The sequence below is a fragment of the Lonchura striata genome, chromosome Z (genome assembly GCF_046129695.1).
Source record: "Lonchura striata isolate bLonStr1 chromosome Z, bLonStr1.mat, whole genome shotgun sequence".
Lineage (NCBI taxonomy): Eukaryota > Metazoa > Chordata > Aves > Passeriformes > Estrildidae > Lonchura > Lonchura striata.
The window spans coordinates 35,901,415-35,966,603 of record NC_134642.1 but is presented as its reverse complement, the minus strand read 5'-3'; the positions used below and the strand labels follow the sequence as shown (position 1 = coordinate 35,966,603).

Genomic DNA, 65,189 nt, shown 5'->3' with positions numbered 1-65,189 from the left:
GATATGTAGCCAAAAAAGTACCTGCTCAAAAAGGGAAAAATGTCTGAGAAAATGATGCACTGTGTAAAGGTCACAAAACTGTGACAAGTCTAAGCCTACTTATTTTAACAGCAGAATAAATATGGTAGCCCTTCCAGTAGCCATATTGGTAATTTACTTTTTCTGCTCTGTGTCTCGACCATTTTACAAGTTTGTAATTGACCTCAGTGCAAAACTGACCACCAACCTTTCTCAGGGTCCCTTTCTCATGGATGACACATGCTTTTACATGGAAGTATTTCCCTGTCCTGGTGTCCCAGCTTAAAGCCCACTTTCAGCAACTGAGCCCCATGCATCTGCTTGCTCACACCACAGCAGTGGGATTGAGGAGAGAATTGGAAGGGTGAAAGCCTGCAATGTCATGGGATCAGATAAAGAGGGTTTAACAGGGGAATTGCTGTGCAAACAAGCAAAGCTAAATAAGGAATTCTTTCACTGCTGCACATGATCAGGTAGATGTTCAGCCATCTCCAGGAGAGCAGAGCCCCATCACACATAATGGCTATGTCTTGTGAAGACAATCATCATCACTCCGAATGTCCCCCAGTACCACCTTCTTCTCCCCTCTGTATGTACTGAGCATGATGTCATATGGTCTGGAATATACCTTGGGTTGGCTCTCCCAGCTGTGCTTCTTCCCAATTTACCATAAGGCCCAGCTTCCTCACCAGCATGGCAGTAGGAAAAGTAGAAAAGGCCTTGGCTGTATGCAATCCCTGCTCAGCAATAATAAAAACATCTCTGTATTGTCAGCCCTGTGTCCAGCACAAATCCAAAACAGCCTTGTACTAGCCACTGTGAAAAAATTAACTCAACCCCAGCAAAAAACATCACACCCACTTTCATTATTGTCTCAGAAGACCAAATATGTATTCACCAAAAAATGAGCAGAATTGTGTACCTCTCTTGCCATGAGGCCCTACAAATGATGAATCAGGAGGCTTCCTTGCCTCTTGCTATCACAAACTTTGTATTTTACATTCTCTCTTTGGAATTTTCAGTATTTATCTCTATTTTTTTTATATAATTTATAAAAATCTCAAAGGTATTTGCTAGTTCTGAAAAGTTTGGAGATTGCTGTCTGCTGAATACTTTTTTATAGCTTTTAGAAGTTCTACAGAACCTCCACCTATATTAGAAACACCATACTTTTGATTACTTTCATGATGGTCTTTTCAACCAAATAGTCTTCTTGGGCTAAGTGGAGACAAGTCCAATCTTCAGAAATGAAGTTTCTTTCAAAGATGTTTAGTGATATGGTCTCCACTCTCAGATAAAGCATTTCCTATTTATATAACTCCAACCAATCAAAACTGTTACATAAAATAATTGGATGGTTGGATAGAAAGAGGTTTTCTGAGAATTTTATATCTGGAAATAAAAAAGCATGTCCTTAGTATGGTCACAGTGACCCTGTGCTTCAGTCCTGCTCCTTTTAACTGAACTGCAAGTACAGACAGAAATCAGAATAACTCACTACACTTACAAGCTTGTTGTCGAAAAAATAGAAAATGTTGGACACATCTAAACTTCTCTGGTCTTGGGTGAATCTCTGCAATGGCAGTATCCCTTTTTTATTACTGGTATGTGTTTTCAATTGATGGTGGTTGTATGCATAGCCAGTCCAGAATGAGGGAGAGCCGGAGTCAAGGCTATGTCAATTCTATTTCTACACAATGCAATGAACTGCATCTCTGTTGCCTCTATGAAAGTTTGCAAAACCTTACTTTATCTGCTGAACTTTCTTTCCAGATGGAAGATATCCATAAAAGCTTATTCCAGGAAGTTTCACAGTAGCAGTTAGTGTTAATTACTGACTTCTCAAGTAAGCTGAGAAAATGAAAATGAATTTCAGATGGTCCTAAAAATGCTGTAGTTCAAAAAGATATCCTAATAAGATGTGTTTCTTTGAAGTCCTGCCTTCATTTTGTTCCCCAACTCTCCTTTATAGGAAAGGAGACTTTGTTCTGCTTATTGGAAAACATTTTTAAGGTTTTAATTTCAAGATACTTGTTTCAGAGGGAGACTAATGGACTTTGATGAAAGATTTTGTTCAAGGTTTGGTGCTTGAGGGATTTTACCTTTTCAGCTAGTTACAATAATATGTCTAGAATATATTCACTGATACAGAAAGAACCAGAAATATAAAAGCATGGGCAAGGATGCTAATGGTTGATATTTTACATTCTATTCACTCTACAGAGAAATCAGAAAGAGATGATATTTTAAAAAGCACAAAGACCTCAGGCCAGAAGAGATCTGGATTATCAGTGTGAGATACTGCTCTCTCAGTATATAAAGCACCTCATGAATTTATTAAACTGTAGGGATTAAACTTAGAGTAAACAATGTAGAAAAATAAAAGAAAAAATCAACAAAAACTGAAATGATTGTATTCTTTTGAAAAATTGGTTTTGTTTGGGCCTGAGGAGTAATTGCTTAGAACAGGGTCTGCATCCTCTCTGTAGTTTAACCTCTAATATATACCTTTATACACTGTGTGTAGTTCTGTGTCACTGTTAACACAAATGGAATAATACTTTCACTCTAGCCTGTTTCATGTGACTCCTCCTGTGTTAGCATATTCAAAGTGCTAAAATCATGATACCAGCCCTTTTTTTCATTAAATTCTTCTGCTTTGTGTAGGTGTGCTGTTGCTGTATACATGAGAGCCTATGGATCTTCTGTAGGCACAGTACTTCTGCACACAGCTAGCAGGTGAGCTTTCAGAAAAGTTTGTGTAGAAGCCCTTCACCCTTGTGAGCTCTGTGGACAAGATTTTCAGGCTGAGAAGGACTAGGAGTGGATCCAAGCTCCCAACCCTTGGTGATGAAGACCATTGAAAATACCTCTCATGTTTTCTAGCCATACTTTCTTTGCTGTCATCTCCCCAGACAGATGGTCTGAATCTGAGCAGTTTTTGTCAGCCTGAAGGTAGAATGTCTCAGGGAGGCAAGTATCAGTAACAGTAACAATGAAAGATAAATGTTCACATTCAATGAACAGCTAAATCGGGCCTGTCTAGGCAACTGATCTCTAGGTAGTGTGGTGCATTTGGATGGCACAGTCCTGTCTAGGGGAGCCTCTTGAAGCAGTGAGCACTATCTGCTAGTCTAGGATAAGCAGCACCCAGAAGGGTTTGTGCAAGGCGGTGGTTCACTGGCACTTGAGCAGATGCAGTGGCTAGCTACATCAGCAAACAGAAGGTTCTCCTCTTGCCCTCCTTATTTTTCTACTTTCCACCTCCTTTGTCCCATCTCTCTTTTCTGTGACTGTGTATGTTTTTACCCTCTCCATGGGTGTGTTGCTCACTGGATCTTTCTGGGAGAAGACCTAACTCATAAAAACAGCTCAAACACACCCAGATTTTTTTTTTCCCCGGTTTGATTTTCTGCTGTTATGATAAATTAAACTGGCTCAGAGAGGACTGGTGTGCCAAAGCCAGCATCAGACATGCAGAAGAAGCAAGCACATGATGTTGATTGTGAATAAAAACAGTCAAAGAAGTGGAAAAAACAGAACAGTAACTCAACTTTGGGCAGATTCAAGCTGCAGTGTTTATTCACCATGTCTTTTGTCTTAAGATCAGAACATAAGAATAGTAAGAATAGTAATTATTTGTTTGCCCATGGATGACCTTTGTGTATATACAGCCTGAAATGTCTGTGTTCTGGACAAGTTTAATGTATTGCCAGTATACTACTAAAGCTCTCTGAGTTTTGAATCCTAATAACTTGAGCTCTTTTGTTCTAACCCAGTTCTTTCAAACCAGAACCCTTACAGCCCTTGTTTGTTTGGTGTAGCTACTGCAGCATACAAATTCCAGTATCTAAGGCAATATCCTTCTACAAGGTCCCTTGAGAGAGAATCATTTGCATTAAAGTTAGCACAGCAGTAATGTTATTTGACATATTACATGGAGACACATCCCAAGGCATTGTCATTAATTCCTGAAACGCAGCAAATACATTAAAAGCAAAACAGGCAATTAAAAAGCTTTAAAATAAGGAAGCGAGATTGCCTTAGCATACAGAAACAAATACAAAAACTCTCTCAAGTCAATTTCACAATTCAAAACCATAATAACAGATTGTTCTTTCTCCACTCAATTGTCATTGGAACCTTGGCATTTGCAGTAGTTATAGAGCAGACTGTCTTTAGGGCTGTAATACATAATGAACTTGGACAATGAAGATACGAGACTATTTAAAGCTTGGTAAACTATTGAGTAACCTTACCATCAATCCTATAAAAGGCCAGAAGTCTACAGGGAAATATCATTGATATAATTATATTCTGGCTGACCTTAGTGTGAAGTAGAATACAGACAATAACATTTCAGGCTGTCTCTAGACCAGGCAGGATATCATTAGCCCAGCAAATGAAGCATTGCATTAATCACTCCTGTGCTAGGACTATCATTTTATGGAAGACAAAAAGTGCCCTGGCTTGTGGCTAACCCCTTGTGTCTCATAAACTACTCCACTTTTAATCCCCTGAAACATAGTTTTTGATTCTAAAGAATTTATTTATTTTATTAATTCTAAAGGTTTATTTATTAACACACAGAAGAAATGTTTAGCAAGAACTGAAAGTTGCTGATAAGACAGTAAAATGGTTACTAGATTGATGCCATTTTCACAAACAGTAAGGGAAAATAAGCTTCCACTTCTCTGTAAATTGCACTCTGACCTTTACTACCCTGCCATCAGGGGAAGTCATTTGGGAGCTCCCCAATCAGGCCTTTTATTATAATTGATGATGTAGAACTGCATGTCAGTTGTCAGTCAGCTTGAGACTGTACTAGGTGTTGCACAGTCACAAAATTCAAGTGTAAGTAGATGTTTATGGTACTGCATATTGCCTTAAGTGTCAATAACACACACAAAAAAAAGTAAGAAACTATATAAATGGTTCAGATGTTAAATGCTAAGTAGAAAAAAGCTGATGTAAATACCATATGAATCAGCTATTCCCAGTCCCACTGCTCTAGAGAAAGAGACTGAACACCCATCCACTGCAAAGCAGCAAAGTGCCATGGGGCCTGTGGACTTGCAGTCCTAGGAGCAGCACAAATGCAGCTCTATCCTCCCTCTGGTTTGTACCATGTTGCTTCAGGTTCTTTGCTTTTGCTACTCTGAAGACAGGATCAGAAAAAAATATGGTCCTATTCCCAAAGAACAGAAGATAAAATAATTTGGTTGAAATACCTGAAAATGTGTACTAAAAGGACTATTAGACAGCATCTGCCAGAGTAACATTTTTGTCTTGCTGAAATACTTTTTGTAGGAAGATAGTCTATCAATATAATCTCATTTGAATATAATGCCAGTATGAGTAATGATTTGACTACCTATTAATTGAGACCAGATCCCTACCAACACTCACACTGTTTTTGCTAGCTCTACTTGTCCTTGTTTATATTTATTTGCATGTTTTCTTGGGACCAAATTACAATATATCTTGGTCTTAAGGGTTATTATAACTAATGACATACTCACAAAAATGAAATTGCTATCTAAGCCATTAAAACAGCTGACTGAAAGATTAAGACATATATCTGGATAGATTAAATATTCTTCGCAGTTCCTGTATTATGGGCCAGCCATTTAACGTCTTAACTCAGTTTTAATAATTTCATTTGTAGCCAAATGATCACTGTCAGTGTTGCACAAATTGGTCATAAACTAAATAGAATCATGAGGATTTTGATGAAAAGCAATAAATTAGGTACAGAAGTGTTGAAATTCTGTGAATTACATTATCAAAGAGATTCATAGTTGCTAAACCTGAAAAGCCCTGGCTCATCAAAATTGGCTCTAAGTGTGGACATAGGCATGACTCACATGAGTGGAAGAGCGTGACCCAAGATCTAGGCATCTTCTTAAGGAAAGCAGAGCATGCCGACTGAGTGCAGGGCTTAGAACTCACCATATTGTGATGCTATGACATGAAGCATTTAATTTTCTGAGGAATGTGTAACCAGTACAAAATTGGTACAGTAGCTGAGATCTAGTATATGAGATGTCTTCACATAGGGGTGCTAGTTTTCCATGAGGGCTTTATCTGGGCTACACCAGCATAAATTAAGGTAAATTTCCCCAGCATTTTCATTGGCATTTTTGTGCCGTTACTGCAGTGGATCAGCTCTGAAAAGTGGAAAAAAACATCAAAATTAAAAATAAGAGGACATGGCAGGATAAGGAAAGGGAAAATTAACTGCTTTTATTTCTTTATGAGTATCTCCACAAAAAACATGCAGAACCAGGCCAGAATTGACCAAAACTTGCATTCAGATCCATAAGGTGATTTTCACTGTGAAATTTGATATACAAAAATCTGCATGACTTTGGAAGTGAAGAATGAAGATTTGTGCTTAAAATGAAACCTTAGCAACATCAGCATTATCCTAGAGCAATTCTTCCTGCTGCAGCTGTGAATTCAGCCATGGTGTAGTGCGTGTGGGATCCCTCAAAGGTCTTGTTCAGAGGAAAAAAGTATTAGAAGAAAAAGAAAAATGATTCTTCTTTCAGTAAGAGCTCATAATTTTCTGCCAGCCCCAGTTAATATATCTAAGCCTTGATTTATATGTCTTAAAAATACGGAACAGCTCCCAAAGCAGACTGTGTCCCTGGAGAGAACTAGATGGGTTAAGGTTAAAATTCCTTGGCAATATTCAACCCTTTTAGGGAAAGAAAAGCAGGGTAGCAAGGCAGAATGAGAAGAGATGAACAGCAACAGACAGACTGACTGACTCCTTTGGCTTCCAGATTGAAAATGCTAGAAGTGCATTTTCCCTGGTAATTGCTGTATATCTGACTATTTTGTCTAACATGAAGGTAAGAAAATTGCTTACTTAATTTGTACTGATGAAGTGAATATGGATAGTGCAATGAAAAATTAATTTATATGGAGAAGTAGCTGAAAAAAGTAATTGGACAGCATTGCAAGCAAGAAGAAAATGTAAAATCAAGCTTGCACAACAAAGCTGAAAAATCTGTGTGACATTTTCCTTCTATTTCTTAAGCTGACTAGTGTATAGATTGCAGAAACCTTGAACAATTGCATGACCTAAAAAAGGAAGGAAAAAGTAGAAAAGCAAAGTAAATTTGCTTTTACTTCCTTTTTTTTCTCAGGTGCTGAGGATTTTTCTGTTGCTGGAAATTTCAGGCTTCTTTCCCATTTTTTCCAGGTGAATATTTGTTTAATAAAATACATGGTGAAAGTCAAGCACGTATAATTGTGGTACTTGCTTGATGTGAGGCAGGGTTGCAAGGAGTCATGAGGTGTATTTCCTGGGAGAAATACAAACTGTTTGGTGTCAGCTCTGGCTCTGCCACAAGTGACAACCACAGTAAGGCATTATGGTGTCCTTCAACATCTGCCTAGAGGAGTCAGCCATCCTTGGGAACGAGGGTACACAGTGGTGGTGTGAGGCACAGCAACCCATGTGTGGGAAGCACAGCACAGCTTACACCAAACCAGCCTGAGTCCTAGGGACAAGTTGCATCCCCAAAACTTCCCTTGGAAACTGGCAAGTTGTTTTGTTGCTGATCTTTAGGCTAGGTGAATGTGTCTATTTTCTTCTTTACAATGGCAAGAAAGGCCAAGCTGGGACTGATTTAATTCTTACACATGAAAAGCAAATCCAAGTGTTTTTATAGTAAACCTGATCATACCCCTAATTATTATTGAAGGTTTGCTTTGCCTTTTAGGAAAGTTTCGCACTTATGCTTATGGATGGAAATCCCTGATTATATTCCACTCCCTTTTCTTTGGTTTTTTGGGTTTTTTTGGGGTGTGTATGTGTGGGTTTTTTGTTGTTTTTCTTTTGATGTGGTTTGTTTTGTTTTTGTTTGTTTTTTTTAATGCAAAAACCAATACTGGAACAGCCTGTCTCCAATCCACTGCCGCTGGAATTCTTTTGGCCCTTGGTCCGAGTGCAATGGCTGTACTCAAAACCAGGTATAGATGGACATATCTTTTCTTTATTCATAACCTCATTGACATGTACTTTTTCCCCCAGTAATTAAGAAGACACTGAAACATTACACCCCCAAATCAGGTGCTCAGAAAAAAGCCCCAACAGAACAAGAAGGCCAAAGAGTAAAGAACTAAGATAAATCCTCCATTCTGTCCCAGTATGTTTCCTTTCAATGCTATGATGTTCATGTTGTGAAATAATTTGTGTTCTTGTTATTTTGGTGATAGTTTCAAAAAGCTCAGCTGAGCTGTTTGGTAAACACAAATATTCCTCCACTGATGATGGTTTGTACCAATTCCACTGATTTTTCATTGGTGGTATCATGTCAAGGTAAGAAAACTTGGTTGCAGACTGTTACCTTCTATGAAAACAAGTTGATGATTTTCACAATGCAACTCTGTAGATGTGCAAGACATTTTTGTTTGATTTTCCTTCTCATTTACTTTGATTTTACATCAATTAAGGAGTGAAAATTAAAGATGTGCAATGAGACAGTATTTGCTTTTTTTAGAAATGAAAACTAGTCCACTGGATGTAAGATTTTATCATCTTCCTCATAGTTAGTCCTATTAAAAATGTAAAAAATCCACTTCAATTTCTTAGCAGCTTTCTCTTGACTTCAGTTACATATTTGATTTTTGAACAAACCAAGCCAAGCTCATGCACCAGTCTAAAGACATTAAAGACTAAAGCTGTCTTTCTATTAACTTGAGAGTTTACTACCATATGGTGGTAATACCACAGGCGTGGCTGTTCTCAAAAAAAATAGTGAATGTCTAGAGTAGTAGCACTGTCTTCACAGTAGCAAACTATTCTGGCTTTGCATTTGGATTTTCTAAGATCTCCTTTGATTTCCATTCAGATTAGGAGACGGACAGTGGCAGTTTATGGCCAGTACGGAGGAAACCCCTGCCCTGGGCATACCTTTGAAACAAGACCATGCACCCCCACAAGGGGATGCCCAACAGAAGATGGCTGTGGTGATCGGTTCAGGTGTTTCTCAGGTACCATCCAAAACTATTTTCAATATTTTCTACTCATGAGGTTAAGAAAATAACGTTTTTATCTTTCAACTTCAGTAAATGGGCAATGTATTTGCAGTGTTCTTAATCTACAGATGAATTTGACTTAGATGAATGTTTCCTTTGTTTCCAGCCTCAACTATGCATGCTTTTAATTTAATCTGGAATATTGCAGAGCACTGAATATCATATGCTGTAGCCCTGGTACCCTCTCTTAACTCATTCTCCCTTGTTTGCTCAAGAGAAGAGGATTTTTCATTATAAAAGGGTAGTTAAGAATGCAACCTTACATTGATGTCTTGCAGCTGTTCTAGGCTATTTCCAAAAATGAAATGACCTGGATCATGGAAACTAACACTCTGTAAAATGTATCCAAGCAGCTCCCATTACCTTCTCAGAGAAGCACATTTTCTCTTAGGTAGATATTTATCACAGACGACCATGATAAACATGTTTTGGTACTACTAGGGTGCCAATCACAGTTAATCACCAAAGGGATTGGATCAAAAGGTGAAAGCTTAGGAAGAAGATCTAGAAGATCTAGATCTAGATCTGTTTCACTGATACATCACAAACTTTGAATGGCTATGGCTCTCTTGAGTGTGCTATGTGCTATTTCTTTATGTCTACATATATCGCCTCACAAGCCCTCGTGGGCACAGTCTGTTCATCATGGGAGTGAATATGCTAATTAATGTAGTAGATTAATAGGACTTCTGCTTTGATTTTAGGTGATCTATTTTTAAACCAACAAACACCTCTTTCCCCATGCATGTTTGTCTGAATTTAGGTCAGTGCATTAGCAGATCCCTAGTGTGCAATGGCGATCAGGACTGTGAGGATGATGGTGCAGATGAAGATCGATGTGAAGAGAGGAAAACTGTATGTGATATTGACAAAACACCTCTGAATTCAGAACTTACAGGAGCAGGGTAATGTTCTGTGCTGGGTTCAGTCGTACTGGTACCAAATGCACTTACATTTTAATGTATTTGCAAGCTCTAGGTGTACAGATTTTTTGGGCTTATGGTGAAACATCTCATATGCAAAAGAGTTCAACTGCTTCCACCATGCCAGGGGTTCAGTCTAAGATGTACAGGTCCTTTTACCTGAAGCACTGAATAAAGCTTTCAGTGTTTCATTCCTGCTATTGAAAGACAGCTACTAAAATATTACATGAAATTTCAACTAGTAACACATGATCTTCAGCATGGAAAAAATGAGCCAGCAATGTTCATTCTTTTTGTTAATTGCTGTTGAATTTAGCACTCTAGGTTCAAATGGATTTCTGTTTATACATCCAAACTGAAACCTAGCAAAATAATTGTTCTAAGTTTCTTTGGGGTTGATTTATCACTTGTGATGCAATATATATAAAAACTGTTCCCCCTCCCCCATTTTGGAATGGATGCCCTGTTGTTCCTGTGTTGTAGTAATGGTTCAAACAATAAAATTTAAAATTAGTTGAGATAGATATAAATGTCTTAATCTATATACATAATGTTGTGTTAATTTTTGTTGACAAATCAAGACCAACTTTTCCCTTTCAATGCTGTAACATGCTATGCATACTGCAGTTCTGCATGTATAAAAGTCTATCAGGGATTAAGCCCATGGTTAAATCAGCGTGTGACGATGATTTGCAGATACAGCAAATAATGGCTCAGTTATAATGGCTCTGTAATTTTTGTCTCTGTCTTAATGACGTATTTTTTCTTTTTGTAGCTTTGATATTATTACTGGTGAAACTATGGGAAGAGTCATTCATACAAAAAGCTTTGGTGGGCAATGCAGAAAGGTCTTTAGTGGCGATAGGAGAGAGTACTACAGGCTAAGTGAAAGTGTTCTCGCTTATAATTTTCAGGTATGTTTCCATGAAAAATAACTTCATATTTACAATCAAGATTAAAACTGGGAGAACAATACAAAGCTTGCAGGGGCCTTTGGCAGGTTTGCTTCCCTAGACAGAACTCACTGACACCTGTGCCCTCTCTGCATTTGCTTATTATTTTGAAATGTAAATTGGTGTGTATCTTGCTAAAATAAAAGGAAAGAAAAGATTAATTTCTTAGATGTGATTTCTAAATCTCTCACAGTTACATTGAATGTAATGCTAATCTCCTTAGCATAAGCAGTGACCTGAATCACCTTAAGAAGTGCTTTGGGGGGTGAAATACAGGGCTTTGGATGCTCTGTGTAGATCTTCCAGAGATGTTTTGTTTAAAGTCAGTCTCAGTGATTTGGCTTGCCTCACATTTATCTAAAGCATGCCAAACAATCCAATGCATTTCCATGCTTTTCCAATAGTATGCAGTACTTTTTATGAAATCTAAAATATATTCAGCCTGAAAAACGTATCAGCTTATTTTGCATCAGAAAGGCCTTGCTCTGCTCTATATATTATAGTTTTTAAATCCTACATTAAGGTCTTCATACAGATGTCTATCTTTCACCTTCTAGGTTAAAGTTCAAAATGATTTCAGTTATGAGTTTTTCAACAGCACCTGGTCTTATATGAAACATGTAGAGCGGTATGAAAATTCAAACAAATACAAGCACACAGAGAATAAAAATCTGCAAAAGGTATGTATAGCTTGTCCCTGTAGCTTAGTATTTTGTATAAATATTTTCATTATTTTATTAATGTGCTTTTGTATTGAGATGAAAACGTTTGTTTTATAAAGACATTTTTTTCACAAAGTGCATGATAGTAAATATCCAATAAAACCTTTAAAAAGAGATCACTGGATTGCTTATTAATCCAGAGGAGTTGGCTGCTGTTTCTACTTCTTCTGTCTTACCTATTTAGTAGTAATTTATTTATTTCCTCTCTGTTTTTCTCTGTTTAAGGAAGAAATCATTGGTTTCTTCTCATAATTGATTAATTTTTTTTCTTTGTTTCAATTGGTTTATTGCCCTTTTTTTTCCCTGCTACATCTTGGTCAGTATAGTGGGGCAAAAAGATTTAAATACTTCTGTGGTTATAATTAACTTATTTTATAATGCATTTTCCATTAGTAGAACTCCATTAAGAGAGAAATCTGGTGTCTTTAACAGCCAGAAGGTCACAGGGCTTATGCCTTTAACTTATTTTAAAAGGAGCATTAGTTAAATAATTTGAGAGTAATTTTCAATTATGAAGTACAACCTCTATCTTAGAGAAAATAAAATCAAGCAACAAATGTATGCATTTTATGGCTCCCAAGCAGACACTAACAATGACATATTTTGAGACTCAGCATAACCACGATCAAAAACAACTTTGAGAGTCTAAATTGAATAGTATTGTACAGGCATATTGGATTTTATAATTAAGATGCATCCTTGAAATGGCTAGAATCCTTTACAACAAAAGCCTTACATAGACAAAACAGGGTGCAAAGAAAAACTGTACTGCCTGAGGTTTGCTTTCAGACAAAGCTTGTTAACCTTCTTCTGCCAAGCTTCTGATTCTGGAATTCCACCATTTTCTTTGAAGAGTGAGATCTCACTTGTCCTTATGCTAGTTTTCATGTACACAGGAGTAAAAGAAAAATGGTGCAGCAATTATAAATAAAGGTCCAACCATATTGCATTACTTTAGGGTGTTCTTTTTGCATTTGTGTTGCTTAGACGTATCTAACAGCTCTATAAAGATGTTGGTTAGTTGCCAATAGAATGTGTGTGCCATCTGGCTATGAGGAGCCACTCAGATAGTCACATGGAGCATGACTGATGACTTTTCCTTCCCCCAGAGTAAGCAGCTGATGGTTGTTGAGAACAGTGTGGAAGTTGCTCAGTTTATTAACAACCGCCCAGACTTTCTCACTCTTGCGGAGCCTTTCTGGAAGGAACTGTTCAACCTTCCAGTTGTCTACGAGTACAGTGTCTACCGAAGACTTATTGAACATTTTGGAACACACTTCTTACACTCTGGGTCTCTAGGAGGACGTTACAAAGTCATTTTTTATATGGATACTGACAAAATGAAAGCAGAAGGTAGAGTAATAGAGTGTTTGTTGCAGAAAGCAAAGTCAGTAATCAAGAATAAAAATGTATATGTATGTTTTTCCAGCTAATGTCTAAAATCAAGTAACACACTTCTACAAGTTACTACATTCTCTTCATGGTCAAAAGAAAGGACACTAAAAAATACGCTTAAAAATATGCTTAATATGCACTAAAAAATAAGCTTAAACCACAGCATTTTGTTCTAGATCCAGGTTTGTAACCTGTAGTGCTCTGGGTATATATATTTTAAAAAATTATAGTCAGTTTAGGACCTACTCAGGCTGAACTTGAATATAACTATCAAACAATGTTAAAGTTTAAAGGCTATGTGGAGATCAAGGTTGGGTAAAACTGTGTAAAGCAGAAAAAATTGCAGAGCAAACCCCAGAGTGGCGCCTATAATGGTAATCAGTTGGAGCAGTGCTGTAGAATTACGGACTGCTGAGAAAATAAATGATACTGTAAACTGTTCCCAGATAAACCTCACACCTCTGAGCATCCATCCATAAGCTTTAGCAATGTGTGGATCTTCCCACTGTACACAAATGCTAGTTAGTTACTTCCTAATTTAAGTGTGGTACTTCATGACCTCTCTAGACAGTGGGAAACTTGGAAATGAATCCAGCACACCTTCTGTGTACAGAATTGTTAATGGATGGATTATTTGCAGGTGTTAGCATAACAGACTTGTACAAGTGTACCTCATCAGGCTGGAATGCACTCATTGTGAAAAAGAAGAAGAAGGAGTGCACCAAACTTGATGAACTGCTACTGACTTCTTCAGGTAAATGTTCCATGATGACTCACACAGTTGTCATGTATTAATCTCTCATCTCATCCTAAATAGCTGTCAAAATGACGAGCAGGTGTTGATAACTTTGGTGAATTCTGTCCTAATATGCTAAACCCAGGTGTCAAGTGCCTGGTTTAAAAGGCTTCTGGCTCTTGTCAACTATTGCTAATGCTTTCCCAGTAAAAAGCACTTTTCTGAACACCCTAAGTTAGAGCTGCCAAGACACCTGAACAAACAGATACCACCTATGTATGATCAGTGTACGAGCTCTTGATCCAGGCACAGGTGGTTGAACTGCACCAGTGAGTTCTTTCACTACTTGCTAGCAGAGTTTTGTGTGTATTGTTTCTATTTCCATTTGTAAACATAGCAACACCTATGTTTTATGTATTTCCCATCCTGAATCTGCAGGAAGCACTGGCAATAAAATTAAAGGAGACCCTTACATAGAAGGAGGAAGCCCAGGTGCTGTTGCTGCCCTTAGTTATCTAGACCTGGATAATCCTGCTGGAAACAGTCGGATGTATACCTTGTGGGCTGCATCAGTGACAGACTATCCCAGAGTAATTAAAAAAAAGGTAAGGCTATTCTCCTGAAGCAGAGGTGACCAGATGGGTTCACCTCAAGAGGAGGAATTAGTAAATTACAGCTGGTGATTAATCATGCCGTGATCAACATTCATTTGTTTTCAGATCACTTTGTAAAAAAGGAAAGCGCTCAGAAAGAAAATGCTAATATGATCAGGTGCATCACAAATCTAAGTCCATTACAGGTCAATACCAGCCTTCAGTGACTTGAATAGAGTTCTGGTTAGGAATAGAGGGCCATGTTAGCATTGGAGAAAGACCAGATTTCAGACAGCCCCTTTCCCAGAATGGATCTGGGCATGTCTGTTTGGCTTCCACTTCACTTGCCAACTTCTGCATACCCCTTTTACCTCTCCTCCTTCACTTCACATCCAGAAGTTTAGCATAACTGGAGATACTCCAAGTCAGACACTTCAGAGCTGGGAATGGCCTTATTCACTGCTACCTTGTCTATGTCCCTTTTGGGAAGCACCCACATACTCAAGAATGGTATAACCCCCAAATATTTCTGTTAGAAAGTTTTTGGCTAAGTGTAAAAGCATATTATATAATAAAGTAATAAATTTAAAGGCAAAATAGTTCAAGTTTTGTTACCATTGATCACTGTCTGATGAAATGCCATAGTGGGCTCTTTAAATGTCCTTTCTTTATGCTGGGAACATCTGGGTGAGAATTCAAGTTACTGTGCATTGGTAGTCTGTGTTGTACTTTTATCTCACCTGTATTCTTACAGCTCAAATACATTTAAACATGACTGATATAACAATAGCTTTAAAGGATGCTTTTAAGCAGAACTGGCTTTTCATAAAAAGCCTGATATTAACTACTAACATAAGATTTTAGCTAATTAGCAAATTAGAGCATCTAATGTGCTAACTCTCATGTGCAGAAGCATATGCCACAAATTATTTTGTGTGATGAAGTGTGCTTATAAGCTCTTATATTACAGTCATAACTATTTAATATGTATGTTTTCCTACTGTCTGTAGCTAGCACCATTATATGAGCTGGTAAAGGAAGTGCCCTGCTCCTCAGTCAAAAAGCACTACCTGAAACAAGCCATTGAAGAATATATGGCTGAAAATGATCCCTGCAAATGTCAGCCTTGCCAGAATGGTGGTGAGGCGGCTGTGGAAGGAACACAGTGTGTGTGTTACTGCAAGCCTTACACCTTTGGAGCGGCTTGTGAGCTGGGAACTCTCGTGCAGGATCAGCCAGGTCAGCACTCTTTAAACCTGTGAGAATTTAGAAGTGGCAAAATGTGCTCTCCTGCTTCCAGAATCTGTCTGTCCCACTGTACGCCCATGCAGTGCCTGCTGGGGTGACACATCACTGCAAACAAAAAGCATGGGGAGGTCACGCCATGCCTGAGTCTTTGTTTAGCATGTCTAAACAATCCTTAGCAAAGAGCTGGTGTTATGATTAGTGTTAATACAGTAGACAATACTAACTGCTCAATGCTACCATCTGTAAATAAGTACATATCCTATATTAATAATCAATGACTTAAAATTGCTTTACTTTTTAATTTTATAATTAGTAGTAGCTGGTAGCTGATTTTATATTCTCTCAGACACTGATAATAGATAGCCTCTGTGGAATTATACCTATGTCAAAGCTGGTTAAAGATGGAAGATGAGATTATTGCAATCTGGAATTTTCTGTAAGGGCACAGTTGGAGCCATCACTAGCTTTGAACAGCCTGTGCCGTTAAAACCTCTCAGTGGGAATGCTTTAAAGAGAGAATGGTTTAAAGAGAGTAGTTTGCACTCTAAACCAAATATTCCCAAATGTTATACAGACATTGTTGATGGACATTGGAGCTGCTGGTCTTCCTGGAGTCCTTGTTCAGGGGGAAGGCAATCGAGGAGTAGAACCTGCAACAACCCTTCCCCACGTGGTGGTGGGAAGGCCTGCCTGGGAGAGCAGCATGAAAGCAAAGCATGCGAAGATGAAGAGTTGCAACATCTTCGGTAAGTAATAAAAAACACTTGGAGACAACTGCTGAAAGATTTAAAAATTTGTTTCAGAGGGGTGCATAAACTATTGAATTCAAGGAGATCACTTAGTGAGCTTTACTATTTAAGTTGAAAGAAAATGGAATTCAGAAGCTGTGAATGTCTCAGTAGATAAGGCTAGAAAATGGGGTAAGAGCCAGTAAACTTGACAGCATTCCATTTACCACTCTCTTGGATAGCCTGGCAATGTCTGATTTCAATATAATTATGATGTAAATGTACGTGTAAGAGTCTTGAAAATGTGCTTCACTGAGGAGTGTAGCATTTTGAAAGGAAGGAAGACTAAATTCAAACTAAACTGTACATTTGTTTGCTTCATAGCTTGATTGAACCACACTGTTTTGATTTATCCATAAATCCAACAGAATTTTGTTCACCTCCTCCTCGCTTAGAAAATGGATTTGTTCAAGTGAGTTATTTCTATTTTTCTGTTATCTATTCCATCTCTGCCTGCAAAGTCCTTTCTACAGTTAATATAGATGTTCACTTGCAAATTTGTATTTTTCTTGGCAAGCTTAGCATCTGGCCTAGTGAATAGCCACTCTTGCAGCATTTTTCACTGTCTAAAGTTTACATGACACAATCCAAAACTATTAAAACTAAAAGTTAGATAAAACCAAAAAAGTCCCACCCTCAAAACCAGAACAAGATCTTTGCTTCTTTGGACCATAGTACCTAAACAGAAAAGTCATCTACTTGTCCTTTATTCCATATATGTATTAAAAATTTACTGAGCCACATGGATAACATGTAAAATCACAACAAACTAGAGAGAAAAAATGCTTAGTCACTCAGGAAATCCATAATGAAATTTTAAACAGATTTTAGGAATCTTCCCTCTGTACTCACTATTCTGTTTTTTATAGTGAAATGAAGACCTGGCAAGGTACTTGGCTCACCATTGCTTAGACCCATTTCCTGTTTGACAAGGGGGACTCATTCCTCCCTTGGAGGAATGGATTATGCCTTCTTCATGTTATCAGGCTGTCACAAGTCTCTGTGCTCAATAAATAGATAAAAGGATTAGTTCAAAATTCATTAGTTGCCTCTGCACAACTGCAACCTACAGCAAGATCCAAAATCTTTTTTGTAATCAATAATTGTCTCCTACATTGATATTACTGGTTCACAAACTAAAGATAAACCCTGCAATTCATGGAGTAGTCTCATTTTTTCATAAGATCTCTCCTTAGAAGACAGTGAAATATAAAGTGAGAAAAAAACAGTGTATTCAAGTCCCTGTTAACCTTTAGAAAGCTGTTAACATGCCATCCTAAAAATTGGCAAAGCCATATAGTCTTCACTGATCTCTCCCCAATCCAAGCCTCTTCAAGATCTTATCCTGCCCTGCTAATGTTTGATAACAGCCAAATTTGGACTTTGTTTATACACATCAGGAGAGCACTGTTCCATACCCGTTTTGATCACATTTAGTGAGTTGATAACCAGGATTTCCCCCAATATTCCGGACTCTCATCACTGTGTTGTAGAGTAGCAATACTACTTTTCACTCTCCTCAGCTACTGCATTCCAGAATCAAAGAGAGTTCAGTGCTGCTAGTAGTTTTTGTATTTTATATCCAAAATTTCACATGTTTGTTTTCTTTCAGAATGCTGAAAATGCATATCCTGTTGGGAAAAACATTGTTTATGCATGCAAACATGGATATTCTCTTGTTGGTGATCCTGTTGCTAAATGTCACAGTAATTTACAGTGGCAAGTTGGAGAGAGATATTGCCAAGGTATGTCTAACTGATTCTTGTGTTGAACTACATCTCCATTTCTGAATTTCAATGGAACATCCCAGAACATCTGCTTTCCAGCTCCAATGAGGGGAGAAGAAACACCTGTATTTCCCAGTTCCCTAGACATAATCAGGTCTAAACTGACTTCTAGTGTGAATCCAGATATTCTAATGCTGGATTAGAAACACACCCATAAAGTCTAGTTTTAAGGCCATCCCTGTGTGTACCTGGACATGTTCTCCCAGGGTCCCATATGTGTGATATCCCTCTACTAGGAAGCTATCACCTAGTGGGAACTGTCAACAGAAACATGAGTCCTAAGGAGAGGGAAGCCCTCATACAGCTAGGGCTGCATGTCCAGGCAGTAGGAGAAGATATTGTCTCTGTGTTCTTAGTTTTGCAAGTTTGACTAGTGTGGTGAATTAATATCCTGACTGATATATTTCTACAGGAAGGTCAACTAACCTCACCGTTCAATTTTTAAGGAGAAAATAAAATACATTACTACTTTATGCAGTCCACTGATTTTCTGTGGCTGTGTCAAATGCCTTAATCCACAGAAACTGCTTGTCTCCTGCCTGAGTTGGAGGGGGGTTTGCAAGGAGTGCCATGGAAACCTATCTACGAGATTGGTGAGAGAATAACTCTGTCTTGTCCACATGGCATGCACTTGGAAGGGGCACACTCCGTTTTGTGTGAGCCCAGCCTCAAGTGGTCTCCTGATGTAAAGACTATCCAGTGCAAGAGAACAGGTAAGCCACTGCAGTCCTCAAGGACAATGCAGGAGTTTCTTTCCTGGAGTTTCTTTCCAACTAAGCTTTATGTAGTTCAGGTATATACAGAGATATTGCTAAAATAGTGATAGAGAAGTCATACTTACATCACCAGCAAGAAGCACAGAAAACATGGGGATGTGTTTTCTGTGGTCTGTTCAAACAAGACACCTGAAGGCTTTTCACTGAAGTTTCATTTAGGCTTTTGCTTCCCACTCCCCTATTGCTATCGAGTGTTGTCACTATTTTAAGAGATTGCCAGGGATTTATGCTGTCTATTCTGCCACACAAATATGTTTCATTTTTCACACATTCTATAACACTAGCACCATGTGAACTACACCTTAAGAGTTTTTCTATCTGGAAGCTGTTCCATGCACCAGAACCTCTAGTGAAAGAGGAAGACAGGGCTGGGTTACTGATTTTGCTGATCTGGCAGTAGGACAGCTGATACAAAATAAATATCCAGGAACTGGAAGCAACAGGAAATAGACTATAGCTTCAGTTCATGCTCTTTGAGCTCTAGCTTGATATGGGTAGGCAGTGGCAGAAAGGGAAATAGGCTATAGCTGCAAGCAGTTCTAAGTCATCTTTCCCAGCCAGGGAAGACAGACAAGAATGTCTCTTGAGCACTGTTGTGATGCTGATCAGTGACACAGAGGCACCCAAGCAGCTTGTGCTTCAAGTGTGCCACATCTTCACCTGAGGTCCCAGATATTCACCTGGGGAGACCCTTGACTAGGGACAACAGTCACTGCTGCAGGAGACTAGGCATATCTCCTACATTTTTTTTCTGTGCTCTTCTTATCAGCCAATGCTGATGACATTGCCTCAACCGCAGAAAGAGGAAGGTGACAGTCAGGCTTAGACTTCAAAAGGCAGCATTCCTGTGAGATTCCTGGTGTAAGTCATCTGTTGTCATAAACACATCAACAGAAACTGTAGTGATTTTTTGAAGGAATAACATAGCTGTACATAAATGACTTGCCGCTGCTGAACTGCCAGAGCAGCAGTGCTGAGCTGCTTGTATCAGTTACTCAGGCTTAGCCTCAGAGACTGATTTTCATCTAGTTTTTGGTTTTTTGCTAACAACATGTTCTCAAATTTCAGAAATAATTGGAAAGTTTCAAATGCTTCCATCAGAAAGAAAAGCAGCTTGTGCTTGGCTGTATGGAAGCATTATATTAGTACAAAAGATAAAAAAAAGAAGAACAACAATTGGATTAACAACCATTAAAAACTCAAGGAGTATGAGATAAGAAGTGTAAAAATTATGAAGATAAGTATTCACAGACACGATGGCATACATATTGGATGGGAGTGTTTAGTCACTATGCAACCAACTACCCAGAGGATACAGAAAATGCAGTAATTTTTGGTGAAAATTTCCCCTCTGCAGGAAGACAGGGTTATGCTAGCTGTCTGTATCATAATGTACTGCAATTCTTACTTTTTCTTTTTTTTTTTTTTCTTCTTCTCTGGTAATATGTCTGTTTTGCTTAGCAAGTCTTAATCTGGAAGAAAAGGGTTTTTTTTGGAAAGGCAACAATCTGGAGTACTAAATTTTCATGTTAGCATACAAGCAATCTGAAAAAAAATCAGGAAAAAACCTCCTTGGAAAATGTGTCCTTATGGATTTAGCAAAGTTTTGCTGTTAACATGCTACAGAAACCTACACATAAATGTTTAGCAAAATTTGGAGTACAGCTCTGTACTTAAAGAATGGTACACCTGCGATCATGAAAATTCCCCAATAATTACTATTATTTTTATTTTAAAAGTTGGTACAAACTCAGGACTGATGATGGAACTTGTAAATTTAATTGCCATCAGTGTATAAAGGTTTTTGGGTTCACAAAGGGTTTTGGATCCTTAGCTTTTCTAGTGACAACAGTGAAGTCAATAATTCTGAAACACAATAACAAAACTGTTCCCAGCTATGATTCAGTAGTGCTAAATTTGGTAGAAACAAATAACTGTTGCAGAAATGAGATGAATGTTTAAGTTTTAACATAGTATCTGTCTCTTTCCATCTGGCTGGTGACCCATGGGTAAATTACTGAACAGTAACTTTGCAAAGTGTATAATATATTTTTAATACTGTTGATTACTCCCCTGTAGTGGATACTTTTAATGACCATGTAGGATGTGACTTTATGTCATGACTATATAATTCAGTGCCTTTTAAACTCAACAGATAATTTCATAGAAGATCTTTTGTTTCTGACCCTCAATATCTGTGTGTTCTTCTACTTCAGTGCCCAGTGTGAGAACAGAAGTGACAGAGCCTAAATGTCAGCCTTGGGAGAAAGTATATCAGTCACAATGCGTGTGCAAAATGCCCTATGAGTGTGGGTAAGTTCAAGCTCAGTTTGGTAATTAGATTCTCACTTTATTCAAGACCAATTAAAATTTTTAACTTTTCAGAGAAAACTTTACTTACATGAGGAAGAGATGTACTTCGTTTGCTTTACACCTCAATCAATGTTCTCCTCATTGACTTACCTGCCTTGTCAGAACTATCAATGGGTTTTAGCAGTGCTGGAATTTGGTTGGATGACAGAAAGTGAAGGCATAATTTTGCTTGATCTGTGAAATAGATGAAAAAAGATAAAATTATATTTTTAAGATTTAGAGGATTGAGGAAAAGTTAGAACAGAGGCCCTTGGGACACAAACCATCAAAGCAATAAACTAGTGAAATAAAGCAGATTTCTTTTCACTTCTGAGAGATTAGGGGGTTATGAAAGACACAGTAACCTAATTTTGTCTCACATTTACACAGCAGTTTTCACAGAGCAGTCCTGTCACTTTTCCTGACTTCATAACTTGCAGATTAGTTTGCTGTTTCCTGTTTAATCTAAGTCTATATTCTTCAATAAGCAATGCAGAAGAAATAATATAAGGAAATGAGTAAGTTTCTCAGTTCTTTGAGAAACATAAAAGGAAGAGAACAAAAATGGAGGAATAACAAGAAGACACCTGAGACCAAATGGCACTGATGAACAGATGTGCCAATGAGTTTAGCACTCCAGCATCTGGGTTGGTTTGCATAGACTGGATGACGTCTCCTGTCAAGTCATTCCTATAAAGTGGGTGTGGGCTCTAGATATGAAATCTGGCCAGATTTATGTGACTGAGTTGAGTAGTTTGGAAGCTTCAGGATAATAGACCAAATAAGTCTTACCCATGTGTAGTAGGAAGAAGAAACTGTGAAGATGTTTCAAGTGATTTCAAAGTAGAACTTCCAGCACAGCATGGGTACTTCCCATCAGACACATAGACCAGGAGTGCTCTGCATGATGACTCTGATTTTAAGGCAAGATTAGAACTCTGAAAATCTCAAAATTAAAATTGGTGAGCTTACTTCAGGTGCAGATACACTGGGTAGTTCCCTAGAGTCAGAGTCCATTGTCCTGTGTGTAAAGGTAAGTGCCAGGCTTGTAATAATGCTGCAATCTAGTTCTATTGCTATCCTTACACCTAAATGCTTCAAGTAATCTGATCCTGCTCTTTTCTCTCAACAGTTATTTAAAAGGATCAACAACTCCTTTTCTGGTTTATGTATGTGTTGAGGTCAGTTACACAGGGGAGTCAGAGCTAGGGAAGGCCTTGGGCAGAATCCAACAGTAACCTTGGAGGTTAAATGAATTCCATTTAGCTGTGTATTGAAGCTTCATTTGTAATTAATCTATTGCTTGCCTGTTTATATTTTCTTATAATTATGTTTAAAATGCCAAGAATATAGATAACAGTCATTTTTGTTACCTCATGCCATCATTTCACTGTCTTGAAATAATGCATCTAATGATAGAGGGCTAAATCATCAGCTGTCAAAGCAGACTAATCTTCCAGCCTCCTATAAGGCTGCAGGAGTAAAGCATGTAAAGAGATCTTGGTCCGATCTTTCCTCAGAGAGCAGAATTAACTTACATTGTTTTTTGCAGTGACTTTCAGCAACAGCCTCTTCTCTGAAGAGTGTTCTGAGTGAAAAGAGATCATGTGGTAATCCAGGAAAACCATGGGTTCAGACCTCTCCTCCATCCTTTCACTTTCCAAGAGACTAGCTACAAAGACTGCCCATAACAGCACAGGAACCCTAGAACAGCCTGGTAATTTGTCCCTTGTAGTAGGGTGCCTTAAGCTACATCTGTCCTCATCAATGAGAGCAAGGGAATGATCCAAGAAAATTTAGCTGCAGCAGAGCAGCTAAATTGCTATAGCAGTTCTCAATGGACTTTGACAAGGGCCAGTTCCTGTATAATTCCCAGGCACAGCTCAGGAGTGACGAGGATGAGAGACCATTCCCGTTCTGATGTATCTCCCATCTTCTGGGGAAAAGAGGGACACCAGCTACTCTGTGTAAATTGTCCCTAACATATGGAAGGGGCCAGAGCATAGTGTCTTAATACAGATGGAACCTCAGCCACCGATAGCTAAGAGCTATCTCCACAGTGAAACATGAGATTTGATAATTTTTAAGTACTCTTGCCTCTTTTTTTCTTCAAATTTGTTTGCAAAGCAACTATGTCTCTCCTGAGAATTCTTGTGTTACATTAAAACTTCTCATCTCAAATGTAATTCCAGAAGTTAAAATCATTACCAGCATGATGAATTTTTCAGCAAAAGTTTCCTACCTCTTATTGCTGGTGAAAGGTAGCAAAGATATTTATGGACTTAACAGATATTATTTAATTTCTCACAAGATGTGCTTCAGTAAAATATTGTTCTTATCCTTAACCTTATTTTTTCAGGTAAAAAGTATTGAATTTCTCACATTCACTTTACACAAGGATTATTCTTTGGCTCTAAAAAATTTTATTGCACTGATGTGCTATTCCCAACCTTGGGAATTATACTTTCAGCAAATTATTAGTTTCTCTTATAAGTGAAGATTCTCTGTCCTTTCTCTTATGCATATTATCATGTTGATTTCCACTGTCTTTCTTCTGCTGACCCAGCTGTAGCAAATATGTAAATCACTCTCAAGACAGTGTGAGACATTGAACTCTAGTGGGAGTTGGGCAACATGGTCCCTGAACTCCTGGGTTCAAACTTTGGCAGCTGGTTAAATCAACTCCCTTTCCTCTTTTGGATGTAGCTAAAGTGGTGCAAAGCAGACAGATTAGTGCCGAGGTCTGATCTTAATGTTTTTAGGTAAATTAAGCTGCCTTTTCTGTGAAATTTTGACCTTAAGACTCAGATTTACTTGCCCAAGTGATAACTTGAGATTTATCATTTAGGCAAGTAAAGAAGACTTCTGAAGAATTGTAAACATAATAAAAAAAATGATTACAGATTAAATACAACTGTTTTACCTGGAACACACTTTGTTCTTTAAGATGATACATATATAAACAGGGAGTTATACTTCTGTCTGTTTTTAAAGATAATTTTCACATAAAAATCAGGGCTCCACTATCTTAGGGACTGTACAGCCAGATGACCAAACAGTACAATGCATGCAAGTGCACCTGTTTCCTTTATCAGGTGCCTGCTGCTATATGTCACTTGGTTTGTTCTCTTGTGCCTCAGAATAAGAGGGTTAAACTCATTCTTTATATTAACAAAAGAGGATTAATGAAAATTCATGCAACAAACTTTACTCGGGATTTAATAGCTGTCATTTTGACCCAGCACAGCAGTTAAGGGACCTCAGCCTGTGGCTGAGGATGCTAACATAAGTGGAAGATATAATTAAGTTCATGAAAATATTTGGTCACTGGTGGATGCACCAAACTTTTCAGGCTCAGCTAATGAAATCCATGCAATATTTTAAATACCTTAAAGATGCACTATGCTACAGGTATTTTAAAAATTCTCCAAAAGCCAGCTCTTCTAAAAGGCTTCAAAGTCATCTTTTTAAAAACCACTCCCAAAGCTTGGAGAAGGCTCTTTTTCTTAGTGCCTTACTTATAGATCAAAACCCACTTCCTAATAAACAGGAAAAAAAAAAAAAAAAAAAAAAAAAAAAAAAAAAAAAAAGGAAAAAAAAAAGAAAAAGAAAAAGAAAGAAAAGTTATCTTAATGCCTGACCATTAAGTCAGCAAAGTTTGAGTTCTGGCATTCTTACTAGACTTTTCTCTTCCCTCCTTCTACAGGCATTCCCCTTCCCTTCAGTGACTCTCATGAAGCTCATTAGGGACATTTGCCTATTCCTCATTAGGGCCATTTACCTGTACTACATCAGCCTCTTATCCCCACCAAGTACCTGTTTAGCTGAGTATGATGTTCAGAACTGGCCTATTACACACCAAAAGTTTCAATGGAAATGTTTGTGAGCTTAAAATGAGGAGCTCTGCTGAAAATTAGGCTTTAGGTCTGAATTTCAAAGCTCTCCATCCCCTGGGAGCCTATCTCTGCTCTCTGGTACTCTGTGAAGTCCCTTACCCCTGCCTGTAAAGTGAATCCAGGAGAGCACAGGCATGCTCCAGGTAGTCCCTCTTTTGTTCATTCCACACAAATACTGTTGATTGCATTGAGAACAAGAGAAGCTGGGAGTGCGAGATTAAAACTCAGAAGTAATGGAAGGGTTTTTTTTCCTTCCCCTCCTACACTTGGAACATGAAACACAAATAATGACGACTTCCTAGAACTGAAGTAATGGAAGGGTATTTTACTTCCCTCCTACACTTGGAGCATGAAACACAAATGGTGGCAACTTCCTGGTACTGTCCCCAAAGCAACCATTTAAGGTTGTCCAAGAATTGTTATTACCAGTTTTAAAAGCTCATTTATGTGGGTGTTAAAGTTCTATCCACATTTCAAGAAATAAGCAATTTTTATGGGTAATTTTTTCTCTTAAAATGTCTGTGGAGATAGATGTGTATTTCCAGAAATATCCTTGGTTTCTGATGGTCGATTATAAGGTATTATTTAGTAAAAGCTGAGCATTTTAAAAGACAGCAGAATAAAATATTTGATCACCTTAAAATTAAGAAATACTTATAAAATATTGTATGTGCATGTTTGTATATGTCATATATGTATAAGAAATGTATTCTGTATATGTACTTATGTTCATGCATGTGAGAATAATTGAGATCTGAAATACTTTTAACTAAAGTCTCTCTCTCACTGCTGCTGAGGTCAATGGCAAAAAGATGGTAATATCCCTGTCCTTCACATGGGACAGATCTTGCCTCTGCTGAGGTACAGCATGCTATGGAAAAGGAAGAAGTCTGGACTGTCTGTATGTCTATGTCTTGAGTTCTTTGCTGTACTCTTAGGAGGTACTTAAGTGAACAGAGAAGTTGTAACTAGACTCTGAATGTTTTCCAGTCCCTCAGCTCTTTTTAAGAGTTACCAAGATAAATCACATTTAAATAGTGCAATTTGTATTTTTGTTTTCAGTCCTTCCCTGGACACTTGTGCTACAGATCAAAGAACCAAGAGACACACACCTTTAACTGTTTGCAAGATGCATGCCTTGGAGTGCATGGGCAGAAAATACTCTCTGACTAATGTAGAAAACTGCAAAGTACCCCAGGCAGCTGAAATACCATGTGGATCGTGCCGTTCATGGGAAAAATGCAATGGTAAGAGATTCTTCACAACTGTAAGCAAAATTGTTCATATGACCAAATGGAAATCTTTATCCCCACTTGCACATTAGTAGTTGGGCAGTTGGTCTATCCTGGTATAGTATCTGCAGTCCCTCCCAGAAGCACCAGGCATTGCTAAGCTGGCTCAAACCATTAGCCAAACACATTTGGTATCCAAACATGGCAGGAGCCTTCCACCAGGGAAAGACAGCCCTGCAGGATATTGAAACAAAATGTACTATGTAGAGGAAAAGCTTATTCCTAGTCCCTGTTAAGTGACTCATCCTTTTGGTCCACTTTCTCCTCCAGGTGAAACCCCTACCATACTCTTTTTCACTGTATCTATCTGTTCAGATTCCTTAAAACACCATTGCAGGAACCCTTACTGCCCATGGGAGTAACTAATCTTCTCCTGAAATTTGCCAAGCAGTCTCCCCAGCAGGATCCTGTGGTTAGAAATTAAAAGTCTTATTGTATGCTGGCTGGGAAAGCCAGTTACTGTTGTAGGTTTATACAGTTTGTTCACTGTCTATCCCCAGTTTCTCATGTAATGATTAAAGGTGAGGTCTCTTCCCTCAGAGGAAATAGTTCCTGTTTTTTGTAATCAGTCTGCAGTGAAAGTTTTCAAATCCCTGATTTATTTTCCCTGAGTGTCCTATGCTACATTGCACTTAATGAAGGGTTGCCAGGAATGGAAATATGAGCTAATAAATTAGGGGTTTAGAAGTGGCCAAGCTAGAGGCATGGTTACTGTCACAATTTGAAAAGAAAAAGGATTACTAGATAGGACTTCATCTGTTTTGTCTAGCAGGGTTGAACAGACAAAAATAATAACAAGGAAGTCAAAACTGTCTGGAGCTTCAGCGAAGACAAACACAGGCAAAAAAATTGCATACAACACAAAAAAAACCCCAAACAAACAAACAAAAAAAAACCAAAACAAAACAAAACAAACAAACAAAAAAAAACGACAAAAAAAACACAGTTATGAAAAACAAATACCCGGTGGAATCTTCTTACCTGAATGTCACTGATACAGCTACACACATTTACTCATAGGAGTAGATCCTTTGATCTTCATGAAACTGTCTGTATGAAAATATAGATACCAGTTGTAAGAGTTTGCATGATCAGTTTCTTAATGTCCAAAAACAAATCTCTTATCTTACATGATGATAGTAGCTCTGGGACAGAGGATACATGGACCAGTTCAAGAGTTAACATCAGAGAAGGCTTTGAGACACCTTGAGCAAGTTTTTCCCACAGGCATGATCAGCCTCTCCTAGCAGAGGAAGGCCCAGCAGTCCACAATTTGTTTCCACTTCTAGTTTTTTCACTGAGTCTGAATAACAGCTAATGTTACTGAAAGAATTAGGGAATTAGGTGAAGGAAAGAACGACAGGAAGCTTTGCATTGGAAGGGACTTGTAAAGATCCTACCCCCTTGCAATCACCCAGGATGTCTTCAACTAGACCATGTTGCTTAGAGCCCTGTCCAACATGGTCTTGAATGTTTCCAGGGATGGGCCCTAACCATCTCTCTGGCCAGCTTGATTCTGTGTTTCACCACCTTCATCCTAAAAAATTTCTTCTTCATATCTGCTCTGAATATGGCCTCCTTTAGGTTAAAACCATTACCTTTTGTCCTAGCATTGCAGCCCCTATTAAAATGTCTGTCCCTTTCTTTCTTATAAGCCCCCCTTTAGATACTGGAAGGTGCTATAAAGTCTCCCCAAAGCTGTCTCTTCTCCAGGCTGAACAACAGCAACTCTCTCAGCCATTTTGTGTAGGAGAGGTACGCCAGACCTCTGATAAATTTTGTGGTTTCCTCTGATTCTGCTCTAACAGGTCCATGTCTTTCTTGTAAAAGCTGAGCACCCTCCAGAAAATTGCTTTCAGTCCTATAGATTTCCTTGAAACACTTTAGTCTGGGGTTTTTTTTTGGTGACATGGTTGCTATCCTGAGTGTTTTTCCTCTGTGCTTTTGCTTAGTGCCATCCAACATCTGTGTTTGTGATGAAGATCGACTGTGTGAGGAGGGAGGTGCCCAGGTCTGTGCTGAAGTGAGTGGCTCTGCTGCCCATCGGACCATGACCGAGTGCGAGGTTGGGCTGCTCAGGTGCCGAGGGGAGACTGTCACCCTTGTCAGCATACGGCCCTGTGATACACAGAGTAAATAAGATATCTTACGCTTTATTTTGCTTATTGCTGGAGGATATGTCAAAAATGTATCAGCTCTTGGTCAGAACATACTTTGAACCTTCCTCTGCCAAATGGAAGCTCTGCTGTGAAATCCATCACAGCTGATGAGATTGTGCATCTGATCAGCTCTAAATTCAGATCTGAATAAGGGCCTGAGGCTCTTTGTTAGACCAAGATGCACTTGTCACAACTGCTCACAACAGAGCTCTTACTTAGGCACCAGCCTTACCACTGGCAGATTTGCTTCATATTTCCATCAGAATTAAAAAGTATTGCTGAATTGCGATTGCCAAAGTAGCTATTATAGTGATGGATTACCGTGTCTGACATTGTCAATATGTTTTTCTTAAAGCCACAAAAACATATGCTTGCACGGCATAGATTTAGATTAGCAAAACATACAGATTAAGCTTCACAGAGTAAGAGGTATGATTCTTCTCTTTTAATAAAGCAGCTTCTTTCCACATACACTATTCAGTTGAGCAAACAGACTGTGTGGAACTGAACATGTTCTTGAGCCTCACATGAGACATAAGACCTGAGACACACTCAAATGTCAAAACAATGTGCATTAATAGTAAAGCCATATTAAAGTAATGAGAATACATCTATGCTTGCAGCTTCTTATACATAGAACCACTTCACGAAAAATCACCATTTTACATTATTATTATTATTATTATTATTATTATTATTAGTAGTAGTAGTAGTAGTAGTAGTAGTAGTAGTAGTAGTAGTAGTAGTAGTGTAATGAGCTACACTTGTAAGCACAGGTAACTCAGTTACATTTGTCACATGCACTTATGTTCGTGCCAAGGCTGGTTTCTTACAGACAATTGTACAAAGAGGTCTTCTGCCTTAGCAAAATTTTCTCAAAGGCAACTGTTAGAGAAAACACATCTTTACAGCAATGAAGATGTTCTGCATGCAGTCCCCTTGGAGATACCACTGGATAATCTTCAAATATTATTCCTGAATAAAAGAAGTCTCCTACACTCTTTCCTTACAGAGCTAAGCACTCTCTCTGGCATAGCTGGACCATAACAACTTTGCTAACATATTTCAAGTACATTCAGGTACCCGTGCTGGCAGTCCCATCCCTTGTGACTATTCTTGGATGCAAACAAGGACAAAGGGCTGGATAGCAAGTGGATGTTCAACCAAGTGCAGTACTATCAACATGTATTATATGTATGCATGCTTTCAAAGCAACAGATTTTATTTCTTACTACTAGTAATATAGTAAGATTAAACATCTCTTGTTTATCAAGTTTCTACCAGTAGTTTCCTTGCATAAACCCTACCCTCAGCTGGATAAAGCTTTTCTTTCTTTAATGCTGTCAATAAAGAGTAAGCCAGAACAGGAGTGGCTTTCCTTGGAGACTCTCTCTTGTGCAGGTAGCCATGTTGGAGGGGAAGGTTGCGACATGTTAACTGAAAGGACCTCCTGACCTTTATAACCTTTTCCAGCTGTCTGGAAAATAATATCAGTTGTGGGTTTTGGTTATTTTTCTTCTTGAGCAAATAATAAATTTTTGTGAGTAGCATACAGATGAAAATAAGTAGAATAAAATCCAAATAAATGTAAGCCACTATTTTGTCTTTATAATTTGCTCTGGAGTAATAAATAGTAGTTTGTAGAGCACTCAGATGTTTGCTTACTTGATTACTCTCAAGTCTCTTGTCCACAATTTCTAACCCTTTTCTTGTGGTATTTAGTACAGCATGTGATTGGACCATGAGTCTACTGGGTAGCAATAGCTTCTATATCTGCTCAAGGCAAGAAAAAAAACATGTGAAAATTTCCTGATAGCACAGAGATATGGTGACTTGGTGAGTCATGTCTTCAAACACCGGGAAATGTGGAAAACCAGCACAAAGACTCAAGAAACATTAAGAATTCCTGTTTCAAAAACAATAAAGTTGCCAGATAATCATCTCAATACATCAGCAGGAACAGCTCTCCGTGTCCATAAAATAAATTAGTCTGAGATAAGGCAGCCAAAATATTAATGAAGGCTGCATTTCAGATGCTTCATGCGGTCCCTGACATTTCACTGTTTATCTGACCCATCTGAATACTTTTTCTCTTTCCTTTTTCTTTCTAATTACCCACTCCATCTTTTCCCCTCCTACTTGTAAGCCCAGTCAGCTTCTTCTCTGTGGGAATGTGCTCACAGGCACATTCCCTCCTCCTGCCAGAATGAAGGTGTCCAGCAAGAATCTGCTCTCCTTCCTACTGTGATGCCACATTCCTTTCCCTGCCTGATTTGTGACTTCCCTGCCACATCAGGGACATTTCAGTTCTATCACCTCTCCTGAAAACCTGACTAAATCTTACAGCATTTTAGATTAGATATTATGGGCTTTTGTTTGTTTTTAACCAACTAGCTGGCTCCCTAATGCTGCATGGGGGGAAAAGTAAGAAGTTTTCTCCAAAGGAATATGACTATTCATTAAAAGAAAAACAGGTTCATGTAGGACCAGTGTCTGGGATGACACTGTCCAGTCACACAGTCATTCCTATGGTATGCATGTCTGCTGGCCACACTGTCCCTTTCAGTAAAGAAGCATCTCCAGTCACTGTGGTCCACCATACTGATATTAAACTGACAAATAAATGCAAGAATTTTTTTTTCAGTAAGAAACCAAAATCAGATGAATCAGTGTCAGATAAAGGGGAACAAGAAGGGTACCATGGTTCCATGGAATCAGTAAGCTTAGCAAAATTATCTAGCAGAGAGTGGTAAACCCCTTTTTTTACCTGAATTAAATGACCATGCATTTTCCCTATAACCATGTATCAGGATACTTAGGAGGAATTTGATATTAGATGACCTGAGCTTTGAACAACTGTGATAGATTAAATTTAACTCAGATGGATGTAAGCCAAACAGATCTAGGTAGGTGGGGTAAGCTTGTTATCCACACTGTTAAGATCATCTGAGACCAGTGACTCGGGAGATATCACAAACTGCTCAGGCAAAAGGCTTGCCTATTGCAGAGCAGCAGGTACAAGAACAGAATGTAGGGATTGAAGGAATTCAATCTCTATAAAACAGGAATGCTGAAAAAATTCCTCCTAGTTAACACTATTTAGTAAAGATTATCAGAATGTGGGATGAAATTCACCCTTTGTTGCTTTCTTGCAAAAAAAAGTGATCTTCTAAGCAGCAGCACTATTAAAACATGTTTTTCTAGGAATTTATTTTGGTATAGTTAATGGGAGTAATAGGAAGTAAGTCTGCATTGTGTCTGTTCCTTTGGGGCAGACATAGGAGAGATGTTCCTCTCCCCACCTGCCTATTTTCATGAAAGATAATTAAGAATCCATACCTTTCAGATCTAATGATGCATTGCATGTTTTTAAAAGATAAACTATAGGTTCATATACTATTGAAGGGACCACAAAACTAGACTTCTGCTCAAATAACCATGTGACAGGTTTCCTTTGTGAAAAATGACAAGCTGGAAAAAAAAAAGGAGATGCCCTAGAAGTGAAGGTGGGAAGGATACACCAGGACTATCACAGAGCAGTAGTGCCTGCAGGTTAAGCACAAGATGTGGAATCTCCAGGCAGAACAGCCAAAAAGCTAATAGTAACCTAGGAAAGAATAAAACTTTTCTGATATATTTTTTCCTAAACTGGGAGCAAAAAATTAAGATCTGCAGAGTGATAGGAAATTTGTCTGCCTATACAGTGAGTGGGAGAATCTTCCCAAATTCCTGCCAGATGGAAGTCCACCTGCATAGACAAGATTTGGGACTTGTGTATATCTGGAGACTAACTGAAGGATAACCTGCTATTGTTAAACTAGTAATAGTAGCACTAATAAAGTGAGGTATCCTTTGCAAATCTCTTTTTCACCTGAGACTGTATTTCTTCAGTGTGCTTCTCCAGGCTCCTTGAGCTCATCCCCTGAGACCCATAGGCATCCTTTACCTTACAGAATGAGAGATGCATGAAGCAGGATGCTGTGATTCCCTGATTTGCAGCCCAGGGCAAGACCCTTGCAGTTTAGTGCAAGATCAGCAGTTTAGTGCCCTGCCAAAAGCAAAACACCATTAACTGAAAGAAAAATGTTTTGAGATAGAACATACTTTGAAAACAAGAAAAAGCTGTCAAAAATAACATTTACAAGATATATTTTTCCCCACAATTGAGAAGTCCCTTTTGTCCCTGTTCTCTTAATGTGTTCTTTAGACTGCTTTTGCCAGTGCACTTCCACTCTTCCATCTCTTCTTGCAGGGCTTAACTTGCTGTTTCCCCTTGCTTGCTGACCAAATACTGTCACAATTTCTTTACACCTGATTATTTTGCCAATTGCTTTCAGTCTGAGTGCTGTTGCATCTCTTGTTTGTTCATTCTCTCTCCAGCCCAAAGAGAATCTTATTCAATAACCTCCTGCCCTGGTCTCGCTACCACCTAAAGCCATTGCATCACCACGTTCATAATGCTGTTACAGATCAGCTCCTTTCCCACCACGCTGTGGCTCTGCCACAGTGCTCACTATGATGAGCTACCACGGTGAGTAACAGCAGAGCCATTACTGTGTATGACAGGGGGCACAGGAATGTAAACTGCTATTGATTTCTTTCTCTCTCTACTGCAAAACACAAAGGAATTATTTCTGACCAGCAGGTTGGCACACTGGATCTTCTGGCTTAACTTGGGAGACATGCAAATTGCTCATTGCTCAGCCTCTGGGACCTGCTCTTCTGCACGTGTTCCTTAGGTGGCTGTTTTCACTTCTTGTGGTCAGGGGCCAGTGAGCAGAGTTCTATGCCACAGCATGCAAGAGAAAACTATCAATTCACTTTAGCACATCTCCAAATGGATTTTTATTATGCAGCCTTGTGTGAATATGCAAAATAACCTTTAGCAAGAGATAAGCAGTAGCAAAGAGCTGCCAGCAGTGCTTTTGGACAGTGATTGTTTAACAAGACTTGATCAGTAGCTTCTGGTAAAGCAAAGCCATGGTTTTATAATTTACTATTGATATCAATTACACCAAGTGTTTTAAAGTGATTGTATTATTCACTTTCTGAATAATTACACTGTTTATGTTGATAACTGAATTTGCTCATACTACAGGCATTATTGATCCCAACAGACAGCTAACCAACACAAGCAATGTTCTTTCATTTTGTGAATTATTATTCTGGTTATCACATCTTATGATGAGGAGAGCTGTGTAAATACTGGGATGTACATAAAGCTGGTTATAGCATTCTACTTGTGCAGTTTGTCCAGGCACATGTAGAAGCAAAGGCTGCTGCAAATCCTCTCCAAATACAAAAAGATGCCAAAGCTGGCATATCTTCAGTGGGAGTGAATTTATTTACATCATCTCCCAGGACACATACATGTTGATACAGACCTGAAACAGGATTGTCATCTTTATTTCACTATATACCATTGTTCCCAGGACACACATACTGGATATTGTCTTTCTCAGAAAGCAAAGCTCCCACCAAGATGCAATCAAACTTCTCCTGATCCTTCAAACACTGGCTGTAGCAAGAGGGAGAGGTATTGTGTCTCTCAGAGGGAAATTTTGGGAACATTATCTGCAGAATGATTGTACTTTTATTCTTTTTCTCTCACTACATTATTTTTTCTACTAGATTTTATGGAAACTCACAAATAAAGTCTCATTCTGAGACAACTGTATCTGTGTGAATCCCAAAGATAGTTTTAGGCTATGTATACCAACTCTTCCTGCTCTTTAAGCTGTCTAGACACAAGATAGCCTGGTCTGAAGACCATGTAGCTGCACAGGGGAAATATGTTGGCTAGCTAATAAGCACTGAGGAGGTTGGAATGGATTAACATGAACACCGGGCAGCACTTTGAGACTTCAGCCATCTTTAAGGCTGTTAAGAGGTGGCACAAATAAAGAGCTGGGGCCAGCTGTGCCAGCCACAACTGCAAGGACTAACAAGGACTGACTGCTTGTGCTGTTTTGCTGCTGCACTCAAAGTTTTTCTCAGGTCTCATTGATTTTAGAATGATAGGACATATATCATAACGCTAAAAACTAAGCTAAGATACTAAGACATGTACTGGTGTTGGCCAGTGCTAAAGCATTTCCAGTCCCACCAGTAAATGTGTAGTTTTGCACCTGTGGGCACACACATACCTGCACACATCCCCCAGGTACAACCATCAAGCCAGTAAGGAATGCAGCCACTACCCAGACATTTTTAGCAAGGTCCTGCAAGCTGTGTCAATCAAGAAAAAATTCACATTTATGGGAAAACTCACTGCTTGTCTCACCCTGTTACACAGCAAATAAAAGCATTGCACAACAAATGTTGACACAGTAACTCTCAGAGAAATTTCACAGACAAAACATCTTGTGTTCACAGGTGCTAATCCAATAACCCAGGATTTCACATGTATTTATGTATTTATTAAGAAATTATTCCCTAGCAAACAAAAGGATATGAGGTGATTATAATCTAATACCATCAGGTATTGTACCATGCAGGTTTTACTTAAAACAGCCTGAAGACACGTGGGGAATATTGCTTGAGGATTTGGTCAATACTGAGAAGACATCTTGGTTTCTTAAAATTTCCCAGCCCCTTTTAGACATCTCAGATGACTGAAACACTGTGTTATGTTTTGTTTATACTCCAAAAACTGGAACATTTCTCTGGCCCTGAGCTCTGACCCTTTGGACTGTTGTTTGTCCCTAATGGACTGTTGTCCATCCTTAATGCATGCTAGGGAGTTTCACAACAGATATGGGCATGTGGATAAAGTAAATCAAGTCTAGGAATTCCTGGGAAAGAGCAAATAACCAGTGATTGTAACAGTAAATAAAACTGGACAGGCCTTATTTTGCAGTCCCAGAGAAAAAGGGATTTAGGTCAATTCACATCCAGCCAGCAAACCCCACAAAAAGAGTTGTCTTACTGAAAACAACTCTTAGTGGTTTAATTGGCCTCAAATGTTCTTTTGGGAGAGAACCAGCTAGTACAGACCAAAATCACATTAAATAATTCAACAGGAAGGATAATCATGTGCCACTTTCTAGGCCCCATAGCCTGGTTCTCTTTCATTTTAGCAGCAGAGATACTACCAGGCTGCTTGACAGAGGAGAGAAATGGCTGCAATGTTATGGTGACCCTTCTCTGCTACTTCTGGGAACACAGAACAAAAACGACTTCTCTCTAAAAGTATCCTGAACTTACACAAGAAATTAAATCTTAAATGCTACTGCTTTATATAGTAACTGTTCTGAAATACTTCCAGGAAATTAAACCATTGCTGAAGCCCAATTCTAAAATGTTATTTATTTGCTAAATACTTTTTTAGTTCCCAAAATGATTTTATGAGAGGTACATTATTTGTCAGGTACTTATTTCTCATTCTAACTTTCAAACCTTTGCAAATGAAATCAGCAGGTCATTGCATGCAGTACAAAGCTTTGTAACTAGAAATCATAGAATTTTTGTTAATCCAAGGACTGGCCATCAAATTTAGCATTGAAAATGTGAACCTAAATCAAGGCATTTGATAGTTATATAGAATCCATTTCCCACTGGTAGCAAGTCTCTGTCCAATCCTCACTAAGACTTTCTCTTTTCAATAGCCAATTCATGTCAATGTCACAGTTAGAGGGACCAAGATAGAGAAAGAGAGATTGTGGGTCATTGAGACATTTTCAATAAAGTACTGAGCACATGGCTTCATTATCTTCTATTCTACAGCTTTGACAAGGACACAAGTGTCTCTAGAGCTCTGTACTCCCTAAACCTGATAGAAGGCCAGCTTACATTTACCTTCTAAAATCTGAAGAATGCCTGTTGAATCCATCAGCCTGGCTGGTGTATGTCATGGTTCTTTGTCCCTGTAGTCCTTGGACAAGATGTGTTTTTCTAATAGATATTTTTCCTGGTAAACCAAGATCACCACCTTTCTGTAATCTTATCTAGCTGTGCTGGGGGAAGCATTGATGGGCTTCAATGAGGTCAGTGCCTTCCTCAGTCCTGCACATCCCATAGTGGCTGGTAGTGTGTTCAGTGACTCATTTCTGGAAAGAGGCTTTTACAGTGACACATATGCCACCTCCTTAATATAACCTCGATCTTCCTGATTAGATATGCCTCATAAACAGCAGTTGTGGAAATTGAGAAAAACAAAAAATTAAGTGCTTTCAACCAGTCAGTCATGGTTGATTCTGCTATAAGTTTCAATTGCCTCTAGCTGAGCTGATTTCCAGGAACAGATCTCATTTCTGCTTTACTGTTTATTGCAGCTCTCTCTTGGGACTGGTAATATGAAGCTACAGATTGGCTGCTTTACAGTACTGTGTCAGAAAGCCTTCCTGTGATACACATAAACAGCCAGTGAACTGAGGAAGCTGCAGATAATCAGCTTTATTTTCTCCCTGAGTGGGTTTTAACACATGGATCACATTGACCTTAACACATGGACCTGAAATTCACACTTGGTGCCCAGTTAACCACAATCACTCGTGTGAAAATTTTTTGTACTTGCTTTGTCTGAAAAGTATTACGTAAAAGCTAAGGCTCTTCTATCTGCTGCACAATTACACTATACTTACAGAAGAATCTAATAAAAGAGGAAGACTGATTCTATTATTTAGCAAGGTCTCAGCAGCAGAGAACATGACAGGGAGAAAGTCCCTGGTAACCAGGTTATGTACCCAGTAAAGAAATATCATTGTAAGTTTGTACTTGCTGACATGTTTTTGATTTACTGATAAATGTGCATTTCTTCATCTTCCTGCATGCCATAGGGACCATGTCTCCCTAGGGACCTCCAGGGCAGCAAGCAATATCTGGTAGCTCAAACCAATCATGAAATCATAAAATGCTTGTGGTTGGAAGGCCCTTTAAAGATCTTCTAATCCAATCCCCATTCCATGGGCAAGGATATCTTTCACTAGACCAAGTTGTTCAAAGTGCTATTTAGCCTGAGGTATCCACAATTTCTCTGGGGCTGTTCCAGTGCCCCAGCATATTCACACTAAAAAATGTCTTCCTAACATCTACTCTAAATCTGCCGTCTTTCACCTTGAAGTCATTTCCCATTGTCCTATCACTACATGCCCTTGTAAAAAGTCCCTCTTCAGCTCTCCTGTGGGCCCCATTTAGATACTGTGGAAGATGCTATAACATCTTTCAGTAGCCTTCTCCAGGCTGAACAGCCCCAACTCTGTCAGTCTTTCCTCACAGGAGAGATGTTCCAGGACCCAATCATCTTTGTGGCTTCCTCAGGGCAGGTCCACTCCCCACCCCATACCTGGAGACCCTGGCTGCCCTCAGCTCTGGGCACCTTCCTGGGGATGGGGACAAGCCAAGGCCAGCCTGGTTTATTGGTCCATGGGCAGGGATCCCAACCAGCAAGGTCATTGATCAGGAGGAGCAGGGCTTGATAGCCTTGAGAGGCTGAAACAGTTTTCTGGGCCATGGATAGATGGGGAATTCCCATGAGAAGCTGGTCTGGGCCATAAGAGTCCCTGCACCCCTCATGCCCTAATACTTGAGATATTATATGTGCTCTGGGTAAATTATTACCCCAGATAAGGATGATGCTGGGTGAAAGGTTCTGCTATCCCACAAGTTATTAAAATATCATCTTCCAAAGATAGAATGGGAATTTTAGCAACAAGGCTTAATTAAAAAATGAACCACGGTTGAGTTAATACCAAGTTCTGTCTGCTCTGGGTTTGGTTATTGCAGGTCCAGGAGCAATTGGGTTCTCTGGGTAATGAGTTGGGAAGGATGCACAACAGCCACATATCCCCCATCCCTGTTCTGCTCATGGCTGGCTGTCTCATACAGACACCTCCATCTCTTCTACCCATGTGTCAATAACTCTGGCTGGTTTCTGGTTGACAGAACATGAAATGGCAAGGATGCCCAGGCACCTTGTTTGGTGCTCAGCACTCTTGCAGGAGCCAGTCTCTGATTTATCATTCACTAGGAAAGTGTTACTAGCAAAACTTGTGCCTATTTTCTATTGTCTTTACAATATATAGCAATTTTGCATTTAATGGTCTTATTTTGCACCAAAATCTTAAATCAAGAGACAATTATCACTCTCACAGCATGTGAAATATAAGGACACCAGGATTCAAACATTTATTACCAGATGTTTTCGTATTTGCAACAAGGAACAATAATTGCTATAACTAAGATGTGGCTCAGCAGCAAAAATTTGGCAGTTGATATCTAAACCTATATATTTAATTTACCTTCATGAAAAGAAAACCCTGGATTACCCCTTTCTGAGGTTGCATAAAGATAGACATTATAACAGACACTAGTCAGTTCTCTTCCATATTTTCTCAAATTTTGCATTCTACATCACAATAAGTATTTATACAGAAGCCATGGTGAGACAAACAGCAGTGCTAATTGTCCAGACATTGAATCATGTCTCAGCTGCCTCAGTCCCTGGTAAGTGTATGCTATATACATTGCACACACTCTTGGGCTAGTGAAAAATTAGACATGTTGGAATTTGTATGGAAATTTGTGTGGAAAGTCTCATTATATTTATTTTGGATGATGCTTCCTCTCTACTGTTACGACCAAGTAAATAGGGTTTTTTTCTGTGTAGTAAAGAAGCTGCATTACCAAGAAAGATGTCCTTTGAGAATTGGTAAGGTCTCTGTGACCTAGGATACCCACACAGATTTACTTCAGGTTTGCTGTATCTTCTCCAGTTATAAGTTACAAGCCAAGGCAATGATCCATCTAGCCAGATAGGTTACTTGGAGCTTACAATGGCAAAGGAGGGATGGCATTTCCTGCCCAGAGTGAACAAGAAAACTATCATTACCTCATATAAGTCATATCTAAGAGAAAGACAGACGTTGCAGAAAATATTAAAGAACTTCAGTCCCTGATCTAAGGGTTGGGGACCCCTGTGACAGAGCACAGGAGAAACTCAAACTCCTTGCAAAGTGCAATCCAGACCCTGCTGAAGCCAACAGTAAAAATCCCACTTAATTCAGCATACAGGAAATCCTCTGATTCAGCATGCTGAATCCTCTGGATTCAGTGTATGGCAAAATCATTCCATTATTAGTGAGTGGCAGGTGAGTGGCTGCCTTCTGTTCACTAGGAAATAACTTGATCTGACAATTTATCATGATGAAAAGTATCAGGGATAAAAAATTCCTTTTATCAGAAACTTTGCTAGACAGTCAAACTAGAATCAGAGGCCTGTAATGAAAAGATAGTATTTAGGTTAGAAGATCAGGAGCAAGAAATCTTCATTGTTTGTTGGTGGTGAAGAGAGCATACACAACCATTCTGAGTGATTCTTCCCCCACAGAATGCAACCAGCAGGAAAAAACAAGGGCACTAAAAACCAATCTAAACATAATTGTATTTGCATCTCACTCCTAGTCACCTAGTGTATTACTATAGATTTTCAGCTGGAGGAAAGAGCTATAGAACTACAAAGGAAAGCCTATCTCTGCCTTTTATAATAATTCTTACTATACATATTAAGCAGTAATTCTTACTATACATATTAAGCAAGAAAGCATACATTTATTGTATTTAGCAGCAGGATTAATTTCTTCATCTTGAGCTCCATCAAGTAGAGACCAGCTGCTGCTTTAGGGAGCTCGACAACATCCCAAATATGTTTCTTTGTAGGAAAAGATAATCACTTCACATCCAGCCCACTCACAGCTCCCAGGTGACTTTGCCCAGCCTCTGGCAAGGTGTGACATTTACACATAGGGCAGGTTGTTCAGTAATGGATGTTTCTCAGGCATCAGGAGAAATAACAGGGTGAGATTTCAGGGTGAATATCACCCTGAGAAATGCTCAGGGTCAGCAACTGGTTGATGTGTCAGATATAAAAGATTGCAGTGAATGGAGTCACATGAGACTGGCAACTGGTCACATATAGAGCTCTTCAGGGCTCCATCATGGGCCCTGTAAATCTTCAAAAATGACTTTGGATGCAGAACTGGAAGGGATAACACATCTGCAGATGATACTAATTTGAGAGGTGTTGATTCCTTCCAAGGCAGAGAGAACCTTTAGAGAAACCCTCGATGAAAGGGCTGGTCAATCACCAACATTATGAAGTTAAACAATATTGGATTCTTCCCCTGAGATAGGTCAATGCTGGATGTATGGACAGACTGGGAAATGTGATGCTGGAAAGCGCTGACATTAAAAGGGACCTGGGGCTCCTGGTCAGTGGTGAGTTGAACACGAGCCAGCAGTGCCCTGGCAGCCAGGAGAGACAACCCTGCTCTGGGGGCATCAGGCACAGCATCAGCAGCTGGGCAAGGGAGGGGATTGTCCTGCTCTGCTCTGCACTGGGGCAGCCTCACCTCGAGTGCTGGGGGCAGGTTTGGGTGCTACAACGTAAAAAAGATACTAAACTATTAGAGAGTGTCTGAAGGAGGGCCATGAGGATGGTGAAGGGTCTGGAGGGGAGGCTATACAAGGAGTAGCTGAGGGCACTTGGTCTGTTCAGCCTGGAGGAGGCTGAGGGGAGACCTCACTGCAGTTACAACTTCCTTGTGAGGGGAAGAGGAGCAGGCATGGACCTCTGCTGTGTGGTGACAGTGACAGGACCAGAGGAAATGGCCTGGAGTTGTGTCAGGGGAGGTTTAGGTTGGCCATTAGAAGAAGGCTTTTCACCCAGAGGCTGGTTGGGCACAGGTCCTCAGGGCAGTGGTCACAGCATCAAGCTGTCTGTATCCAAGAAGCATTTTGACAATGCTCTCAGGCATATTGTGTGATTCTTGGGGTGTCCTGTGCAGGGCCAGCTGGACTTTGATGATCCATATGGGTCCTTTCCAGCTCAGCAAATTCTATTATTCTTTTCTATGATTCTGTGGGGCTATTTTCCTAATTGTCATTGTTCTGATGTCTGTTGGTAAAGAAAGAAGTGGAGTTCAGTTTTCCCCTTCTTAAAAGGCAGATTTATACTCAGATTTGTGAAATTCTGAGTTCTGAAGAGAACATTCTAGTTGCAACTGCTCAGAAGTAATGATTTGTGCCCAAGCAATGCTGGGGGCATGGGATGGGCTGAGGTGCCCCATGGGATGGGCTGAGGTGCCCCATGCAATTGCTCTCAGGTTGGGTGCTGATGCAGGTGTATGCAAGGAATCTGATTGTGATGTATTTCTGTAGGCTCAAAGCACAACTCCAAGTAGAACCACATATTGCAGCAGGACTCTGCCCAGTGCATTAAATGTTTATTTTATATTTAAAGTACAAACATTCTTAATTCACATTGAGGGGTACCACAGAAATTCACCAAGCTTTAGGCTTCAGGCTTTCTACCTAAAGCTGAAACCCAGTGAACAAACACAGGAAGCAAATACATCCTCCCTTCAGCTAATCCAATTAAAAATCACATCACTTTGATGACTTCACTCAGTCATTGCAAAATTGTGATTTTCGGTGTTTGGTATTGCTCCTTCCATTTGTACTGTGTCTGCATGTAACCTCTTGCTACCCCTTCCCCATCTCTGATGTGAGAAGTGGTGCTGAAGTGCTTGCTCTGTCTGCCTGTGTGATATAGCAGGTACTCAGCCAGTGAGACAAGAGTGAACAGTAGTCACAAACTGTCACAAGGACAAAGCAACAAATGGCTGAAGAAAGGAAAAGTCTCATCCAGCTCTAGGGGAGGGGAGACCAAAGGCAATATTTCTTTTTCTCCCTTTCCATTTGTTTCCCTCCCTTCTTCTGCACATCCCCAGAGGTGCCAGCAATGACAAGTTGTCCCTTATATCCCCAAGCCCAGGTAATTTTCAGACAGAAAAAAATCACTGCCACCCTTCTCCCAAAAACCCGTTAAGCAAGCTGGAATTTTTTTTCTCATCATTTTGTTTTGATTTACTTATCCTTTCTTAACCAACCAAGCTTTTCCTGGGTGGCTCAGTTTGCATTTGATGCAATGATTATGGTATCTGCAGAGAGCAAATGGGTTATGGTAGGCAGCTCCCCTGCTCCAGCACCTGCAGTTTGATGCCAGCACACTTCATGGCTGCCAGCATGCAATGACTGACTGTCCTCCTCCTCCCTGTCGTCTCCATTTGGATGCAGTGAGGGCGGATCTCTCCTTTGGGGCACTGGTAAGGCATCAGGCAGAAGCACTGGGTCTGCGTCTCTGGAATGAATGTGTGGAAATATAGCTGTAAATGTGATGACTAAAACCAGATTTTATACTTTGATGACATTTCAAAGTCCAACAGGGAAAAACACTAGTGGATGTTTGTGATATATTAGTTACAAAAAGCCTGTAGAGCATTCACTAGATGGTTGGCTATTAGGAATAGAGGCATAATCAGCTTTAAATAACAGTTTTTTCAGCAATGGCCCATACAAAAGCAGAATTGATTTAACTATTTTTATCCACTGTCTTTCCCTGACTTTTCTTCTAAACAAAGATATATTAAGTTGACTTTCTTTTTCCAATTATCTTTGAACACAATCTTGCCATGAAATGGAGTCTTAAGGTCCATATTGTGTCAGCTCCGATTTCATTAAAGCTCTCTTTATGAATACTAAGCTACCTACTGCTGGCCTGTGGTAAAGCTCAGTCCAGCTGGGTTATTTCATTACCTATTTCTGATCTAATCTGATAGTTTCTGATCTGATCTGATCTAATCACTCTTTATATTCTTTCCCAGAAATTCCCTAGGCAGAGTTTCTGCCTTCAGTTTTTAAAACATGAAAAATGTGTGCTTTCCTCCATTTAGTTTCTTTCATGGTACTGCAGTACCTTCTCTGCAGTATGTTCTGTTCCTGTGTTGATACCAGCTACTCACTTTCAGAAAAAACAAAACATCCATTTCCTAAATGTTTGTGCACACTCATGAAAAGTGGACTTCTGCGGAGACAGTAAAGAGTCCAGTTCTAATCTCTTGAGCACCACACTGACAACTAACCTTATTTAATATATTTTTCTCCCCTTTCTCTTATTTTTCTGAATAGGGCTCCTCCGTATGCTTTTCAGAGAAAAACACTGAAGTGCTGGCACAAGATCAAGCTTGAAGACACTTGCACAGTGGAAGCAGAACTAGGCTTCTTAGAGGCTTTGGAATAAGTTATTTTTTTAAAAATTACCACCTTTTTCCCAGAAGCACATGGTACCTAGTGGTTCCACCAGATGGACACACCTGGTCATACCCTCTGCTTGAGCGCACAAGGGACAACAGGTCATGCAGTAATTTTACAGCCATATTGACTTCAAATTCTCTGCTGTAGAAATCTTACATCTTCAGAACAGAGGCTTAGGATTGCTGCACACTGCTGTTGCTTTATTTATCATTAAGTAGAGCAGGTGCGATAAGAATCAGATTTGTGTCTGGCAGCAAGGGATGGAGTGAGAGTGTCTGTCACTCAGCATTTACCTGGCAAACACTTGATATGCACAGAGCCAGTCAGCACCTCAGACATTTACAGAAATACCTACTGCTCTTATCACCTGGTTACACAGTAAATAGCCGAGCTGCACAATATTGTTTAGAAAATAATCCTCTTAGGTTTTTTACCAGCTTAGCTCGTTCCTTAAAACACTTGATAAATACAATTTTCACATATGGGTATTTGCAAATTTTACCATTAAAATCCCATTAAGACTAATGGCCCCAGTATTGCTTTTGAAGTAGTATAATTATTTAATTTCACAATTTAATTACATATTATAGAGGGTGTGGCCCAAATTAATTCCTGAAGTACAAACTAGGAACCAGTAGCCTCACAAGGAATGGGTGAAAATATTACCAATTAAAAATTCAAATGTTAATTCTCCTGGAAAAGTTCTCTTAATTTTCAAGTTCCTTTTGTGCCTTTCTAGTGGTAACAACACTACACTAGATGTGAGTAAAGGGAAAAGTCACATATCTAAGTGTAATCCTAGGTAGCAGGGACATAGGACTGACCATTTCACACTCTGTGTGCCCAGAGAGACCACAATATCTGTAAATCATGTTCTTGGAGCAGTGAAAGTCAGCACATTTACTTTTAGATCCAAAGGGATGGCTGAATCTCACCATTCAGAAGTCATACCTTGACAATCCTCCCAGTCATAGCAGGTGTCATAGCCACAGGGCACTTTCTTCAAGCTATTTGTAGAGAGCTTTGCCCTCTCAATAGCCCAGTCTAGGTTGGAATTACCATGGCAAGGGCCAGCATGCAAGAAATTAAATGACTGCACTCCAAGGCACTTTTCAGCCGAGTACTGACAGCTGGCCTTAGTTACATTCTGTTCTGTAACAGCATGTAACACACAGATGTCTTCTGAGTAGTGGCTGCCCAATGGAAGAAAACAAAAATTATTTTAGCAGGCTATAGAACAAGTCCATACTTTTAAACAGTACACATACTTTTAAACAGTACATCAGCATCGGACAAAACACAACAAAGCCATGGCCAGGCTGGAGATTCACCTAAAGACCTAAGGCTGCCCTAGCTACTGCAGAACCTGGACCTGATAAAACAAGTGCTGTGGAAAGGGGAAGCTTTGGTCCTGTCCAGCCATTGGGAGGTGAAGGATACGTGTCTGTACAAGAAAAAGGAGAAATTATTACCTCCACTGGGCCTGGGTGCCTTTTCTGTGTCAATGCATCCCTGCAGCTGTGTGTGCAACTCTATCTCTGAAGCACAGGTGTCTTGGGACCAAGGGCAGGTAAAAGCAGTCATGTGGCTTGTAGTTTTCTTTTTTCTGTATTGCTTTTGGCTATTGAGTGAATTCATTCCTAGAAGGTGCATGCAATTCCAAGCAGCATCATTTTGTGGAGCTTAGTCATTTTCCAAAAAGAGTATCATAAAATCATAGAATGGTTTGGATTGGAAAGAATCTTAGAGATCATAGTTCTCACATGCTCCTTGTACATAGTGATGACATTGGAGAAATAAAGAGAAGAGTTTCCAGGAGTCTCTGTTTCCAGAGTTTCCAGGAGCAGAGAGCGGTGTAGATTAAAAGGATGCGCTGTGGTGTCTCATTACAGTAATGTAATTGGGTTCATTAGAGGGAGCATTGCCAGCAGATTATGGGAGGTGACCCTGCATATCAACTCAGCTGTGGTGAGGCATATGTGGAGTGCTGTGCCCAGTTCTGGGCTCCTCAGCACAACACAGGCATGGAACTCCTGGAGCGGGTCCAGTGGAGGGTTACAAAAATGATCAAAGGGCTAGAGTATCTCTATTATGAGAAAAAGCTGCAGAAGCTGGCCAGTCCAGCCTTGAGAAGTGATGACTGAGAGGGGACCTCATCCCTGTCAGTACCTGCAGGGAGGGGTCAGAGCAGGGACTGGGCTCTGCTCGGTGGTGCCGAGCAATAGGACAAGAGGCAATGGACAGGAACTGATGCAAAAGACATTCCACCTGAATATGAGGAAGTGGATTACTGTGGATTGAACAGTTTGCACAGAGAAGTTGTGGAGTCTCCCTCACTGGACACACCCACGCACCATCTTGACACAATTCTGTGCCATGTGGTCTGAGATGGCACTGCTTGAGCAGGGAAGTGGGGCCAGGAGACCACTGGGGTCTCCTGATCCATTCTGTGATTCTGTGATTGTTACTTATTTCACAGGCTACAAACAGGACTGTAATTTGAATATAGAGGAACAGCTAGCTAATATCTTGATTTGCAGTTGTCTTTTCCTGCTCTTCCTCTTCAGCATCACAATGGCCTCTTGGTCTATCATTAGAGAAACTTTGATTTCTAGTTACAGTACTTACCCACAATCTTCTTCTGGAGACATACAAACACACTGAGATCCAACCTGCTTTTGTCCTAGACTGCAAATACCTCTAATTTTGGTTAGCATATCTGAAACAACAAGTGAGAATTACTGTAACTAGTAAGGAGTGAACGGAAATATTTTACACTCCTACCATAAAAGCTATAATGGATTTATTTCTATTTGTCCTAAGTTTCTCTTTTCAAAAGCTCCCTGATTGGCACGCTAGAAGTATTTTCATCTGTCTTTGTAAAAATCACTGGAAAATAACAAGAGCAGCTGAAGTTCCAATAGAATGCATTTTCCTACTTTACTTTCATAAAGCTTTGTTAATGCAGTTGGGGTTCAGTTTGATTTGGTTTTGATTTTAAGCAGTTGCAGTGTCTCAATTTCATTATTAACATCTACAGTACACAGCATCCAAAAATTATGAACTTAATGCAGAAGCTTAGAGCTGAATTTCTGTCATCATGGGAAACATAAAGTAAAATTAAAATTAATGAACAGCTGCTATAGGTCTTAAACCCAGTCATCAGCCTTCTAGTTCTAGCTAGCTGAAATAAACAGTACTGTTAATACCAGCAATGGAAACAGTAAGTATCTGCAGGCATACTAACCTTTTTCACATGTAATAGACCTCAGAATAGGAGGTATCCAGGACAGGTCTTTCCCACAGGTATATTTTGTGTGACCAGTGACTATAAACCCAGCCTGGCAGCTCAGCTTCATTGTTTCACCAATGTTGTACTGTTGCTTGAATGGGGAAATTGTGACACTGTCAGATATTGGTGGCCTGAGGCATACTGAGGCTGTAACAAACAATAAAAAAAAAAAAAACATAATTTTTGTTGGCTTAATGCTGTGTGGATATTTACAGAAAGTCATAATGCTTCATCTGAAGAACCATATATAAAGACACTTAGTAATACTGAACATTTGTCTGACATTCAAAACTAAAAAAAATTTAACATAATTAAGTCTAGAAATTTTTAGTGCATTGTCATAGTCTTTAAAATATTTTTCAAGTAATAACTAAATAACAACAAAATATTTATAATGTATGCCAATATAAGTAATTTAATTTTTCTGTTTAAAAATAGAATGGCATATAACATCATGTTTTAATTTCTCTTTTGTTAATAGAAGAAAGTCAATGGCAATAGAAAACTCATAAGTATATTCAGGTACTTTTTTTTGTTAAAATGAAGACTAAGTCAATGAAATTATACCAAGTTTTAGAAAACTATTGAAATCTTGTTAGCTAACACAAACCAATTCTGATCTTTAATTCTTAACTGACCTATAAACCCTTAAAGGCCTTGATTTATAGTAGTGATTTTCAATGCAATCTGGGAGGTCATGGTTAGAAACACATAATCCATTTAATATAAAAGATAGTAGAAAAATTTCTGGAGGAATAATTTCTTCTTCATAACTGTATCAACCTAAACATGTCTATGTAAGTCTGAAAACATAAGGTAAGTTCTTTTCTTAAAGCTATTTAAAACTAGAAAAGAGAAGAACCTCGCAGCATCCATCTGAGGATTTTCTAATGCACTGCATATTACTATCTCCTTACAAAGCACATAATAGTAACACTTCTGAATTGAAAGGGGAGTGATGTAGTGATTCATGATGTTTTTGCCACGTCTACATAAAATACCTTCTTAAAATGCTATATTTTCAAAAATGTTAGAGATTTGTTTTTAAAAGACCTTTATAAGAATCTTTTTTGTATGCTTTCTTCCCCTTCTATTTTGTTGCTGTGCATTTTGTTAATTTTCTCTTTCTTACGTTGGCACTCAACATGCTGTTGTGTCCAGGTTTGATCTGGCAGACACCGAAGGTATTGATAGCCAGTGAGGCTATGCCCACTCACACAAGCAATTTCAACTTCCTCCCCAACAGCATACTGGTTCTTTTCATTCTTTAAAAAAAAAAAAAACAATTAAAAAAATTTAAGAAACCCACACCACAAAGCTCTGCAAGGATCTATGGTAATGAGACTGGGCATTGTCAAAGGAAACAATAGCAAAATCCTGATAAGATGTAATGAATGCATGCATTTCCTACTCTGAAATATGAGTCATCCACTCACCAATATAATGATAACTTTTTCTAGTTGTAGTAACTGATGTCATGGTTACCAAACAAGGATTCAAGGACAACTTGAAATTAATTTTACCTTGACTTTTCTCCAGTTGCTGATGTAGTGTGGTGGGCTAGAGTCCTGCAGCATTCCTTGAACATAGCACTTTCACTAGCACAGTATCAAGATTGGATATCAGGGACATGCAGCAGAGAAACTATAAAATGTCCAATCTCTGCAACTACTACACTTTGCTTCTGTATAATTTTTCATGCTTACCCTGATAAAGCCGTATTCTGGTGGGTCTGGCCTAGAACATCCAGACTCAGGTTTACCAATCAAGATATTCTCTTCTCTCTTGGCTTCATCATCATTTATACAAGGAGCACCTCTGAAAAGTGAAAATCTGCTGTAAGACTGTATCTTAAGCATTCCTGTCACCAAGTAACAATGGCAGAATTGCCAGAATTGCCGGAATTGCAACTCAGAAGAGTTGCAAGTTCCTCCCCCTATACTTTATTCTGTTAAACAAAAGATGGTGGACAAAACTGCAGGTTGATAGGGGCAAGAGCATGAGAGCAGTAAAAAAGTGCTAAATGCATTTATCAACATAATTAATTAAATATTTTATTACAGCAAGAAAAAGAGGCAGCAAAGAACAACAAAACAGGAAGTCACTAAATAATCCATGTAATTCTTGTTGCCCCCAGGCAATAATTAAAGGTGGCTGGTCTCTGTGATCATGGAGCTGTACAGCCCGTGGTGTCTGAGTAATCAGAACTGTGGAGCCCACTGCTTTTTATCCTCTCCTAATCACTCTGGAGAGGTGAAAAACTGAAGCCTTGGGCTTGAAGATGAAAAAAACTGCCCAGTTTGAGGTTAAAATTTGAAGTTGAAATCACGCTAAAAAGTACATCTAGAATACTTGAAGTGGAAACCTTTGTAACTTCATAGCTTCATCCAAACTCTCTCTGTGACTGAGTTCAGATCTAAACCTCTAAGAAAAGAGGGGATAGGGAAAAAAAAAAAACCTGTGAACTCCAGTGAAGAGAAGGAAAAGATTTCTCCTTGGCTTTAGAAACAAAGCCACACAAAGCAGCATACAAAATCTATAGGCATACTTTAGTATGCAATTTATCAGCTGTTTTCTAGGAATAAAAAATTAATAAATCCAAATGTGAAGCAAATTGCAGGGGTTTTCAAAGTTTGCCTTTTCTATACTCCCCCAAAGAAATTCAGAGGGGAAGGTTGTCTGCTGTTTCTCCCTGGTAGTCACAGAGCCACTCTAGAGTGCTCCTTAACTATCCCAGTTAGTTATCCATGACTAAGGAGATCTTTTGATCTTCTTACCTGTCTGTGAACACAGAAACATAACAGTCCTCCTCTTCTTCCTGCTGCCCTTCACATAGCTTCCCACCATTCATTGGGGAGGGGTTATTGCATTCCCGGGTCCTTCTTTTTTTGAAGGAAGCATCACATGGACTCCATTCAGACCAGCAGCTCCATCGCCCATCAACAGCAACTGCAAGGAATTAAAGAGACACCATCTTGGCAGACCAGTACCATACAGAATATTTCTTTTAAGGCCACATGTGAGAGGGATGATGGTAAATTCATATTAGCCATTTTCAGAAAATTTAAAATTGTTAAGGTTAAGGCAGTAGGTTGCATCTAGAGCATAAAGTTTTCCAAAAGGTGTCCAGCCAAATTCCAGCTGCTTCATAAAACCCTAAAGTACATTTATGTCTTTAGTTTTGATTGCAAATAACATTAAAACTCTGAAGTGGCATATTTTATACTCTTACTGCACTCACAGATGTGTGTGTTTTCATGGTACTGACAAGTTTCTTAAATAGGTCATTATTTAATGAGTTTTCAAATAAGTCTGAGTTCTAACATCATGTCTAAATCCCAAATCTGCATCTTATGTCAGTTAAATTAAAACATTACTATTACTGTTTTTTCATAACCCCTGGCATCTATTACCTGTACCGCCATGAAGCAGGCATAACTTCTTTTCCTTACACACACTTTCTTTTCTGCATGCAATAGACTTTCTGTATCCATCTCTGTCTTCAGTTGTTTATTTCTTTCAAAATATTATTCTATCAAGGTCAGATAATGAGGACAGTACCTATCTAAGTGACTTTTCCTTATGTTCCCTTTTGGTTCAGGAATATAAACATATATAACATCTCCTTTGTTTCTCTTAGTTATGGAACAAATGCCAATTTAATTAAAAAATGTTTTTACATTAAATTGCACTTAAAATTCTCCAGAATAGTGATGATTTTCTCTCTCCTTATGACAACTGAGTTTTCCTTCTAAAGTGTAATCAACAATTTTTATGTTCATTAGCCTTTTAGTCTTAAGCATATCAGGCTGTAGGGAAAACTAAGCAATGGGTTTCTTAATTTTTTGCATCAATTACTTTTGATCTCAACTTCCCCCTATTGCTGAATAGGTCATTTCACATTAGCTTAATTATGTAGCTAAGGAATATTGTACCATGTCTTACACTGTTCTTCGAGTCATGGCTATTCAGTTTGATTTTTTAATTTGTCATCCCTACATTTATCCTTATGCTTTTTGGACATTACCATGTGTCAAGAAGTGCTGTGGATCTAGCAAGGGCACGTTATGGCAGATTAGTGTCTGACAAAGAGATAGCAGAAGGCCCAGATTTGCGCTGCTGCCATCAGCCCAGGTACCTGAGGTGTAGCCCGGAGCCCGCGTCTCGCAGTTGGCGCCGTAGGTGCCAGCCGGGCACAGGCAGAGGCAGGCGGTCCCCGAGAGCACGGGCCGGCCGTTGTTGGGGCACGGGGCGCAGCGGCACGGGTCGAACATCCCCGCGTGCTCCCTCAGGGCCCGCCGCAGGTGGCGGCGCTTGGTCACCGCGCACGGCACGTTCCTCACCAGCTCCACGATGGGGGACACCTGGCAGAGAGCTGTTCATCAGCAGGAGCCGAAACACAGCAGGGCCCTCACTGGTAGCCAGAGCATTTTAAAGGAGATAGTGCTTGCATACAAAGCTGTGTCACACAGGAATTATGGATGTTTTAAAGGAGCACAACAGTGTTATACATATATGTTATCCTGTTCATAATGCTTTCATCTCCTCAATTTAGGACTCTATGAGCCAAGGAAGAATCAACCAAGTGGGATACTATGTCCTAAATTTCAGGATGCTCTCTACCACACATTGCATCACTATGTGATGTAAGGTTTGCTTTACATCCCAGTCCCTGTCATGTCAGACATTCCTGTGCTGCTTCAGGAGTTCAGCAGCTGCAGCAAGAGAAACCTCAGTGGATGCTGCATTCAGGCAGGTTTTGATGTTTGCTCATAGTGCTGCTGAGCAGCTGCTGTGGCAGCTGGGGAGGGAGACAGCTCGGTGCACTCACAGCAGCACTGGCATGCTGCATCAACGAACAGGACAGAGATAGAGGGCATTGCTGTTTTATTCAGTTTAGCTATGTCACACACTTTGTGACGTAGGCCTGACAAGGGAATAATACCATGCGCTTTTTTCCTGCACGATAACTAACCTCTGCCTATGCCTGAGCTCCTGCTGGTGCTGGAGCAAGTAATTCACACTCGTCATTCTTAATCCCATTGTCCATGGACAATGCAAAACCAGTGTGCCTTATAAACCAACATGCATAAGAAGTAGTCCTAATAAAAGTTCTGTATGTTTATGTTCTGCCCATATTTATGTACATTCATATCGCACACAGCATCATCCCTGTTTACAGGAAAAAATATCTGCACAGCTCTATGAAGAGCAGTTAGTCTTTGCTATCTGAGTGTTTTTCTTGTTCTTCTCTTACCTCAAAGTCAATTACCACAGGATTGTCCTTTGTTGATTCCAGCCAGTCTGTGAAGACTCTGTGTCCTGGAAAAGCCCCCTTTTTCTCCCAGGCCAGAGCTGCTGCATACTCTGACCTACCACCTTTTACCAGGGAAACTGATCGTTCGGCTGACTCCAAAATGGAACCTGAAAGACAATTTCATCACAGTATTTTCAGACAAAGGCTTCCAAAGACATCATACCTGACAACACTAACTATAAGAAAAAGTATAAGAGGATATTAAAGAATATATTAAGAATAATTTTTTGAAACTATCATTGGAAAAAAGAAGTCAAAGCTCAGAAGAACAATCCCTGCCTACTATGACAGAAACCTGTGATAATATTTCAAAGGAAAGTGTTTCAGACCTGAGCCATGGGGATATTCAGAGTGTAAGACAGTAGTGAAAAATGCAGAGAATGCAGTAGTCTCTTCTAGAGCACACAGCATGGCAGGAGGATACTTCTAGAAAACACAGCATGGCAGGTTTAGTCCTGGCTGTAAACATTTAAGTTAAACTAATCAACTACTGAGGACAAAAACATGGTGGAAGTGATGAAATTCCTATCCTTAGTGATGCAGAGTATGACTCCTGCCATTCTCATGGAAAAAGCACCAGCTTTCTGCAGTTTCTGAGACACATTTCTGTGTCCCCCCGGTACCTAAATATCTGCTTGGCATGAGGAAGGTGGGAAAGGAAAGTCAGGGAGTTTTTTTATTGCAGCCCAACTCTCCCAACGACCTCTGCACAACACTTAAAAAAGATCAGGAACTGAGTCATAGACACAAATTTCTAGCCTTTGTTCATTTTACAGATCAGCATTCCTGGCCCTGGACCCAGAGTGAGGGGTAATGTTTGGCAGATCTGTGACCAACTGGACAGCCAGTGACACCAGACCCCCAGGGATGGCACTCCAGAGCAGAGAAATAGCACACCTACATCATAATTTCTTTTGCAAATGACAATATGCTTTCAGTGCTTGTATCAGAGGCAGACAAAGAGACACTGGCTGCTCTGACAGTGGTAGAAGAACATCTGTAGTTCAACAAAGCTGAGAGGTCACCTGGGGCAGCTGAGGGAAATGGTATCTCTCAGGGTAAGTAACAGGACATGGCCCTATTCTCCTCATGGTCACCTTCATGTGTCACAGTCATCCTGTTTGTGGTGCATCTGGTACTGACTTCCTTTTTCTTCCAGAATAACACACGCCTGGTTGTTTCTGTTCGGACACATTCTGTTGATTCCTCAATTGACAGGCCTAGAAATACCACAGAGCAGCATCTTTATCAGCATAACCATGATACATGGCAAGCATCATGCCCCAGGCTCCCACACTGAGATGAGCCAGCAGCTTTCCGTGCTCCTCACTTGCCACTGGAGAGTTCACTACAGCAGGCACATGCTGCCCTACATACAGTGTTGGACAGAGGCATGCTTCATCTGCCCTCCCATGCCTGTGCAAGTGACAGCAGTGGCATTAAAGATCACAGCTTTTAATTTTAGATTTCCTTTTTTGTGGTGTTGTCTTAATTTTGATAGTCTAGCAGTCATGGGAAAATTTTAAAGTAATTTCTAATCCAAACCATCAACTTTATCGACTGCAATCCCAAAAGTACCCCTTATACCTCTCAGACTTCAGTCCCATGATATAGGATGCTAGAACACATTTCCTCGTGGCACTTGGTCTGGGTCTGAAGGTCTTAAGTGGTTTCCCTGAACACAGAGACATTTACCAAATAAGGGAACTTCTGAACTTTTCAAATACAGTGTAGAGCAAAAATTTCTTCTTGCTCTATATGTAAGCAATGTGAGTAATTAATGAGTCTGGGAAAGTCTAAAGAACTTTTTGCTGTTGGAGAACTTTGTGGTGTAAGTCCTAAAACCAGGGATAAGAAAAGCTGTTAAACAAATAATGATATTTGCTTGTTAAAGATTACATACCTGAGTTCCGCAGTTCCTCAGAGCTGTACTGGTAAAGAATATCATAGGAACCACCCATCTTCCCAGAGGTGTAGTAATGAGTGCCAAAGTCATCAAATATTCTGCTGTACAAAGCATAGTTGTACTCCAGGGGCAGGTGGTTAAGTGCTTTTAGAAAGATGTCTGATAGCTGCAGATCTGACTGTTTCATTGTGAAGTTTGCAACAGAAATTAGTTTATGGACTCTTATAAAGTTGGAATTCTAGAAATAAGAAAAGGGGAATCTTAGCACCTTCAGAGGGAGGTAAATGCAGAAACTAAAGGAGCCAAGAGTATTAATATCTTATTTATACATATTTTAACATATAGATCTGAATGAGATGTCCCAAAGCACAGGAAAATTCCTCCCTTCTTTTAAGTGATCAATATAGTCTTATTTTTTCACTATATAAGGAAGTGTTGCAAATTGACTTGTAGGCCTGTCAAACATACACAAGTACACATCTACCTACAAACACTCACTAATACAATTTATAGAGACAGAGATAAAAATAGAGGCTTCCTGACTGATACAGTGGATAATACAAGGAAGACTCAAGGTAATAGTCCTGCTGTGGATCATTAAGAAAGGATTTTAAACTGTGTCATCTTTTGCCAACACCAGAGTAAATTATTGGTGTGTTTCTGTGATTTCACAGAATCATGGAATGGTTTAGGTTGGAAGAGACCTTAAAGACCATCTAGGTTCAACAACACTGCTGTGGGCAGAAACAATTTCCACTGGACTAAAGCCCCATCAAATCCGGCCCTGAACACTCCCAGGTATAGGGTATCCTCAGCTTGTATGGGCAACCTGTTCCTGTACCTCACCACCTTCCACAACAACAATGCTGAGAATCAATTGATACACAAAATAATTTTCTGTTGAAAATTTAAGCTAAATTAACATTTTCATAATTAGCTCTGGTCTGAGCTTAAGCCAATAAGAAGCTACTGTTCCCCCAAAATAAACTTACCAAAATAAACTTAGCAAATAAAAAAATAATGTAGATTAATACCCAGTACATGCATAAGTATAACATTCTTGACTGCACTTCCTTTATCTTTTGAGTTATCTGCTACTGTGTTAGGTATTGTGCCCTCTTAATCTATAATTAGGATAGGGGAAGGAGTCACCCAATATGATAATGTCAAATCTGTGTTTTTAAAAGTGGAATAAGCCTATGTTTTCTGTACTAAACCCAAAAAAAACCCCATGATGCATTACAAAAGGTATGTTGCAACCATGAACATTTTGTAGTATCACAAGAGGATTTTTTAATATCTAATTCTAGTGGGCCAATGTCTTGGTAGGGAGAGTAGCCTTTGGCAGCTCAGTTCTGAAATGAGCAGACACAAATCAACTGAAAGAAGGAAACTGAAGGCAACATTAAATTACCTTTTCATATGAGGCTTCAATAGCTTTCTTGAAGGAGGAAGATGATGTAACCTTGATCCGTCTCTTTCTTGAGAATAAAAATGGGATTCCAGAAGAATGTTTACCACTACGAGTGGATGAACTACTGTCATAAGCACTATCACTCAGGGAAATTAAATCTTTGTAGAAATCTGATGTTACATCATCCTCTTCATCTGTTACCTGGAGATTCAGTAAAGCACAATGCATTTGCATAAATGATAATATGAAACAGAAAACTATTAAGCGATGAATACTTGATTTTTTGATGTTTTTAATGGAAAAAATATGCCTGGTTTTTTGAGATGTGAAAGTAAGCTACAAAAAGATGAGACTAAGAAAGGCTAAGAGGCAAAATTAATACAAGCTAAGAACCAGACTTACTAATAGCTGTTTATACAACAACAAAAAAAAAATGTAGCACTTTCTTCTGAAAATTCTCACTGCTGGGCCCTAAATCATAGGAATATTTTTCAACACATTCTAACATACTTTTAAAGGAATTCCAGACATACATGTTGTGACGACATCATGACTGCTTCCCAACCATATGGCTTCTATATTTTACAAGACAGAGTCTGGTGCTTCCTGACTTTTCTTCTCAATTTCCAGCTAGAAGAATGAACAGGATTCCACGGGAGAGTCTTAGAGCATGGTTGGACTGCTAGCACCTACACTGCATGATGGATTAAAGGCAGATAAAGAGGAATTGAGAGTAAACCTGCTGATCAAGTTGTTAACCTCCAGTGGTGGTGTTGAGCAAAACACCAAGAACCTCAGCATCAGATCAGAAATTACTTATTTCCCAAAATTTGGCAAAATCCCTCTGTGCTTTTGAAAAATGAGATTTTTTTTCCCCTCCTCTAGACCTGGTTTGCTTAATATGGCTGCTAAGGGTTTTGGGAAATTAGGTGGCCCTTTCTCCCTACCCCCATCCATTTTTCAAGAAGTCATATGCTTTTGCAGGAAAATAGACTGGAGTTCCAGGAAGGCCCAGTCCAGTGACCTTTCTATATGAGAAGCTGCTCTAAATGTTAAAAGATAAAGACTACACTCCTAAAAGTGAGTTTCACAAACCCTTAACAGTCTGCAAATGGACATCAGTAACTTAGTGAATTTTACTAGCTATAAAGAGACCTGGGAAAACCAAAGGTTGGTTTTCCCCTCTGAATATTTTTGCAAACAGTAATTTTTCACCATTGTTGACATATCCTCCATGTCATGGCCAATTGAATTACAACTTCTGTGGAATGCAGCAGGGTGTTATTTTTTCAGTTGCCTCTGTTAAAGTAATCCTAAAATCTCACAACACCTGTGGCAAAAGTCATCAGTTTTCATCCATTAGTTGAGCCTTTTTCACATCCTGCATTCTTTTTTTTCCAGTGCAGCATCTACTATCTTCAAAGAGGGCCTGCTCATATGTACACAGCCAGATGTTGTGCCACAGTATTGAAGGCGTTTTCTGCATGCCAGTGTCCATAAAAGGGGTATTAGTGCTTCCTAGATTTTTTGCAAGATACACTCCAAGTTCATTTTGTTCATTCCCCATACCTGTCCTGTAAGCCTCCTCTCCAAATGTGTGTATTTTGTCCTCCTGCTTTCCAGGCTCAGTGCCTGCCTTCATTCCTTGCTTCTCTGTGGGGGGCTGGGCAGGGAACAGGTAGGACTGAGGGGTTGAAATGGCTCAGGGAGGAACTGGAGCCCAAGGCTGCAGGTGACAGGAAGGAAGCTGGAGTCAGTAGCAGCAGCCATTTGTTTTTCAAGTACACAAAAGTGATGCTGGAATAAGCTTTGGAGTTGAATAAACCTCTGCCTAGATGATGTGTAGCTAGGAGAAGGCCCTTGGTACCAGGTCAGAACAAAATAAGGCTGCAGCCACTGGAAGCAGGAGAAGCTCAAATCAATCATATTGACTCTGATATAAGGTGCATTGAGTTAACACATATCTGAAAAGCGTGAGTGGAACATGAATACCCCCTTTCCACACATCAATTGAAGCAAGTTCAAGCCTCACCAGGTTGAGAAATTTTGTTCTAAAACATGCAGTACTACCTAACACTTGAACACTTATTTTGGATTGTGATTACTGCAAGGGCTTTATGGCTAGGAGCTGCTGCTTGAGAGTACCTGAAAGCTGACAGCCTCCAGATTCGCAGGGACACGATACAATTTCCTTGTCTCGTTGCGCTTCACTGTTGTGCATTGTCCTCCATTGAATGAGTTGCCAAGAACTTCCCCTCGGCTCTCTCCCGTGAGAATGTGAAATCTAACAAAAATTTATTTCCAGAGATTAAACAACTCCAGGAAGATGTATGGACTTGAAACATTTCATGGTATACAAGCTGCACTGAGGTGTTCTAGAGTCAATTGAGAGCATGAGCATCTTTTAAAGGAATTGCAACAACTTCTCATTCACTCTGAATTCACCTGAAAAATGCAGTGGCATCAATCCAGTTGCCTACTTTCCAGCAGTGCCTAACCTTACTGATAACCCCAAAGTTAGGCAGTCAGTCTTAAGTGGAGAACCTAAAAATGGTTCTAGGAAAATGAACTACTGGTTCTCTATTTCTACCATAAGTGATGTTATTGGACCACACTGAGTTCAAAATTCAATTAAAAAATGCAAGTCTGCTAGGGACAGACATCCCATGTTTAAGCTTTATATTGCTTTAATTAATAGTGTGGAAGTAGTTGGTATCCTGAAACATCACATAGACAAACATCTGTAGACAAACATCCTCAAAATCTCTGAAAAACTTGGCATGATGTACAGGTAAGTAATTCCATGAGCTGGAAACTGCCCCTACATGCTCTGATTGCTGTGAGAGGGAACAAGTCACTCAGGGAGAGTGTTCCTTGACACCTCGTTATCTGGTCTACCAGCAGTGCAGAGCAGGACTGGAAGATGCAGCAGGGCAGTCCTAGTCTAATTTTTTTTTTTATTTTTATAATTTCTTGCCAGTTTTAATTTGAGACATTATATGCTTTGATGAATGCTCTCACATGCTTACTGGGAATTATTTTGTTCATGTAAATTAGTGAGGTAACGACTAAAGCTTACAAAAAGATTAGCAGAATTGGCTTACCCACTGCCTATTAATTGCACGCCGGGGATGCTCTCATACTTGCGGTTACACACAGTCTTTTTCCTTCCACAGTTTCTTTCATCAGAGTTGTCTCCACAGTCATTTTCTCCATTACATTCCAGTGTTTTTGAAATACAGCGACCTGCACCACAGAAAGGAGCAAAGGTTCATCATGTCTAAATGAAGAAAAGGGCAGTCTTGTCTTTTTCCCTTGCAAAGGTGTGAGCTTGCCATAGATATTAGCACTGAATTAGTATAAAGCCAGGATTATCCCAATTAAGAAATTATTCTTTCAATTCTGTGAGTTTTGTCGTGTTTCAAAACTGCAAAGGCTTAATTTTAAGTTTAGCAAAAGGATATGTATGTAAAATTATTTTGTTTAATGAGGTATATTTAAATTGAAGCAAACAAGAAATAGCCACAAACCTAATAAAAATGGTGAGAATTTATGTTCAGACAAACTCTAAAGTTATATTTCTATATTAAAAATTTGGGCGAAGAAATTAATAATTGGAGAAGTGGTACTGTCTAGCTATCAGGATCCTAGTGACACCCCTGGCTAGAGTCTGCATTTTAATTACTTATAGAAGAATTTGTCACTAATACATATAAAATCCTCATGTAGACTTTTCTCCCTGGTCCATTTTCCCTGGAATTCATACATGGAAAGTATGGATGTCTTTTGTCTCAGTACTAAAATTGGACTAAATGGTAATATTGCAGTTACACAATGGGGTTTATCATTACCACTCTCACACCGAAATTTATTCTTGCAGTCAACTTCCACTATATTGCAGAGCTTAGCTGGGAAACATGGGCGGGAATCCACCAGTGGCTCAGTACAGGCCTGGCCCCCAAACTGGGATGGTCGCAGGAGTTGCCGGGAACGGAACTGAAAGGCAGAACAAACAAACCTAGGGTTGTTTTTGTGAGCTGTTTGTAGCTAAGTCCCACCCCAGGCAGAGCCACACATCTCAGTGCTGCTGAAGCTTTATCAGAACCACAGACCTGAAGGAAATAATCAGTCCTTCTTGTCCTTCCATTCTACCATGCCATCATCCCAGGTGAGGCAGCCAGGGAACTGATATCCAAGAGCTTCATTAGTCCTGATGAAGCATAATTTATTAAACTGCAGACTAACTGGTCTACATAACCAAAGGAATCAGAAATTCCATCCCTGTATCTTCAGTATATACAGTAGGAAATTATGTGAGAAGAGGCTTACAGAGATTTTTCCTGCTCTTTACCGTCTTTGTGGAATTAGAAATACCCTGACATTGACAACCCAGCTGGCTTGACTCCTACATGTGGGACCACTTGTCTGAGGAGAACTGGATGACTTGAGAAGACAAAAAAGCTTTTCCTGAAACTTTCTGGGAGCTCATTGAGTTTTCTTTCCCTGAGATAACACCCTCCACACAGAACAGTAAAGTTGAAAGGTGATAGATAAACCACTTCAGATATATTTTCCACTCCAATTCACAGGACTTCTGGTGAGACCTGTCTGTGTGTGCCTGAATGGTTTCTCCTGTAAGAATTTTCCCACTGGCAAAGTTGGGTTCCTTGAAGATTTCCCTCCCTGTAGACAGACCCTAGGGCAGGGCAGGATGATTCTAGTGAAAATCAGTAACCAAGTGACTCTGAAGGAAGAGTGCAAAGAGCAACACCAGAAAGTTTTCAAGCTCATGAGAACCACTTCTTACGCTCCATATCAGTTCCATAACACTCACTATATTATTTGTCAGAACTTCCATTTCTTTATCCCTCCCCACCAATGGGAACTTGCTTACACTAGTCTTCACTCTTAAACAGTAAGCCAGGTCCTCCATTCTGTTGGTTATTCCTATTTATAAATGTCACAAGCAGTGATCTTTATAGTTTGTAGGGGAAAATGGACCACAGTCCACAAAAGCACCTTTTTGTTTTAAGAAGCATATATGTTGCATCAATATTTAAAACTAATAAAGAATAATACATTTATATAGTGATATAAGGTAAGAAACTTGGGTTTATAAGAGGGTATTGAAATCAGTCCAGTTGAGAGGAACACTCCCTTTCACCTCTTGAAGCTTTCTGTCTCCCAGTCTCTCACTGATTCTTCTTTTTCTGCTCTCATACTGCCCATCCTAGTTGCACCCCCACAGACTGGTTCATCTCTCACATGTAGAACAGCTTTTGTGTGTCTTTCTCACCCTATTTGAGCATCAAAAAGTTAGATATATATGTAAAGATATACTTATGATGTCTGACAAGTTTTTCAGTGTTGCTTTTCAGGCATGATTTTCTGAAACCAAGGGGTACATGCAGAGAGACATAGGCTGTGTTTATGCAGAACCTCAGACCTGCTCTCACAGTCAGCTTCAAAGGTCATACCCACCAGCCATACAACTACCCCACACAATCTGCTGTCACTTCCCTCTATCCTCTAGAACCTTACATTTGACAGGGCTTCGTTTGTTTAGGTCCAATTCACTTTTACCTGATTTTTCATTTCTTCCCTCTCTACTGTCTCACATCTAAGCCTAGCATTGTTAACAGAGAAAAGCCCAAGAGTAAAAAACACCATCCTGGGTGTTTGTCCCACAGATTGTCCCACATCTACTTGTGGAAGTGGGAGGGTTTGTGCATGCTGTGTGCTCTCAGCAATCTCAAACTGATTGTGACTATCAGCATAAGATACAGGCTGAGAATTTCTAGCCAACAGCACTTAGGATTTGTTGACTCTTTTCAAGAGATTATTTGATTCTATTTTTCTTGTCTTTAGAACATACAGAATGTTATGGATAAGATAAGATAAGATTCTGTGTCTCTCTCCTGCTTAAGCAGACATGAACACTTCAGTTTAGTTGATTCTTCATGTGAAAAATTCACCTTTAACTATGGCAGTAGAAACTTTGAAGCAAGTTTATGGTAAGCATCACAAGCAGTCTCATAAATAGATTTACTCTACTAAACCCCTTTCTGGTTTGATCTTATTTTAACTTGTTCTCTCCAGCTCCTGCTGTATAATTCATAATCAATTTCCCTTGTTAACTTAAACTCGCAATTTCCAGATCAATTTCAATAAAGTTGAAACAAGGAGATCTCCTTAGCATAATTTCTTGCATTTAGCCCACATTTTCTACCTACTTGTTTTTTAACACATGGGTCACATTCTGACCAAGGGCCAAAGTCTCCAAGCTGACAGTTGATAGGACATGTTTGCTGGTTACATGTACGAGATTCTTGCTTTGTGCACAGCTGATCACAGAAGTTTTGGCTATAATATTCATCCATTCTTATTTGCCTAAAAAAAAAGTTTAAAAAATATGCTAGGAAAGAGTAGATAGACTGTAGGTGTTCTCTACTTGTAGGTAAAGGCTGACAAAATTATTTGAACCCAACTAAGAAACCCTGAGAGATAATATGCATTTGCAGAACGTTGAATACAAGAAAAATCCAAATATGCCTTAAATTTAAAGAGCAATTATTTTTGATTCATATAATCTCAGATGTCCCAGAGGATAGCTACAGACAGAGCCAGGAGGAAAAGAGGGGATTTCTCACAAGTTTAGATTATACCACAGTGCTGCATCAAATTTGATGCTACTGAATCTTTATTTTACATGATCTGTTGTCATAAAACTAATGGTGCAGGGAGGAAATTTGGATCTCCGCCCTCCAGTGGCATTGTGCCAGTGCAGGGGCCCCAGAGCCTCATGTATCCCCAGGGGCTGAACACCCAAAGCACACTGCCTGCAAGGCCACTGCAGGCCCTGGCTGTCCTCCCCTCATTGCATCTATTGGCAGATATTGGTTTGATTGGAGTCACTGGCTCATAGGATTAGAATGGTCTGAGTTGGAAGGGATCTCAAGGATAATTTAATTCCAGTCCTCCCCTTCCCTCTCTGACTCACAGGCAGTAATGTTTAAAATTTTGTCACTTTAAAGCATTGCAATTAAAAGATTATCTATCTGATAAACACCTGAGCATGACAATTTTTCTCAATATTGTGGAAGGTGGAGCTTCAGACATGGGTGCCCCTCTCCAGAAGTGTTATTTTTCACAGAAAATAAACATAGAAGTAGTGAGATGGCTTGGTCCTACCTGTGCCTGGTCTGTGTCCCGAAATTGCAGCTCTGTGAACAGGCAGACCACGACCCCCATGGGTAATGTTCACAGTAGCACCCCTGGCTGCTCCCAATAACCAGGCTCAGCAGGACCAAGTGCATTGGCACAGTCATGGGCATGGCAAAGGTGTCCATCTACATCACAGAGACAAGCAACAAAAGCTCAAGAAACTATCACTTAGTTATGCCACAGTTCTTACAGAGATGTCTCTTCTAAAATGCAGAATCTATAAATCTGCTTCAAAATACAAAGGTGCTAAGCAGGGCACCTAGAAAGGAAGAATAATGCATGATAGACATAGCAGTAATTCAGTCAGTACTTCAAGGACCAGAAGTCACAATGGGATTTTTGGCCACTAATTTATCAGGAGTACTAACACAATGGTGGGCTATTTCTGTTTCAGAAGTTGGTTATAAATTATTTTGGATGTAACAAATAAAGATCTATTACTGTTCTTCATTGCTTAGAAGATATTTTCTAGAAATAATAATAAAAATATGAGAGTTCTTCCTATACAGTATGTAAAACAAGAAACAAGAGCTTAAGATTAGGCAGCCTGATCTATTAGTCTGTTAACAATTAATTTTTACATGCCTATAAACACTCTTTGCATAAGCATTTTGTTGCAGTGAATTCTCCCATCCTAAAGTTTTGACTAGCTGGTTGAAACTGCAAACCATCACTATTTAAAGCTCATCTGAATTTTCCACCAGCAATAGAAAGAGTACATCAAGCCTGTTTCTCACTCCAGTGGTCAACAGGACTTTATTTGCTGAGACAGAAGGTTATAGGCAAGGTTTAGGAAGTAATAATACTTGGTAAAAAAAAATCCAGAAAAAAGATGTAGTAATTAAAAACTGCAAACCTCATCATAAGGTTCAATCAACACTAAATCTGATAGGCTGTTGCAGTGGAGCATTATAAATTTGGTTTACCTCAAAAATCCCCCTCAAATTCAGTAGCACATTTAAAAACCAAAGTATTTTTTTCAAAACAATACTCCAAAATAGTTAGTTTCAAAAACTTTGAAATTAATTGTGCAATTGTTTTTTTTTCTTTAAGGTTTTTAGACACATATGCTATTATGATTTTTATTTTTTAAATTTATGATTTTTTATTTTTTAAAGTAAATGAAATTGCATCTATCCAACCATTGCTTCCTCCCTTAGCAAAGGAAGGCAGTAGGTCTTCACACTGTTGTGCAGTGAGAACTTGCAGCACTTTTTACATGGAAAGCTCATGAACGAACAAGCCTTTCAGAGAGATTTAAGTACAATAAAATAAAAAATATGATAAGACAGAGGATATAGCAATCTTGCCAGTGAGATGAGAGCAGACATATTCTTTTTCCTTACCTGACTTCCTGGCTTCTTGCACCAACAATGCCGTCTTCAAAAAGAGATGAAGCCTGACACAACAATTACTTGCTTTTTTCTGTCAGTGTGCTGTACACAAAGAAATGCTCTTTATTCTCATCAGTGAGCAAAGCACCAACCCATCAGTGCATCAGAAGCCATATAAATATTAGGCTATGAGAGGGTAATTCAACATTTTAAAGAAATTGAACAAACCCCACAGAACACTTTTCCACAGGTCTTGTAACCCATGTGCGTTGAAGCCAACAAAAAAAAAAAATCCTCCTTTCTAACTTACTGTAAGATTGTTACCTGAAGTCAGTGTATGTTGCAGACTCATGCCACCCTGATGTGGTTTGCTGCAGTCTTTCAAATGAAAGGCCAGAGGCTTTGTTTGATTTGGTTATGTTTTAATGAAGGCAAATTGATCTGGTGGCAGGAGTGCTCAGAATGAAATGGCCTCTGCACCTGCACCCCCAGGGATATGTGTTTTACAGAAGTGTGGAGAACCACCTCTTTGTACCAATGCAGCTGCCCAGAATGAGCCAAGAGGAATCAAAGTACATTTGCAGGGGGCCACAGTGGCTCAACACTCTGCAGATCTCCTTGTGCTGCCCCGGAGAGCTGCACAACTTCTCTGCTTTCAGTCTGACTGCAAGAGGGTGAGAATTTGGCAAGAAGGCTCATGCTTGTAACTCATTACTGCTTTCACGAGGAAACAGGAGACAGAGTCCAGGCTCAGGCAAAATACCTGTCTGCTGCTGCACCATCTCCACAAAAGGAGGGCTCCCAGAGAAAGCAATAGTCAAATACTTTTGAGCTTATTTACAGCTGTTTCCCTTTTGCCCTCGATGGTGAGATCAGTTCTCTGACCCTGGGGGAGTACTGCCAGCAGACAAGGACTGTGA

At 39.4% G+C, this 65,189-nt stretch overlaps 2 protein-coding genes across 5 annotated transcripts; one reads left to right on the top strand and one right to left on the bottom strand.

Annotated features, from left to right (window-relative positions):
* The first annotated feature begins 6,753 nt into the window (after nucleotides 1-6,753).
* Nucleotides 6,754-29,523, top strand: C7 (complement C7). The gene is made up of 18 exons (XM_021551471.2): nucleotides 6,754-6,878; nucleotides 7,176-7,231; nucleotides 7,932-8,004; nucleotides 8,886-9,027; nucleotides 9,836-9,977; nucleotides 10,771-10,909; nucleotides 11,506-11,628; nucleotides 12,780-13,023; nucleotides 13,706-13,819; nucleotides 14,240-14,406; nucleotides 15,405-15,633; nucleotides 16,217-16,388; nucleotides 16,755-16,842; nucleotides 18,043-18,175; nucleotides 18,739-18,930; nucleotides 21,210-21,306; nucleotides 26,304-26,488; nucleotides 28,486-29,523. Exons 1-18 carry the CDS (start codon nucleotides 6,873-6,875, stop codon nucleotides 28,671-28,673), a joined length of 2,490 nt encoding a protein of 829 aa, XP_021407146.2. The 5' UTR covers nucleotides 6,754-6,872; the 3' UTR covers nucleotides 28,674-29,523.
* A 12,368-nt stretch (nucleotides 29,524-41,891) lies between these two features.
* Nucleotides 41,892-64,717, bottom strand: C6 (complement C6). 4 transcript variants are annotated; one of them, XM_077790360.1, is made up of 19 exons: nucleotides 64,580-64,717; nucleotides 64,282-64,371; nucleotides 62,903-63,060; nucleotides 61,945-62,101; nucleotides 59,563-59,707; nucleotides 58,816-58,957; nucleotides 57,857-57,995; nucleotides 55,712-55,912; nucleotides 54,295-54,535; nucleotides 53,489-53,611; nucleotides 52,332-52,498; nucleotides 51,213-51,438; nucleotides 49,852-50,023; nucleotides 48,781-48,892; nucleotides 48,207-48,339; nucleotides 47,030-47,221; nucleotides 46,411-46,501; nucleotides 44,734-44,975; nucleotides 41,892-42,829 (listed from the first exon to the last, which is right to left on the bottom strand). In XM_077790360.1, the coding sequence occupies exons 3-19, from the start codon at nucleotides 63,058-63,060 to the stop codon at nucleotides 42,648-42,650; spliced, it is 2,823 nt and encodes a 940-aa protein (XP_077646486.1). In that variant the 5' UTR covers nucleotides 64,282-64,371; nucleotides 64,580-64,717; the 3' UTR covers nucleotides 41,892-42,647. The 4 variants fall into 4 exon arrangements, with proteins under 4 accessions (XP_077646486.1, XP_021407116.2, XP_021407123.2 ...); XM_021551441.2 differs by having other exon boundaries at nucleotides 64,594-64,717; XM_021551448.2 differs by having other exon boundaries at nucleotides 64,282-64,334; nucleotides 64,594-64,717.
* Nucleotides 64,718-65,189: the final 472 nt, after the last annotated feature.

Excerpts from the sequence above, each read along its gene's own strand:
- C6 (XM_077790360.1), bottom strand. The coding sequence starts at position 63,060 with ATGGACACCTTTGCCATGCCCATGACTGTGCCAATGCACTTGGTCCTG. Across the intron at positions 58,958-59,562 it reads TAAATTTCGGTGTGAGAGTG|GTCGCTGTATTTCAAAAACA; the intron begins GTAATGATAAAC and ends TCTGTGGTGCAG. Across the intron at positions 48,340-48,780 it reads CAGAATACGGCTTTATCAGG|AATGAAAAGAACCAGTATGC; the intron begins GTAAGCATGAAA and ends TTTTTTTTAAAG.
- C7 (XM_021551471.2), top strand. Across the intron at positions 13,024-13,705 it reads TGACAAAATGAAAGCAGAAG|GTGTTAGCATAACAGACTTG; the intron begins GTAGAGTAATAG and ends GATTATTTGCAG. Across the intron at positions 26,489-28,485 it reads TTCATGGGAAAAATGCAATG|TGCCATCCAACATCTGTGTT; the intron begins GTAAGAGATTCT and ends GCTTTTGCTTAG.